The 72,089-nt window shown below is 36.8% G+C and overlaps 1 protein-coding gene across 2 annotated transcripts; it reads left to right on the forward strand.

Moving 5' to 3' along the window:
* The first annotated feature begins 2,352 nt into the window (after positions 1 to 2,352).
* Positions 2,353 to 49,140, forward strand: LOC123718824 (homeobox protein invected-like). Of its 2 annotated transcripts, none has more exons than XM_045675732.1 (6): positions 2,353 to 2,435; positions 13,221 to 13,977; positions 14,507 to 14,584; positions 44,020 to 44,025; positions 46,464 to 46,564; positions 46,895 to 49,140. In XM_045675732.1, exons 2-6 carry the CDS (start codon positions 13,242 to 13,244, stop codon positions 47,150 to 47,152), a joined length of 1,179 nt encoding a protein of 392 aa, XP_045531688.1. In that variant the 5' UTR covers positions 2,353 to 2,435; positions 13,221 to 13,241; the 3' UTR covers positions 47,153 to 49,140. The 2 variants fall into 2 exon arrangements, with proteins under 2 accessions (XP_045531688.1, XP_045531687.1); XM_045675731.1 differs by lacking the exon at positions 2,353 to 2,435 and adding an exon at positions 12,145 to 12,359.
* The last annotated feature ends 22,949 nt before the right edge of the window (positions 49,141 to 72,089 follow it).

The raw sequence follows: 72,089 nt of genomic DNA on the forward strand, positions 1-72,089 counted from the left end.
AATAAAACTTGAAAGTTTTCCAAATTTTCCACTGGTAAACGGAGCTTGGGAAAGAACAAATGAATGCCGAAGATTTTTTAATTAAATTTTCTTACGAGTCACTCCAGCTAAGGACCTTCCTTTATACATGAAGGTAACATCAAGGCGCCCTTCTTAAAGGAAACATTCGGGAGTGTTTTTTACTCATTATTTACAAAAGACTGCGCTCGGCTCATTGGTATATTGGTACATAATAGATTACAAGATTTAATGGGCAAACGGTCAACGGACTGGATTCTCACCTGATGTTTGGGAATACCCATGGACACTGGATGGATTGCCAGTTGCTCACCTGATGTTAAGTGACAGAAACACTCATTTCCAGAGAGCTCGCGAGTGCGTTCGCATCCAAAGAATTGCTACGCTCTTTGACATGGAATCTTCCAACGTAGATTAAGTACTATTTATTTATTTTTTTTGTAATAGGAGGCAAACGGGCCGGAGGTCCACCAGGAGGTGATACAACCACCTATGGACACTCACTGCCACAGAGCTCGCGAGTGCATTGCCAGCCTTTTAAGAATCAGGGAATGAAAAGCAGGAAGCTCAACTGATATCTTGAAGGACCCTAAGTCGGATTGGTTCGGATATACTTCGGAGGCCTGGTTCCACATAGTGGTGGTGCAATAAATGTGTTAAAAAACGCTCAGTTGTGGAACGACGGACGTTGAGGTGATAAGGATGGTATTCTGTAGAACCGAACAACTTCCTTGAACAGTCGCCATGGTAAATGCGGTAGAAGATGCAGAGTGACCCCACCAGATCTACCCATCGCCAATCGTATGCTCTGGCGCGTTCCGAGTTCTCATGTGATTTTCACACGTGTATCTCTAACATATAGTATCTGTATGTCCTCAATTGTTATTGAAGTAAAAATATATCAATTGTCTATGAATCTTCAGTGGCAATATCGTTAAGCTGGTTGTGGGGTTAATGGCGTCCCAGGACTTTTTAAATTAAAATCTTTTAAATAGGCAATATATTTTTGTTGTTTTAATTATCTATTTATCTTTGTTTTATTTGGATACGCTTTTATGTGATAAAATACGTGTGTCAGGGATCACAGCTCCGTAACAAATTTCATACTAAATTGTATTGTTTTTCGTTTTGTTTCGTTTTCTACACGCCTGTCTGCATGTGTGTGTGGTTGAATGAGTACTTTTACTGTGTAAGGTGAGTACTGTGTTTGTGTGTTTATTAACGTTCGTTTATCGAGCACCCTCGAGCGCTATGCCAACGTAAAAAAACATTGCGCGGATTAAAAAACAATAGTATTACAATCAAAATTTGTTATGACCAATGACGTTGTCAATAAACAATAGGGTTCAGCTGGGACCTTTGATTTTGGTCAATATAACTGGTAGGTTTTGACTGTATTTTTGAAAATTTAATTTAATTTCTTGTTATATTTGTAAAATATTAAATAAACAAAGCAGCGTTTTTAGGTAACGTTAGGTGTTGCACTAAATATCTAATTAATCTGAGTAGAAAATACTAAGACTAAATTGTCCTTGTTAATATTATGAAATAAACGATGCCAAATGAGCTGGTTTTCTATTGGATTCCCTCACCTTCACATATACCTAGGTAGCACATTGAACCTTAAATCTAGTTTATTCCCTTATTATTATTTAAAAAATTCACAGATATAAAACCAAACTTCTACAAACTATGACACGTCAAAAATGTATTATTTATTGATAAATTTTCAAATAATCCTAGTATAACACTTTCGTGAGTATTTTGCAAACTATTTACGCAACAAAATTTAAATATCTCTATATTAATAAAAATTACATATATTTGTTAATGAAAACATAAAAGTTTACTTATCAGGTGATTTTATAAGTAAATGTGATCCGCCTCCCGTGTTTGACACATGTTTCAGAACACGCCGGCAAGGAGCGATGTTTCATAATATGTAGTATAGAAAAAATCCCACAAAAGCTGAATAAAACACTTTTATTTCGTTTATATCATTCAAAATTAAGACCATAGTTTGTCCTATATATTCATCTCGAAAAATCTGTCAAGTTTTTTTACTTTTTTCGAGTTTAAATCGCCAAAATCTTGAATATTAAACGAGATGCTAATTCTATAAATGACATGAAATCTTAATAACAATGTATTAACAATTGTCAAAAAAGCTACGCAAAATAAAAAAACAAATTGTCAATTGTCAAAAAATGCACATCAATTAAGCTGTACGCGGTAATACGTCATAAAAAGCGTTCCCGCCCAAAACACGGCGCAGGCCACGCCTCACAGAGTGGGGCGAAACGTCAATTCGCCAGTTCAATTCATTCGCGTGCGGTGCGCAGTGTGCAATCTGTGGTACGGGTGACATTTTATAATTGTGTGTTGTGTTTTGTGAGTGGATTTTGTGTTTTTATAAGGTAATTATTTATTAATTCTAGCTTAAATTAAACCTGTTGTGATAACGAAAAAATATAACAATACTACCAGTCTTTGTCAGATTTTAATAAAATTTTAATAATTTTTTTATTTATTTCAAAAATTAACAATGTTTATTTATAACCGAAATAGAGAAATTAGTCTATTTGTCATTTTGGTCACAATTTTAACAAGCTACCAAATCAGTTAACATCTAAACTAACTCGATAATATCAAACAACGGTTAAATTAACCAATAACTTAATGTTTTGTCAAATCCTATAAGTTTTTTGCTCCTTAGATGGATTTTCGATGACTGGTTTCGTAAGGTTTATTATTTGTGAATCAATAAGGATTCTAGTCCTTTATTTCTAGTAATTAATTAAAAATCTCAAGGGTTGTTAGTATTTTAAGCGTGAATTTTTTTATTAATTAATTAAAATTTAGTGCAAAGCTTTCGTGATTGAAAAATTCGATTTCTAATTAAATTATATATTCGTTCTGTATCGATTTAATAAATCAAAATATATTTGTATTAATTGTAATAGTTAATAGGTTTTGAATTAAATAATAAATCGTTTAATTAAATACAATATTCTTAACCTAAGTACATAGTAGTTGTAAGGTTCGTGGTTCATGTGGTGTTTTAAATGATAGAGGATTTTTGTTTTACTCTATATCAAACACTGGCGTACAACAATAGAATATAAGCGAAATGATGCAGTGTTAATGGCTATGTGGCGAATGAATGCAATGTTGCAGTCGAAGAGAGAGCCTACGTTTGGCTATACTCTCGGGGCGTAACTCTTGTGATTTTGGTAATTGCTCTGAAGCGAATGAATGCAACTCAACATATCAAGAGAGTGCCTACGTCCGGCTATACTCTCGGGGCGTAACTCTGACGATTAAGATGTGAGCGAAATGCACGGCCTCGTTCGTACAGTAATAATAATAGTTAAAAGTAACTAAGAATAAAAAAACTTTGGTCCTTGTGGCAGTACCTTTAACGCTGGCTGTATTGCGACATTTATTCGTCAAGCACCAGCTCTGGTGTCACCGGTACCATCTACCAGGCACCAAATTAAATCTTGGTTCGTAAGTGCAGTTGAACCGTGGCCCGGTTTTTTTTAATTATTTTATTCTATTAATAAATGTTTCAAATACAATTTATTCATACATTGTCAGAACTTGACAGTTCTCAAGGCCGTAGTAGCCGTTATTTTAATAAGTGTCTGTAATCCTGATTCCGTCGTAAATACGCAGTTCTCAGATGTATTAATGGATATTTATTTCCGTCTTCTGATTGAAAATTTCTTTAACAAGCATCTTAGAGGCTTCAGCATGCACCTCTCATTCCTCAGACTTCGATCCACGGCTGTGCACCAATGTACTTTCTAGGTGCGCAGTTAGCATTCGCCCGTACGAAGGAAAACCTTGTAAGGATTCCGGCTTGTCACAAAACGCTGATCACGCACTTGCCTATTAGATTGACAAATCATGAAACAAATACACTAATCAGAGAGCCAGACCTAAAAAAGGTTGTTTGATTGATTTTAATTATACTTTTAAACCAAATAACTTTAATGTCACAGACATTTATTTCGATGGCGTCTTTGTGTGGAGCGTGGTCGCTGAAAATACTAATTAGTTAACACCTCCAAATCGTAAATATACATAAACTTGCATAAACTTTGATTTAGTTTGAAGTCTGAATATAAAAGTGTTTTTACACCGTATTTATTTACGTAAAAATCAACAAGAATCTGAAGTCGTGATTTATTCAAAAAGTACTGAACGGATTTTTATACAGTTATCACCAATGCAGATCAGTGTTGGACTAGTGGCTTCAGCGTGCGACTATCATTCCTGAGGTCGTAGGTTCGATACCTGGGTGTGCACCGATGGATGTTCTTCCTATGTGCGCATTTAACATTGGCTCGAACGGTGAAGGAAAACATCGTTAGGAAACCGGCTTGTCTTAGACCCATAAAGTCGACGGCGTGCGTCAGGCACAGAAGGCTGATCACCTACTTGGCTATTCGATTCACAAATGATCATGAAACAGATACAGAAATCTGAGGCCCAGACCTAAAAAAGGTTGTAGCGCCATTGATTTATTTTATTTTTTATCACCAATATATAGTGTGTAAAATAAGGAAGGTTTATTAATTAGGGTTTTATGAAAATACTAAATTATAACGATTATTAAAAAGCAATATGTATTTATATCCTTATATAAATTAAGTTCTATGTTGGAACGCGTAACGCAATAACTATTTAATGGATTTTAAAAAGTTCTCATCTATAATAGTGCTTTAGGCATATAATTTATTATGGGCTAATGTAAATTAACTGGAATAAAACAGTTATTGAAAAGCAATATGTTCCGACCTTAAACCCGTGAAAGCTGTATCGTAACATCTTTACATCGACAAATATGCAGGATATTGCAATGATGCAACATATCATTGATATTCGGACTGGGGATACTCTTTACACTGGCCGGGCTGGTATTTTCCGTATACTCGTTGATACTGGCAACAAATTCGTGTCTGAAGTCTATACTTTATTACGTGGAGTCTCAAGAAGACACAAGTTTGCGCCGAATCCAGCATCCGAAATAGTTGACATATCCAACGACGTTCAGTTTCCCTACATTTGGAGGGAAAGGCTAAATTAGCCTCCAAAAAGCTTGGTTTGCTTAGCAAGGCAAAATGATTACCGTGTGTGTTTAAAGCGTAAATTTGACAACACATGGAGTACTGTTACTCACCTCTGGGCGGGAGCTCCCCAGTACCAGTTCCTTTCACTTGAAAACGGTCAGTATTCAATGAAGAGTGGTTCGAATCGTCGACGACCAATACCATTCCGCAGAAGTATTTCCGGACCAATTTGTCTTAGAAAAGAGAGTACCAATGCATAAAACACACCCTCGTGAGCCCTCTGGCATTAAAAGTGTCCATGGGCGGCGGTAATGAATCATCTGAAAAAAATGAATATTATGGAATATTTGATACAGGTATCACTTATTCCACATCATTAATTTTGTACCGCAGAGTTCCCTACTCATCGGTAAAGAAGACAGAGGGTGTAGGCCAAGAGAAGAAGTCGTAAGAATCTCTTGGTATGCTTCCACCGGTCGGTCGGTCGGTCTAGCGCGAATCACGATGTTCTCAAAGTTCTCATTGCCTCTGCGCATGTACATGGAATATTTGTTAGTTTTTATTTTGATGCAGCCCCATAGCAAGGTACCAAGGTCGGGATACATATTTTTTTTATGTGGCCGGCAGCCGTATCACAGTCACCGCCCCTTCAGCCACGCCCGCAAACCCGAAATAGTTAAGAAACGCCTTTTAAGCCGACTTCAATAGATTTTTTGAGTGAGGCGTTCACGGAAACTGTTAATCGGCCTTTTGAAGCAATATTTGGAACAGTCCAAAGCCATTAAAAATTTCTGGATTCCTGTATCTGTTTTATGAGGCAAGTAGGTGATCAGCCTTCTAAAGGTCTAAGGTTTCCTAGCGATGTCTCCCTTCCTACGTATCAAGATATCACGATGCTCCACTTTTAGGTAGGTTCCTATGTATCTGTTCCTCTCTAGCAGGTCTAAGGTTTCTTCACGATATCTTCCTTTATTCCTCTAGAGTTAATCGTATTAAATAATAATCCTGATCAAAAATATACTAAAAAAATCAAAATCTTCTTTCAATTAGCGATTCGTTAGTTTCCGTCAAAGAAAATTGTCGCATATACTAATTATGACGAGGGTTCTATTTGTGTGGATCTACTGTAGCGATTTTAATAAGACTTCCACCAATAGAAAGGCACTATGTTTGTGCGTATAAAAATAGGTATATATAAAAATAAAAAGAGTCAAGGTAGCAAAAACAGTTGGACGTAAACGTTTCTTACGAACGCTGTCTTATGAATGCCTACAAGACATATGTCCATTATAAAAACATGTGAAACTCAAAAATTACTGCACGGATTTTTATACAGTTCACCATTTCCTAGAGCGGATTCATGAGGAAGGTTTAGATTGTAAAAGATTCCACTGCAGTAGACCTAATAAAATCCCTCAGCCGATAAAAGCCACTTTAGGCCTGGCTTATTTTTATTTTTAGTGTTTCGGTTAAATAATTAACCTTTTGGTTAAAAGCCGTCTGAACATCATCCATCCATTTCTCCCCAAAAATAAAGTCCCTCGTAATAGAAACGCTTTTGTGGTCTTCCCACATTTCTGAAGGTTCTTTCTAACGGTTGGCTTCGATGCTCCATCTTCGGTCTTGGAACATGGCGTGCACATTACGATTGAAACGTTTCATTCTTTTTGATTAGGATGCATTCCGTACCCCCGATATAAACGCGATTAAATCAAAAACTATTGGACGGATTTTGATATAGTTAACAGCAATTGATTGTGTGTTTGATAAGGAAAGTTTTAATATATAATGATTTATGGTTCTATGTAAATTGACAGAATAATAACGATTCTAGTTGAGAAACAAAATGATATAATAAGATTTTTATATAAAATCAAGTCCTCTGTATGAACGCGATAACCTCAAAAACTATTAGACGGATTTTAATACAATGTTTTGTAGGTAAAATTGCACGCATAAGAGCTCAACGATTTTCAAAATTTTAACTAAATCTGTTTAACCGTTTGGTCACAATAATGTTTTATAGTTTTTTTTACAAAAACCAACATATTGTTCTTGAATACAATGGCTCCCATTGACAATTTTTACAAGAGATGTTGCCGTGTTACGCTGGTGAAAAGTAAGGAAATATATATATATATATATATATATATTTCCTGACCTACTTACCTTTTGACCTCTCAGTCGATTTGTCCCTGTGACCGAGATTGTTTATGTAAATGGTCCACGCGCAGGTGCGAATCCCTTATGCGCACGTATGAATACAAAGTCAGACGAATAAAGAAGTTGTTATTTGTAAAAATCCAATATGAATTGTTAAGAGATGTGATCATAGTGGTACCTTTAACTTAGGCATGGACACACCGATTAACTATAGGTACAAATAAATGTATATTAATATTAAGTAGTAGTAGTAAGTTTCCTACTTTAAGGCCCCATCCCAGCACGAATTGCTGTGTCAGTGTCTCGAGTTGGATTGCGATACGCAATGAAGAGCTGAAGCGAACAGGCGCGCCGGCCATATAACAAACATTAAATTAATGTAATTTTATTCCTACGTAACAAAATAATAAATTATAGACAAAGTAATCGTTGTACATACAACATAAAGTAGATCGACTAATTTGTTATGATTGTTTGAACAATGCATAAAATTCTTTGATGTCCCCGTCAGTTCGCCGCTTTTTCACAGTCATATATGTATGGGTATGGTTTTTACAATTTAATCAAACTTGAACCTATTGAATTTATTACAAATATACATAAAGTATAATTAACATATTCATACGATACTGCTGGACATCTAACAAGTAAACAATCGCATTCTATTAATCTTAATTGATATGATTTCGACACAAATGAACTTAGCGATGATATTTAAGTCCCGCTTCTCACCGGTGTCTAGTATGAACCAATTTGTAAGGGTGTCAAATATGTTGACTGATTTTACATCAGTCATTATTAACGTTTTTACGTTAAACTATTTAAAGTACATCAGCGCCAATATATGTATATTGTAGAAAAAAATACAATTACGTATATATAGAAAGGTTTTTATATATAATTCATTATGTTTTTTATGTAAATTGACAGAATTGTGTCGACTATTGTAAAAGCGTACGAAATCCAAATAAAGCAATAAATTAAAATGAAACAATAAAATTTAACACGCATTTATATGTCAATAAATTATAATAAACAAGACAGCCGTGACTAAACGAATTTATTATATAATAATTATATTTGGTATTAATTTTATTTGTTTTACTGCCCCCGCGAACTTCGTTACGATTTGATTTTTTTAAATAATCTGTAGCCAGCTCCATACTGTTCGCTTCCGGAATAAATAATTTCGTATGGGCTTATTATGGCTTTATTGTGTCTTTGGTATGGGATGCTACTTGTCTGGAAGCGTTAGCTCCTTACCTCGGACAAGCACGAAAGCTGGCGCGGTCGCAGAGCAGAATCAAATATAGTATTTCCTTCAACTTTGATTTTGTTCCCTTTGGAGTAGACTTGGGCTGTGGGGTTCAAGTGCACAACTAATTGAAGATTTAATTTGGTACCGGTGGCTCCAGAGCTGGTGCTTGCCTTACAAATAATCGCAATACAGCAAGGATATGCCAGCATTAAAGGGTGTGCAACGGGGAGCATTTTTAAGTACTATTAGTATCACAAATAATATTGAAAATTAATAATATTTATTAATTAGAAAAAAACACTTTCATGTATGGGAACAAGGTGTAACTGTATTTTGACCATGGGCGTATCAAAAGCGTAATAATATTTAAAATGTTCGGTATGTCAAAGTAGGCCTACCGCTGGATCGACAGTGTGGAGGACCTGCTACAGTTGAAAGGCAGCTATTTCTGGACATGACACAATGGTACACATAGACCTTGTAGACATAGTACCCTTTAGAGTAGATTTCGGTGGGTTCAAGTGCACAGACAAATAAATATTTTGGCGCCTGGTAGGTGACTCCAGAGCTGGTGTTTTGAAGTATCGCAATACAGCGAGGTAATTCCAGCATAAAAGGTGTGCCACAGGGAGCATTTTTAAGTACTATTATTATTATGTAGGTTGTAAATACATAATTATGTAGGAATAAAGAAAATAATAATAACAAATAATTAAATAATATTTTTAAAGACTCGGCGATGTTTTCTCATACACAGTTAACTCGCTCGAACAGTTAAAGCGATATTTAATAAATTAATGGCGTAGAAACAAGTGTTTTGCCTTATTTGAACGCGTTAATTATTGATAATGCCTGTTATTACCATCTATGGTGAAGTTTTTATTCGACAACACCTGTTATCAATACATATAACATATATTGGCGGATAAAGGACGATATATAAGAAGGATACGAAAAGGAATGCTTAGCTAGTTTGGTGTAGAACAAAAGAATACTAGATAATTATCATGAGAACATACATTTTTAATAGGCCTGCAACGCGAGCCCTCTGGAATTGAGTGTCTATGGGCGGCGGTATCAGGTGAGCCTGCTGTCCGTTTGCCCCGTTATTAAACAAGGCCGGCAACGCACTCGCGAGCTGAGCGTTTCTTAAGCCAGTTTTTACTGTGCACCACCATTATGTGGAACTGCCTGGTGAAGTATTTCCGAACCAATTCGACTTAGGGTCCTTCAAGAAACGAGCGTACCAATTCTTGAGAGGCCGGCAACGCACTTGCGAGCCTTCTGCCAATGTGAGTGTCCATGGGCGGCGGTATCGCTTCACATCAGGTTAGCCATTAAAATGGGGCTCTAGGCTCATATGCTCATGTGCTACAGACGCCCATGAACACTTACATATATTAGATATAACGATTCTTTATCCAAGTAGAGGTAATACTAGTCAAATAACTGCCATAGTTCACACTTAATAAATTATATGAGTTATGACTAGTCGAGATATAATGTTTTATTCAGTTCCGTGAAGTCCTTCGTCCCTTTGCAAATAACTCAACACCTATTGAACGGATTTTTATACAGTGTTCACCATCTATAGTGTGTTTATTGAGGATGGTTTTGATATATAATTAATTACGGTTATACGTAAATTGGTTAAAATATAACAATTATTGTTGAACAACAAGAATATTGTCAAAAGCTTGCCCAGTTGTTTTTCATAATGCCGTGGCGATTGAGAATTATGTTTTTATTTGAATATATTTGGAATATTCCAAATCGAAGTTTTCGAGTTTGTGGAATAATATAAAACTATAATTTAATTGTATTTTTTTAGGTATACGCCATTTAAAAAAAATTGTAACAGCATTGTGACAACTTGTAATAAGCATAGCCAGAGCTATTATTTATAGATAGATATGTCTTTTTACTTTTTTGTACATGTATAAGAGAGGAACTTTCCACTATACATAGTTTTGTTATATGTCAAACTGTTTAGACAGTAACTGTCAAAAGCTTATCGACGGACCGCGTTTTCAATGAAATAATTTGATTATATTCTAATTGCGTTTTATGGGTATAGCCAACTAACCTTAATTGATACATAGATGCCGTCATGGAGCTTTTGTAGATACATTACCATTCCACCACACATAGTTATGTTATATATCAGACTGTTTACACAGTACATGTCAAAATCTCACCGTTGCGTTGTCAGCGTTTTTCTGAACTAGTTTAATTATAGTCTAATTGTTAATTGTTAAATCTATACTTAATATATAGATATATAAAAGAGGAAACATTTCACCATACATAGTTATGATACATGTCAAACGGTTTAGACAGTAAATGTCAAAACCTCACGTCGCGCACAGATCTCAGTAAATAGTTTCATTATATTCTAGTTGCAGTTGAATGGGTATCGCCATCCGTAATAGAGAGATAGATAGAAATTGTCATATAATTTTTTGTAGATATATAAGAGAGGAACAATTCTTTCATACATTGTTTTGACATATGTCAAAGGATTTAGCGCCGATATTGTGTTTTATTAAGTATATCGAGAAATTGCATACAAAATTGCGATTGGAACTTTGAGATTAAAACGCCGAAAATATAAAAAAAATTAACATTGGAATTCAAATCCCTATAGTGTGGGATTAAAGTTCAAATTACTTTGAGTGTTATAATCATGTACTGAATATTAACATTTCAATACTATTACAGTGGAATAAGGTTGAGTTTTGAATGAATGGATTTTGTTGGAGTTAGCGTCGTGTGTGGTCCTGTACGATTTGAATGTTGCTCTATTTTTACAAAAGGTTTGGTAATTACTGTTTGCAATAGATGGCGTGGCGTTTATATAGGAGCGCATCATTTCTTGAAAAGGCCGGCAACGCACTTGCAAGCTTCCTGGCAATGTTAGTGTCTATGGGCGGCGGCTATTTTTTTATTACATTAAAAACCTATGAATTTAAATTTATTTAATAAATCAGTGGCACTACAACCTTTTTAGGTCTAGGCCTCAGATTTCTGAATCTGTTTTATAATTTGACAGTCCAATTGGCAAGTAGGTCATCAGCCTCCCGTGCCTGACACACGCCGTCGTTTTGGGTCTAAGGTAAGCTGGTTTCCTGACGATTTTTTCTTTTACGAGCGAATGTTAAATGAACACATATAAAGAAAGTCCATTGGTGCACAGCCGGGGATCAAAGCTTCAACCTCAGGTATGATAGTCGCACGCTGAAGCCACTAGGCCAACACTGCTCGGTTAAAAAAATATTAATTAGCCTAATTTAACAGCAACTGAAACATTCTGTAGTCATTAGTTAATAAATTATTTATATATTCAAAATTATTTATACCGTGTCGAGTTAATTAGTCGTTTAACATAACGATATAATTAAATTCAATTATAGTATTTTTCTATTAATTTAATTGCTTTAATTACATTTTGATTGTTTCATAACAATGGTTTATAAGAATTTGTATGTTCTTCATTTTTTTTCGAAGGTTTTCACTCTGGTCACAATATTATTTTATGATAAAAAAGCTTTTTATTTTTTTTAACTGGACAGACGGCCACACCTGACGGTCGTACCTGAAGTCAAGTGTGATGTGGCCTATTGGAGGGCACGCCTGTCCAGGAGATTTGCCTATTTAACAACCGCTTGAATGAATCTATATTATACTGTCCAGGGAAGTTGGAAGCGGACGTGGAGTTTCACTCCTTTGCTGTTTTTTAAATAATCTTCAGGTCCTACTTCTAATGAGCTCATGGCGCTAAGTGTGACTCCTGTTTGTCAAAAGCGACGATTGACAGTGAACAGTTCGAGCTACGTCCATGGGTTAGTTATTCACTTACTCCGCTGGCTTTGCGACCCAATAAGTGTCTTGGCCTGCGAATTGAGAAACTTCCAGGGCACTCTGTCATGTACCCATTAAGTGATGGCTGTAGCAGGTTCTCCTCCACTGTGCCTGCTGATTACATTATTTAATTTTTAATTATTCAGGTTATTTACCCTTTTGAGGTTGTGATCCTTTCGATAATTATCAAATTACAGTTATTGCGTGTTCTTTGTGTTGTTGCGCATCAGTCTATTCGAGCTCTTAACTATGAGTCTCATCTAAGTATACCACTTTTTATTTGCAACACACAAATGTTGTGTATTTACAATATACTTAACCTTATTATTTAGTATATTTATATATATCTATATATATATTAATAATAATAGTACTTAAAAATGTTCCCTGTGGCAGACCCTTTAATGTTGGCATTTCCTTGCGGTGTTGCGATTATTAATTGAGGAAAGCGCCGCTATATGCTTAAATCTTTTATTATCTGTGCACTTGAACCCCATGGCCCAAATGTCCAAAGGGAACAAAATCAAAGTTATTTAGTTTAAATATCAAACAATTTTTTAAGAAGAGCATAATTCACATCTCTTAATCCGTTCATCGAACTGATAACCGAAACATATTGTTAATTGATTAATTAAATTGTTAAGTAAAGCTGTGTTTCATGAGTGGATATCTCGAGAACTAGTGAACCGATTTTAATGAAACTTGGACTGCTAGAATGGTAAAAGCTTAAGAAATAATATTATATAACATTAATTAGGAGTTCATTATGTTTACCGTGATATTAAAACCACGTCAACGAGTCCGTTATACTAAGAAAATACTAATGCAAAAATAATTTTCAGATGGCGTAAATCCCAACCAAAATGGCCGCCGTAGCTCCAATTCCCGGTCAAATAAACCAGGAGAACAGCGATGATGAACCCGCGCCCGACGACGAGAGACAAGTGACGCCGTTCAGCATTCACGACGTGCTCAAAAAGGAAAGAGAAGCCAGTCCAGAAAATGTCTTCGCCACGGATAAACTCCTACAGAGCACTCCCAACTTCGAAGATGCCTCGAACCCTGAAAGCCTACGATTGGACGACACAGAGATAAGTGTTGATGACAATTCGTGTAGCAGCAATGACACAGTGTTGTCTGTGGGTAACGAGAACCCAGTAAATGATGAACTGTCCTTCAAACATATACAAACCCACCTAAACGCCATATCGCAATTGAGTCACTTTAACACACCTTTGCTGCTACGACCAAATCCCATACCCATGTTCTTGAACCAGTCATTTTATCCCCAAGTCAAATACCAACAGAACGAAGAGAGAAGAGAGGATACATACAGAAGGGAACAGAAGGAGGAGAGGGATTTTAATCCAAACCTGAAGTTTAGTATTGATAATATATTAAAGGCAGATTTTGGTAGACGTATAACTGATCCGCTGAAGATTAGGAAAAAGAGGTTTGAGGGGAAGAAGGAATTTAAGGAGGTCAGCCAGGTTAGACAGGAGGTCAGGCAGGAGGTGAGACACGAGATTAGAACAGATGTCAAGGAAAAAGGAGCGATTGATTTGTCTAAAGCAGATGACAGTCCGGCGTCCAGTGGAGGTTTGTTAGAATTTGCATCCGACTGCACTTGAACTTGGCTTACAGGCGTCATAACCTTAAGTTTTGACAATAAATATTTTCGCTACAACCTTTTACGTCCTAAGATCCTATGTATCTGTTTCATGAGGAAAGTAGATGATAAGGCTTTGTCTGATTAAGTCTAAAGCTGGTGTTACGATTTTCTCGCTACAACCTTTTAGACCGGGGTTCTAAGTATATGTTTCTTAAAAGGTAAGTAGGTGATCAGCCTTTCCTTGATTGATGAGGGTAAGTGGAAAATTAAATTGAATGAATTTTCCAATCTCAGCTGCCTTTAACTGCTCTGGCCTTGGTGGCCTGGAGTTCAGAAGTTTTTACGTTAGCAGCCAGTGCATCTTCGAAATTTTTGCTGATATGAATGAAGATATCGTAAGGAATCCTTTGACCCTTAGCCACTAAAGTCTGGTCCCCTATTTTGAAGGTCAGATTTACATGGTTCTACCGCCACTGGTTACTAGTTTCAATCAATGCATTAAATGAATATTTGCAGGGACAACGAGCAGTGAAGGACCAATGGTGTGGCCTGCCTGGGTGTACTGTACCCGATACAGTGACAGACCCAGTTCTGGTAAGTTTTTTGAGAGCAATACATATATCGGTTTAAGGCCAAAAGGCTGAAAGGTCAAATTGGTCGAAACTAAAAAGCGGTAAATTTAAGGGAGAAAATTTTGATCTGATAACGCGGTAGGGGTAAGGACCAAAAAGTCCATGTCCTAGGTATAAACGCGGAATTCGGACGTTATTTACGTTTTTAAGGGCACAAACTTATCTAAATCCAGAAGGCGATTATTAATGCTCCTTTTGATGGAATCTACTGTAAGGCCAGAGCGATCTGGATATTTTTTCGGACCATTTATCCGAGTATAGTACGCCTTTTCCATTATTTTGCTCATAAAGTTTGTTATTCATTGTCATTTCGTTTGTATTATAATATTTATTATTTTCACGTCCACATAGTAATTTCTTTTCTTATATGGCTTAAAGATATACATATATGAACAGAGTCGTTGTTAACAGTTGTCGTTTCGTAAAAGAGAAATCTACTTCCAAAAAGGCCGACAGACCAAAAGGTCAAAAATCCAAAAGGCCAAAAGGTCAAATACAAAATGATCAAATTGGGTTATTATTGCTAAAACAATATAAACACTCAAGGAAAGAGACTACCTATTCTTAAAAGGGTGTCAACGCACTTGCGAGACCTGTGGAAACTTGACTCTATCTATAACTTAATATGAGTTGAGACTCCAGCTTAACGTTCAATGATTTAATATCAAGAGTAAATTGACAAAGCTACTTTCAAAAAGGCCAAAAGTTCAAAAAAACAAAAGTCCAAAGTCCAAAAGGCCATAGTGACATAGGGCAAAGGGTCTAATTGAGTTTTTATGACCAAAACAGTATATTCACACCTTCAAGAAATGGTACCAATTCTTAAAAAACTGGCAACGTACACGCGAGCCTTCCGGCATTGAGTGTCCATAGTATCACTTAACATCAGATCAGCCTGCTGCCCATTTGCCCCCGTTCTATAAACCAAAATACAGCCCTTTTATTTCTTTTAAGTCTATTAAGAGGGTGTACATTAAACACTCCCTATACGATAAGCTGTTGTAAAAATTGTTAGGTCCTTATCGCCCTCTTGCGGTGTTCACGCACTGATGAATGAAATTATCAAAACTAATATTAGTTTGTGAGCTCGTAGGGGATGATCTACTGATGCGATTTATACCTACACCTTCCTCATGAATCATTCTAGACATTGGTGTCAATTGTATTAAAATCCGTTCAGTAGTTTTTGAGTGATACGTTCAAACAGAGGACTTAATTTTATATAAGTATCTGAGTTTTTGCTTTTCAATGATATATTTAAGTCAATTTACTTAAAACCATATTGATTTTTAACAAACTTTCTAATTAAACATTCCAGGTATTAGTGAAAACTGAATAAAAATCCGTGCAGTAGTTTTTGAGTTTCAATTGTTTTTATAATAGACATATATACGTCTTGTAGGCATTTCTTTAGAACTTATTAAGGCAGTGTTCGTAAGAAACGTTTTTGTTGAGCTGGTTTTTCTACCACAATTCATTTTATTTTCGGGTTATTATATATTTTATTATACTCACAAATAACGTGGTTTTCTATTGGTAAAAGTATTTTCGACCAACAATCCTCTACAACCTTACAAACTTGATTTTATTAATATAAACAAAATGATGACCACAAAACTATCACATAAAATGCGGTTTTTATTCATGTGTTTAGTCAGCGGTTTGTATTTTTAGACTTCTACAAACACTTGTCAACATCAAATCTTACTTCCGATAAAAAGTCTCTTTCTCTGACTTAACTCTGGCATTTGACAGGTTAATACATCTCTTATTACTCACAAATAACGTTAAAAGACTTTTCCAAATCGGTTCAGTAGATCCAGAGATGAACTCTATTAACTCTACTTATCATATTAGTAATAGAGACATTACAGTACTAATATCGCTAGATGAAGATATGTGTAATAAAAACCGTGGTGTTTTACAAGGACCGAAACTTAGACCTCTTTTTTAACTCAATCCAGCTTTCGAATGTTACACAATATAATTATTATTAGGATATATAGTTATAAACATCTTATAAGAATTAATTAGCTTCATTACATTATTATCTACAACCTGATAAACTTTACAGACTTGGAGCATATTCAATGAAAACAATCAAATCTTTCCTCTTTGTAATATCTAAGTTTAAGGCAAACTCCAGCAAGAATCCGTGTAAATTGTTTAGAGTAATTGCATTGAGTAGGGATGTCTCATTAATATGTATGAGGGGTAGTGTTGTGGTGTTGTCGATAAATAATTTATTAGATTGTTTTAGTGAATTAAATATTTTAAATTCAAAATTACATTACCAATAAATTTTTCTGAAAATATTTTATATTAAAGTCGGTCCAGCCTTTTAGGAGAAGCGCACAGTTTATTCAGTTAATATGTGATTTCGGCAGAACTGCTAGATTCAATTTAGAACTTAGATTCGGTACAATACTGTTACGTCATAGTTTAAGAAAATTTGTATTGACGCGGCTCTCATGTTGATAAACAACTTCAAAAAACAGTTTTTTGTGTGGTTCACTAATCTTGTGACCACTTTACCTGGTGGCCTTGACGTGAGCCCAACTCGGGATTTTTTGACATAGCTGTGCCCGTGGACATTTTCCAAAGACTAGCACAAGCCACAAGGGCGTTTCTTGCGAGACTCCGACCTTGGTTTGGGCCGTTGCCGAGTGGACAATCGCCTATGAGTGAAAACCAATAGTTTTCATTGCCGCCTTTAACCCGTACCCATCATTGACTCCAATCTGCTCAACGCACAGGAATTCTATCAAATTTTGAGGCTTCAGAGGCTTTTAACTGTTTCTTTTTATATAATGAGGCGTAAATAGCCTACGGGCCGCCCATAAAGGGCCCAGTCATCGCAGTCCATGACATCAGTCCAGACACCCATTTTTAGTGGGTGCGTTCCCGGCCATTGAGGGAGGAGTACACTGTAACTTTGTAAAATTCGAGGTTGTATCTCTCATGAAAGACCTATCTTTATGAAGAAAAACAGACAAATACAGCTATATCTAAGCATCTGACGAAAAATATGGCACTACCTCAATAAATTTTTTTATTATTAGTATTGCGTCAGATACTTAAAAACCGATAACACACCCCAACACTACTGACATATGTTTTTGCACAGAGCAACATCCCTCCACTCAATGATTATCTGTGGGTGTGTTAGCGGGAAATTGTTACATCTGTCAATTGTATTAATTCCAGTCATGAATTTTGACGAAAGTAATACCCCTAAAGGCCGGCAACGCACTTGTGAGAGCCTTCTGGCAATGTGAGTGTCCATGGGCGGCGTTATCACTTAACATCAGGTGAGGATCCTGCCTGTTTGCCTCCTATAACATAAAAAAACAAATACCTGTCATCATTTTGACTAAATTTTTTGTACTTCTAGTACTGATCGGCTTGATTCTCTCACTCTACTCTCTACTCTCTACAAAGCGTACTATGGGGAGTGTTCTGAAGAGTTGTTTGGGTTGATGAATTCAAATTTTCATCAGCATCAGCTCGATGGAAGTCTTCTACGGTTCTTCGCAATACAATTTAACAAGCGTACTGTGGAAACGACGTGTGACACATCTGCTGACGGCTGATCACCTATTTGCCTATTGCATTGATAAATCGAGCAGCATATACAGAATTCTGAGTCCCAGACCTAAAAAGATTGTAGCGCCACTGATTTATTTATTTTTATGCTCCTCCCTCGATGGCCGGCACCAACTAAAATTAATGTGAAGACTGACTGAATCATTAATAATGTTATAACTACTGAAGCGATTTTGAAAATTCTTTCAGTAAGATGAAGCTGGATTAATATAGATAAATATATGATAATACTTCTGTAAGCAGAGCAGAAATGATATATAATATATATGTATATATTTCCGTAGCATAAAGGAATCTAAACACTATCGTAATTTATAGCCTATGTTCATCTGGGTTCTAATGGTGAAACAATGTTTATAATAATAATACTAAACATATAGCCAAAGATGGAATACATAATATGCAAAAGGTTCATTTACGAAAGGAAAATTCAATAATTAAATACGTAATACCTAATTGGGCTGTGTTGTGTGGAGCGTGTGGGGTGTGTGCTCATGATGCGGGTATAGCGCTAATCAAATCAATCCTCTGTTATATTAGTGAAGATAGTAAGTTAATATTAACTGATTCGCTCAAGGCTCCATAATTTCGTCATGATATGGAAGTCACCTTCGTGTTTGAATTTCATCTTCTATTACTTAAAACCTGTTGCGAAGTTTTGAAACCAGGCTAGCGCATATTAAGATTTTGTGAATCGTATAGAATGAATTAGTCGCTAGAGACGATGGAAACCGGTCGTCGTTGATCCCTTGGAAGATGGGATGGGCTTTGGTATGGGATGTTACTTGTGTAGCCCCGTCACACCTCCCTCGGCCAAGCAAAAAATCTGGGGCGGCCGCAGAGCAGGCGGAAATAAACGACTCAAACATAAGGGTACTTCCTCCACCTTCGATTTTGTTCCCTTTGGAGTAGAGAATCTTGGGCCGTGGAGTTCAAGTGCACAGCTATTTAAGTTGGCGCCTAGTGGTACCGGTGACACTAGAGCTGGTGCTTTTCTAAACGAATAAATATTGCAATACAGCGATGAATGCCAGAATTAAAGGAACTGCCACAGGGAGCAAACTTTTTCATTTCCTTTTTATTAAATTTCATTATTTTTCTTGATCTAATGATTTTTATTCTTACTTTTTAGGTTAAGAAAATTGTAAATACTGTGTAATAATCGTTTGCGTTTGATGTTTAATAATCAGGTCACATCGATTGTCCTTAACTAACTTAGATTTATCGCCCTTCACTAAGTTAATTTAGATTTCGTGTACCCTATAGTTACCCCAGACATCATTCCATATCTTGAACGCATTTTGGCCGTACCTCACCGATGTCCAGATTGATTCTTATAATAGGTCTAGAGGTCTAGATATCCATAGTTGCTTATATGGAAATCTATTTTCCTTTAGTTTTTATAGTTATAGTTTTTTCTTCACGTATTATTAAAGTATCAGTGTAGTTCACACCTCGCCCTGATTAAATAACAGTTAATAACAGATAATTAACTGCTAATTGCTACTGTGATTTTTGGTGTGATATATAATTAGTGTGTAATAACATAGTGAAATCAAAGTAAATTATAGCGTGTCCAGTATTTGTATAATTGGTTGAGTATATAACGAAATTCTGTCTTTGAACGTGATAAAATCAAAACTTTTGAACGGATTTTTATATAGTATCTGGAGTTCAAATGATATATGAGGAAGGTTTCTTTTTATATATAATTATGGTTTTATTTACATTAACTGAAATATAACGATTGTTGAATAGCAATGTGTCTATAGTAATAACCTTATATAAAATAGAGTCCTCTGTTTGAAGGCGATTAAGTCACAAACTATTGAACAGATTTTTATGCAGTTTATCACTTATCGTTAGTGTAACTCCTGAGTCAGGTTTTAATATATAATTAATTATGGTTTTATGTAAATTGACTGAAATATAGCGATTATTATTGAACCATCTTGTAAGGACTATGTAAAAATGTATTCGTTTACTTGGCTCTGACATCCAAATAGGTTTAAGAGGATCTCCATAGAATGAACAGTGTTGTATTAATAATAATAAAATCCTGTTTAATTTCCAATCATGCCAAAAGTATATTTAAAAAAAATATTGTTATCCTAATATCCTGGCTTCCTTTAGTACCGCCGCGCTGATCGGAACCCCTTCATGGGTAAAGGCTTCATCCGAATATCTTCAGTCTATGGCTTTCTTGCTCCATTCGCTTTTTGATAACGCTTCTATTTATTCTATCCACATTGGGGCGCCTTCTTCTCCTTCTTCATCTTGGTCCTTTCTAAAGTTTTACTTTTCTCAAAATAAAATTTCTGTAACTATAAATTCTATTTGACAGTATTCAAGTTTATGATGCGTAAAATGACCAAAAAGTGCCTTCTCCATCTACACGACACTGGCGAAGTAGCTTGTGCCCAGTTGGCACAAATAAAAGCCGTAAACAAGAATTGAATTGAAAAAAAAATTTATTACTCAAACGCAGATTACTCAAATTCTTGTAAATGTCTTCGCATGTCAAATCCATTGGCTTGGAGTTTAATTTCGTCGGAGACTGTTTTTGAACGTGTAATTTAAAACACGTCAACCGGTGGGACGCCATCTTGTCTTGTGTTTTGGCGTTTGAATTGTTGAATTAATCCTCATCAGCCTCTATATTAAGTGCTTTCCTGGACTTAGGCCAATAGACAATTTTCCACCATTACACTGGTCTCTCTGCATCAACTGGTCCTCGACGATGTCTTTCGATGTTCTGCCGAGGTCTCCATTCAAGGAGTGGGTACATTGGTTCTAGTCTTTGCGGCCACTTGCCACTTAGATGTTGCGACAGCCCAGCTACTCACGTCGGTCGTTTCATTTTCATTTGTATATAATAAATAATGCAACTAATTAATGAACCCATTTATTTAACACAAACAAACAACGATAATATTTATGATAAAAAATCGTGTTAATGCGCGTAAACTGAACTGCCATATATAGAAAATACCATAAACAAAGAGAATAGATAATAGACTCATTAGTTTTACCAAGAACACTGGGAATTGGAAAAAAAGTGTTACAGTTCATTTACGAACCGAATGCGAGCTTAGTTTTTAGTACAACGCATCTTTTATAGCGTAAAACGATTTGACAATGAGAGATTTGGACAAAGAGTACCTCAGCATTAAAGTAGCTTAAAATATATAAATGAGTGGCGCTACAACCTTATAGGTCTGCGTCCTATGTATTTGTCTCTAAAAAGGCAAGTAGGTGATAAGCCTTATAAGGGTCCAAGGTTTCCTCACGATGTCTGCGTTCGTACGTAGCACGGTATTACGATGTTCTCGCTACAACCTTTTAGGTCTGGATCCTATATATCTGTTTCTTAATGGGCAAGTAGGTGAGGGAAGGTTTCCTCACCCATACCTTGGGATTTAGCCCAGTCAATTGCACCGCAGTGATACCAAATCCTGTCCAGTTTTTTTTTCAATTATGTGATAAGTGAGCTATCTATTCACTTGTACCTGTTGTCGTACAAGGACCCTGGACGTCCTAGGGAAGAGGCAGGCCATATCTACCAAGATAAATGTCACGGATGAAGGATTTAGTAAAATCTATTGAATGTGTCACGCAAAGTTCTATGTAATAAAGCTCTCGGCTCCATTTGAGTGACTTTTAATTGGTTAACTTGGCAATTGAAATTTCCAAGTCACACCCCTAAACCCCCTTAAACCCCCCACAACCACCCTTCGTTTGGATGTTCTAGTGAGCTGTTGGAATTATGTGAACTTTGTATCAAAATTAAATACCTTTTACGAAATCTTTTCTCAATTAATATATTTTTAAATTCCAGATTGATGTGTGATATAAAACTGTACAATATTGCTCTATTGTCAATAGTTTCCGCAGCATATGGGAATCTTTATTGGTTCACACCATAACACTATCGTAATTTATAGCCTGTTCATCATTGGGTTTTATATTGGGAAATAATTATTCGAATTGGTCTAGCTTTGGAGTCAATGTCACTCAGCTGTACCCCGCATTTATTCTGTACTACTGTTCTGTATAGTCGGTAAATTGACTTTCAAATCCAGATATTGTCAGACATATGTACATATTGATGTCTTCTATAAAAATAAAACATTGCTCTATTGCCAACAGTTTCCGCACCATATAGGTGTCTTATTGGTCTTCCACCTGATGCGGTTCACAGGCCCAGAAAATGTAATATAAAATGTATTTGGCCCATTTGGGCCTTTGGATTCATCGTCAATCGCGTCAAATCAAAAAATTAATAAATTATAAATATTATTAATCAATTTCACGTGAAGTTAGCGATTTGTTTCGACGTTAACTATTTTCATTTTAACAGTTGTGAAGTTAGACATGGTTGGTCCAAGTTAAAGGACTTGGAGAATCCCGAAGGCCCATCTTAAGGGCGAGTGGCGCGAGGTGTTTTATTAGGTATCCGCTACCTTATCCAGAGAGGTAGCGGTAGCTTTGAGAGAAGACACAGCACCACACTCCACGCTCTACAACAATTCTTTAAAAGGCCAGCAACGCAATCGCTACCTCTCTGGCATTGAGATTATCCACGGACGACGGTATCACTTAACGTCAAGTGAGCCTCGTTGGTCCATGTTCCTGTCCTGCCCTCATGAATCTTTTACTCTCATGACCATCACCTTCCTCTCCTATGGTGAAAGCAAACATCGTGAGGAAACCGGCTACTGCTCTACTGAGAAATAGATCCCAGGTTATAACTACATTCACAGGAAAGAGATTGGAGCAAAAAGTACTTTGATTAGATTTTGGGGAGCTTTAACGAGGTTCTGTCACAAATAGTTTATTTTAAGTTTAACGTCTTGCTTCAGACTTTCCAAATTCCACGTTCCTATACTGAAAGTTCTATTATATCTGGGGATTCCATTTATGTCTAAAAGATCGCTGAAGACTCGGGTCATGAGTTTATGGCCTTTCTTGCCTTCTGCCCCTGACAATCAGTAATGTGGTTAACCATCACTGGTCGCCAGAGTTTCGTTACTCATGATTTAGTTAGCATCACCAGGATCACGCGTTGCAGGTGGTAGATGGGGTTGATAATTGGGACGGGCATGATAATTCCATTCTCCCCTTTCTCCCCATTTTTTAAAATCAAGTTAGACATTTAATATTTATTTTCATCACAGAAAAAAAGTAATATTCCCAACATTCTAACGGCTCTAGTCTAAAATAGAGAAAAGTCTAGATCTCCTGCGCAACCTGGAGTCGTAATATGAGTGCTGTATATTATGTATAAATCGCTTCAGCTTATGCCCTATAACGCCTTAATAAGATTTTCCGCTATCCGGAGCTAATTCCGCGACCCCAGTTAACCCGATATAATTTAAATTAGACTTTGGATAATTCCCACTCAGCCCAGTGGTTGTGCAATTGCAGAAAAATCGTGTAAAAGTAGCTACTTGCTAGGCGTAGCACTTGTTCCAATAGAGTGAAAAGTAGGTAGGATCGGCTTTTGCGTGACTGGTTCGAAATCCAGTGTTACGATGCTCTCGCGCCAACCTTTTAGGTCTGGGTACTATGTATCTGATTCATGAGGCCAAAAGGTGATCAGTCATCTACGGCTCTAAGCTCTCCTTACTATGTCTTCTTCTGGAATATTTTTATCGAAATCTCGTGTACAATGACGTCTGTTGGGTCCGCTAATTAAAAATTTATCTTCAAGTATAAATAACGTCAAAATAATTCCGGTAGCAGGTAATGTATTTCATGCCGATACTAATTGTCTCTACATCTTCATAATTCACGTCGCCCCATTTGCCAGTCAAATGTCAATCCTGTAATTTGACAGCTAATGAGGAATTTTAATTGTCTACGCGGTTTTACTGTTCACTGTATTGTGTAAATTGTCTGGATTTATAGTGACAACTGACACTCGTTTGTGTGGGATTTTTTAATGCGTTTTCTCTAATATAAATTAAAATTGTCATCGAAATTAGAAAACTGCACCGATTCGGGTAATTTTAATAATTCCTTCAAAAAAAAATTTCACTGCGGAATATTTTTATGGAGGAAAATTGCAAGGAAAACCCAAAAAAGATTTTATTCCGGCACAGTAAACAGTCTTTGGCAAGTTTAGTTATTTATAAAAATTAATTATTAATAGTAATAAATTTACAGTATAACCTACAGAATGATAATAGTACTTAAAAATGTTCCTTGTGGCAGACCCCTTAATATCGGCATTTCCTCGCTGTATTGCGATTATTCATTGAGTAAAACAACAGCTCTGGGGCCACCTACCAGCCGCTTTAATTGCCTTTTTTATATTCATCTTGAATTAGCTGTGCACACCCCACTCTTGGGCCGTCCCTACTCCAAAGGGAACAAAATGAACAAATGTTTAACTTAACTATTAAACTTTTAAACTATTCACTACTAGATAAACATTAAAACCACTGGATTTCAATCCTACATCAGGTAAATTATCTAAAACCTCCCTCGTGAATCATTAGTGAAAACAGCAATAAATTCCGTTCAGTACTTTTTGAGTTTTACCTGTTTTATAATAGGCATATGTCTTGTAGGCATTTCTCTTGAACTTATTAAGACAGCGTTCGTAAGAAACGTTTACGTCCAACTGTTTTTGCCACCCTGACTTTTTTTATTTTAATATATATTGTTATACTCGCAAATAACGTGAATCCCTATTGGTGAAAGAATTTTCGAAATCACTGTCTACAACCTCTACAACTTTACTTATGATATTAGTATAGAGTATCTGTTTGGTATTTGTTTTATAGTCTTGCTTATTCACTTAACTAGGCGGGACTAAATTGTATATATCTTAATATTTCTATCATAACGAGGAATGATTTGATTTTGCATTGCTCTAAAACTACAGGATTTTTAAAATTCTTTCACTATTACAACCATCCCTGATGAACGTAGACTATAAATTGCGATAGTGTTAAGCTGCTGCGGAAAGTATTGACAATAGAGCAATGTAATTCAGTTTTATAGAATCAATATTTACATATGCCTAATAATTTCTGCATTTAAAAGTCTATTTACCGAAAGCTTTAGCCTATAGATCGCGTTACCGAATAACGCGGGCGGAAGTTAGTAATGTATAAAATAATTTTTGATTTAAGATTAAAACCCTGTAAAATTCAATAGCTTAATTCGAGACTATAACCATTTAAAATCATTACTCTGTAGCCATTGCGCGCGAACTTGTAAATGTCAAATTTGACAGGCCGCCATCTTGGGAGTTGTAGTCTCAATAGCGGGCGCGTTAATTACTCGAACGATTAGTCAAGTTTAAGACAAAGGTTTTATTTAGACAGTCGTGTAATGAACGTCTTTTTCTTACGTTCTTTCAAAGAACGGGTTGGAGACTCAACTATTTTTAAGTGTATTGCCCTTGGCTTTTAAGTATTGGTACGCTCTTGTACAATTAATTCGGGGAAAAAAAAGCAAGAGGCTTACCTGATGTGATATCATGAACACCAAACGAAGGCTCTCGCGCTGCCGGACGTTTAGGTATTGGTACGCACTTGAAGGCCCAACTTGTGGGCAGCTGGTACCACATTATTGGTGCCTTAAAAACGCTTACGTACGTGCAGGTGATACGGTTAGAATCTCTAAGGGTCTATGGTTTTCTCACAATATCTTCCTTCGTACCTAGTTGTAAATGTCCATACTCCATTCGTCCACAGGTGCCTTAAACACCTACGCTATTAAGAAAAGTGAAAAAGCTTCGAACAAAATATAAATTAAAATCGTGTCGGTGTAAATGGCGGACGTCTTAAGTCGTAATGGCGTTCACTTAATTATAGCTTCGTTACTTATTGCTCTCACTGACCCTCTCTTGTCTATGGTATTTGTACAATGCGACTTAAAGACGATTAGAAAATGAGCTCCTTTAAAATCTAAATGAATATTGGCAATGCCTAGAGTTGCAGTTTTGTAATAATAATCTATGATGGTCTGTATGAAACGTGTCTGCGCGCTATGGACTAGTCATTAATTTATCAAAAATATTGTTCATAAGTCACGTGACATAAAACCGTGACAGAATAGTTAAATTCTTGTAAATGTCTTCGTCTGTCAAATCCATACTACAGTCTTGGAGGTAATTTCGTCGGAGACTGTCTTTGAACGTGTAATTAAAGAATGACAATTGACACTTGAAGTACGTCAACCGGTGCTAGTCTACTTGCGTTTTGGCGTTTGAAATGTTGAGTTCATTTCTGGACTTAACCCCGTGCTGGGACGGGCCTCTCTGTAACTACTGGGAGCCAATCACCTTGACGATATCGTCACATAGTCGATGGGCGACCGCCGTGTTCTTTCTGCCGAGGACTCCATTCAAGGTGACTGCTGGTTCATCGCTGGTTGTCCATGCAGGAATGCCGCCGCTATTTTCGTTTTCACATCATACGCCATCTTGTTTAGCGTTTTGGCGAGTTCTTGGAATGTATTAAAAATATCTAATAAATTGTTCGATAGTATAGTTGGCGAAAAAAATAAAAATTATTCGCAAAAGACCAGCATGGAGCTCAGTAACAAACATATTCAGCCAAAACAAAGTTCGTTTACAGTATTGTATGATTTTTGTTTGTTGATTCCTGTGACCCCAGAGCTGGTGCTTTCGCAATACGAGGAATGCCAGCGTTTAAGGTACACAGTCTAGACCATTTATACCCAATATAATTATTTATAGTATTTTAAAGTTGGAACAATCCCCTCCTCGATTCCTCGTTCTTCTATTGAACTATTTCCCATTCTGCAGAACCGTCTTTGGTCGCTGCAATTCTTAGGATGCAGTGACTCCATAGAGACTTTTATCTTGTAGTGTTTATTTGATATGATTTTTTTCTATCGTCTTTATGTGTTTTTTATTTTATTTGCCTCCGCAAATGAGCAGGAGGCTCACCTCCGATCATGGACACTCACATTTCCAGAAGGCTCGCAAGTACGTTAACGGCCTTTAAAGTAATGGTAGCTTGTACAATTAAATCAAATAAAAAATGCAGCCTCAACTGATGTTAAGTACAAGGACACTTTCAATGCCAGAGGGCTCGCGAGTGCGTTGCTAGCCTTTTAAGACTTGGTCGAATAGTAAAGTTGGAAACATAATTTTATATTTTTTTACTATTCCGCTATATAGGTAAAGAATCTTAAGTTTCAACCAAGTTAACTATAGAATTGGGGTGTTAAAACCCCTCGACAACCCCGCGAAATTAAATTGAACTCCATCCGTGTGGGGTGTTGATAAATTCTGCATCATTACTTACGGGTGATTTTTTATCTGTTAAATTGTTTATTCGATTTTCACCCTAACCTATGGATTGTAATTCTTCATCACAATGTAGTACTTTTTTATGCCTTGCGTAACACCAAAAAATACGAATTCCGACGATCATAGCAAAGAGGCAGGTAGAAGGAGACCTGGGCAGAGATGCACGTCTTGGTTGAAAAACAATGGTTTGGTTGAACATGTTGTTGTTTAAAAGAGCTGCATCCAAAGTAGCCATGATGATCGCAAACCTTCGAAAGGAGGTGTAGCTATAACAAGAAGGCGGTCACTAAGGAACCTTTTTTTTACTGCCACTGATGTGGTGAGGGATGTTTGTGCATACCCACTCAAGCCCCAAGGCGCTATTAACAGCCTAGGTGGGATGCGGTAACATCAGAGCCTTATCCGTAAGTTAACTGAAGTTGGTGCCAATAGTACTGACATCTGTGCTGGTGTTCGCTCAATAGACAGGAAATGAACATAATTTTTACGTTTATTTTATTGTTATGTATGGATGCCTCGTGAAGAAACGTTCCAATTTTTAAAAGGCCGGCTTTGCACTCCTCTCGAGGCCTCCTCCATCTGGCATGGGAGTGTCCATGGTATCACTTAACATTAGATGAGCCTCCTGCTTTTCATTCCCTGATTTAATTGTACGAGAGCGTACCAATTCCTTAAAGGCCGGCAACGCACTCAAAAACCCTTTGGCATTGAGAGTGTCCATGTACTTAACATCAGATAAGCCTCCTGGTCGATTTCACCCTGTTTAATTTAAAAAAAAACCCCGCCCCTAGTGTCCTTTGCGCGTTCAAACATGATTTTTTTTATGGTTCAAAGGACGCTTCTACACAGTTTCTTTTAATTTTTCAATGATTACTAAGCATGAAATGAATATAGAATTACATTGATATTTATTTTAACCTACATAAAAATAATAGTACTTAAAAATTCTCCCTGTGGCAGACCAGTAACCATTTAATGATTTCCTAGCTATATTGCGATTATTCGTAACGAAAGCACCAACTCTGAAGCCACCTACCAGACATTTAAATTTTTCATTTCCTATACACTTGAATCCCACCAAAAGTAAACTCCAAAGGAAAAAAAACAAAGTTGGAGCTCAAATAAGTTTGAGCGGTTTATTATTATAAGTAGATTAAGAATACTTTTTAAAAAAATCTTTAAATAACCATATTAGTTAAATATTTAAAAAAAAACGACGTGATCATCAATCTTTCAAATTTCTGAATTCTGAACATAGCCACCAAACCTGTGTGCTGCACAGTGGTTCCTAAGACTTCTGGTCAGTCTTTAAATCTAATTTGCTACCAGCTGTGCTGTTCCACGATGTTCTATAGCCTAAAGCTTTCTGTAAATAGACTTTTAAATCCAAAAAATTACATACATTGCTCTATTGACAACAGTTTGCGCATCATATGGGAGTCTTTATTGGTCCTCACACCTTAACACTATCGTAAATCATAGCCTATGTGCATCAGGGATGGTTCCAACGGTGAACGTATTATCAAATCCTGTAGTTTTGGAGGCTATTAAACAATCAAATCATTCCTCTTTATAAAATAAGTGTAGATTCAATCGATAATTTAACTGATTCGCGAGAGTGCGAGCGAGAGGCACGATCGTGCTATCACTCGTTTTGTTTTACTGCCACGGTTTGAAACGCAGGCCACCCAGTTAGCTGATAGGGCTGGCAAAGAATTAGTTTTAATAAAATAATTAAAACAATTATAAATAAATAACACAAGTTAGTTAGTAAGCAACTAATAGGCTTAGGCTTATAAGGAAATATACGAAGGGTACAGTCAAGAATTAATACGTATGAGGGGAGACATCGTGAGGAAACCTTAGACTCTTAGAAGGCTGATCACCTATTTGCCAATTTAGAAACAGATATATAGGACACAAAATTAAAAGGTATACAGGGTTTACGAAATGAACTATTAACGATTTTATTAGATGACGGAAGATCGGGAATTGAACTGGAAGAATGTGTTTTTAAGGAATGATTTGAGAGGGATAATGAGGATAAAAGCAGTGTTAGCTTAGGGGCTTTAGGGACTCTCGTTCCTGAGGTACAGCTGTGTACCAATGGACGTTTCTATGTAACAGTTGCACGTATTAAGAATCAACCAACCACCAGAAGTCTGTTGCCCATTGATATACGGATAAGATAAATTACGGAAATTATTGTGCAGATTTAAACGTGAAATAAGTGTTTGACGAAATGACTGATATGAATATGACTTAAAAATCAAATCATAACTAATAATATATCAAAACCTTCCTCAGGAATTGCACTATTATAGATGAAAACTATATAAAAATCCGTTCAGTAGGTTTTGGTTTACGCCTTGAAACAAAGGTCTTCATTTTACATATAACGATATTAATATAGACTCATGCTTTTCGATATTAATTGATATATTTCAGTAAATTTCCATAAAACCAGTATTAATATCGAAACCGTCACACTACGTCACAGACGAGAACTGTATAAAGATACCTAAATGCTTTTTAAAACCCCACCAATTGGAAGCCTTGGCTTGCATATTTTTTCCAAAAAAAAAAAAACCTGAAAAATTGTTTCCACAGCCCTGTATAAATATCAGTATGGTCCGCAACAAAATTAATTTGTCAAAACATTCATTATGCTGCAACATTTGATATGCTGAGAAATATTGTAATTGCTTTATCTTTGAGGTCTCGGGTTCGATTTATACAATACATAGTGTCGCTATAACTATTGGTTATGTCCTCTCTGCATCTGTGTTTATGGGCAAGTAGGTGATCAGCCTTCTAAGGGTCTAAGGTTTCCTCACGATGTCTTCCTTCGTGCAAATAAGGGTATGACGATGTTCTGGTTACAACCATTTACGTCTGGTCCTATGTATCTGTTTCTTAATAGGCTAGTAGGTGATCAGCCTTCTAAGGGTCTAAGGTTTCCTCACGATGTCTTCCTTCGTACGTATTCAGGTTTTGATCTCGCTACAACCTTTTAGCTCTGAGTTCTATGTATCGGTTTCTTGATAGACATGGAGATGGTCAGCCTTCTAGGGTCTAAGGTTTCCTACGAGATCAGGGATGAGTCTAGGGCAACACTGCTCAAAATGAATCACGAGGCAAAAGAATTTTCTGACGAATTATGACTTGGCAACGACTTCCTACTACGAACACTAGGAGCTTCATTGCCTATTAAGATACAGAAATCTGAGGCTCAGGCCTAAAAGCTTTCAGTGCTTATAGCTTTTGACATACCCTCGGATTCAGAGTCTAAAAGCATCACTCTGTCACCTGTCTCTACTCATTCGATATTAACATCGCCCTATTATAAAATTAAAAATAGTAACACTTATTATACGGAAGCTGTGTGTGGTCGGACAAATTAATTCGTGTTTTTATATCTATCATCTTAAATCAGTTTTGGGAGTCGTTGAAACGACGGAGAGTGTTCAGAGTTCTGGTTCTGCAGCTCATCAAACGAATATGAAGGTCCACCTGTATCATCTGCACGCTTAAGTGTTTTTAAGACACCACTAATGTAATACCAGCTGCCCACTGATGTTTTCCCGAACCAATTAGACAGGGTCATTTATAGAGTGTACCAATTCTTAAAAGGTCGGCAACGCACTTGCAACTGCTCTAGCATTGAGTGTACAACATATCATTTAACATCAAGTGAGCCTCTTGTTTTTCTATCCCTGATATAATTGTATAAGAGCCAACCAATTCGTAAAAGGCCGGTATCACACTCGCGAGCCCTACATGATTGTCCATGACATTGAGTGTCCATGCTATCTCTAAACAGTAGGCGAGCCTCCTGCTTTTCTTTCCCTGAATTGTACAAGAGCGTACCAATTCTTAAAACGCCGACAACACATTCGCGAGCCCTATGATATATAAAGAATTTCTATGCCGTACGGTGAATTTTATTCGTGACTTAGTAGGCGAACATTTACTAGAGTGACATATATATACATCTAAATTCCGAAAACTAAAAAATGCAGAATATAACCTAAAATGACACCATAGACACTTCTAATACCACAGCGCTTGCGTTGCCGGTCTTTTAATAATTGGGAAGCTGGCCCTTAGTTGAAAATACTTGAAAGGAATCCAGTCATAGAAGCCATTAACGTAAAAACTGTGGTTCACAGATTAAATTAATTACCTATTTATCTTAATGACAGCAAATTTGGCGCCAACGTCAGCTGTCAATTGTCAGACCACTTACGAGGATAATAAACAGTTGAAGGGGGAAAGTAAAGTTAGACAATGAACCTTAGCCGTTTAACAATAAAGTCTAGTTTATTAAGTCGTGTTAGTACCGATTTCTGCCACGTGCCAAAATAAATCTCGTGGCGCTGTTAATGTTCGCGCCAACGTATTTATGAAGTGATATTTTTGGAGTGTTAATGCGTTTTTTAAATGCTCTCTCATTAGAAGTTATGTCAAAATTATTATTCTTTCAAATTAATTTTCAGCGATTCGGACACATATTACTGCGATCATTTTGACAGTTTGAGTTAGCAATTGATCTATTTATGTTCGAGAAGTTACGCCTTACGTAATAAGCCAGCATCGCAGCTCGTGAGCCCTCTGGAATTGAGTGTCCATGGCATCACTTAAGATTCGATGAGCCTGAATTGTACAAGAGCGTACCAATTATAAAAGGGCGGGCAACCCACTCGCGAGCCCGCGACTCAAATATTCGATCAGTCTCCGACGAAATTAAACTCCAACACAGTATTAGCATTAGACATTTGCAAGCATACCTGTGGGTTATTTAAGTCGCGCTTAAATAGGCAGCTCCTGAACAGGCGTACCGCCCAATAGGCCGCATATCGCTTAACTTCAGATGGCGTTGTGGCCTTCTTAATAAAAACAATTTCACTTATCTGTAACGGTGTTGGTTCTGTAACTGATAAATTAATTAACTAATTATTTACTTCAAAACGATTTTTAAAGCAAAGTTTTATACTCTCAATAAAAGTTTATTTTTTATCCTCTCACAGAACTACACAAAAACACTTTCTTTTTGCTTCCGACTCTATAATCTATCAAATAAAAATTGATAAGCTATGTCATTTGTAACTGTCTTTATAAATGACGCAATTAAACATAAAAATCGTATCAATTATAATGTGAAAAATCACTTGTGATTTATAGCAGCTATATTTAACAACAATTTTAATCTATGGCAATATTGGCTAATATGAAGAGTAAAGATTTTGTTTGTCAGACTCCATTACTTGACAGTTTTGCCTATAGATATTAAAATCCTAAATCCCTGCTGAATAATTTCTATAGAATATTTTCAAAATTATGTGTATATAAACTTCTTCAGTTAAATTTCAAACATAATTCATTCTTTTGTGTCATTTAAAATGAAGGACTCTGTTTAAACACGATAACCTCAAAAATTTAACGGATTTTTATTTCCAGGAATCTTTTTGTTTAGTTTTAATAATAAAACCTATCTACTATAATAAAAATTACGGGTTGAACTTAGAGGGGTGACTATTAAGCTTTACAATTTACATGTATTTTGATTAATAAAAGTTTTTTTTCGGCTGGATTTGAAAGATAGATTCTAGTGGATTCTCAGACTTTACTGAATATGCAATAAAATTTTATAGGCACCGGTCGGACCGTTATATATTTAGAGATTTATTTATGGTGTAATTCCTGAGGATGGCTTTAATATATAATTAATCCTGTTTTTATGTAAATTGGCTGAAATATAACGATTGTCGGAAAGCTCTTACGACACGAAATCCATTCAGTTGAAAGTTAAAATTTTTATTGTAGAAGTAATATTCATCGGTAGCCTGACAATCTATCACGGGAAATGACAGCTGTCAAATTAATGTCAACCTAATGTCAAAACGCAGGCACTTAGATTGGAAAAATGGCTTTCAATTTAGATTAATTGTGATAAACGATTGACATTTGACTCTTCTAGATCTGGTTCAATTCTCGTTTATATTAACTAAATGAACTGTGAAACAGCTAGTTAGTACTAAATTTAATCGGAAACTTTTAATTGCCAAAATACTTTCAAAGTAGGATATTCCAGGACAGAATACATGCTTCCAACGTTTGGGTTGGAGGAGCAGCACTTTCCCACAATCATGATGACTGACTGAGCCACTGGGGTCTTCCGGCTAGTCAGTGGTTAGACTGGTCAAGGATCCACCATGTAGGTTGGTGGAGGAGCAACTTCCTCCACGAGTCGCTACATTCATGATAACAATGACGATGACGTCAGGGAATGATCCCTGAAACGTGTAATCGAATTAATTCTGTTGGGCATATATACATCTCGACATTCGGGTGATGGTTAGACTAGGCGAGGATCCGCCATGTAGCTTGAAGGAGGAGCAGCACCTCCCTGCCTCCGCATATTGCTACAATCAGTACGATGTTGTCATACCCTGAAACGCGCTATCGAAGTATTTCCTGTTGCTGTTGGTCAGGTTATACATGTCGACATAGAGACTTTGACTGATGAAATATGATCCTTTAGGTTCGAGGGAGAGCAGGAGCTTCTTTCCTCCATTACCTTGAAGAAAATACGATTTTGTATTCTCTTCTTGATGTTATCATAATTTATTTCTATAAAAAATAGCAATACTGGCAAGGAAATAGTAATTTAGTTTTGGAAGCCAGAAGCAACAATACACTAGGCTTTTTGAATAATTTGTTATTTATTATGTCAAGAGGTGGCGCTGCCGGTTTATTAGCTCTCGGTATTAACTCATGTTAATTATTTGTATATATAACAGTCGAGAACCAGAAGCCGAGGTTCGAGTCTCACAGAACAAACCCCCGGCCTGATGGCCAACAGCGAGATTTAATTAAAATACGAAAACTTCAGGACCAGCTCTACTCTCTGGTATATACATTCTAGTATCCTGTAAGAAATTGGATCCCAAGATGCATTCGAACTCCCAAGGTTGAGGGTCGACCATAAGATCAATGTATCACAAAATGTCCGTGAGTCATACAAACATGTCGGTGGTCTTAAAATTAAGTCATCACTCAATCGTTTTTTTATAAATGCCACTCTGGATGGCGTTATGCAATGTTTTGGATTATAGAATCTATTCAGACCTAATAGATTGTAGCGAATGTACGTACCAAGAAAGACAGAAGGAAACCTAAGACCGAATTGAACAACATAGAAGAATGTGTATTTAGAGCGGTAATAAGGATAAAAGCAGTGTTGGCCTGGGTTTCAGCGACCCTAATCCCTCGTTCAGCTGTGCACCATGGACTTCCTATGTGCTCATCTAAGACTCGCTAGCAACATAGACCCTAAGGCGGAAAAAGCTGGTTTTGATTGATTTTAGAAGCTATAAGTATTTTATTATGTCAGGTTGCAAAACATTCGTAGTGTGTACATTTTAGAAGTATTAAGACGGGAGCTACTGCCCCAGGTCTTCAACTGAGGTCCCACATTACGTTAATAAAATAATCTATACTTAGTAATTAATTATGTATTGGAAGTTCGACTGATCTTTTTTGCCCATTATTTGGCAAGACCTATAAATCCGGCTTCATTGTGTTGGGTTTAACCTTACCTGAACGTAGAGTTACTTTTTCTTTTGGTGCAGTGGCACCAAGCGCTTCAATGGCACTCCATTAGGTCAGCAGTCTCGTGAGGCGTGTCAGATGATCATGAAGGGGATCTCCCTGGATCCAGCCATGATTTTGTCCTTCTACGAACTCGCTGTCTACACTTACCCATTATTAATTGAAGGAGGTGGCAGCATGGCCCAATACGCAGTCCAGGTCTTCCGTTGTTTAACATTAATTTAATAAAACCTCATTTATTCCTTGTCACATTCATCCACACAAAAGGCCTTCTCGAACTGGCTCGATTTCCCTCAATCTTGAGTATTCTCCCAATCTTCTCTACCTACCTATTTATGCTAGTCAGCCTTTGCAAGAGAGCGACGTCTCCTTCTTTTGCCTGGTGGCCCCTTTTAAAATAAATTCGCTTTCACAATTAATTGTTGTACAAAAAATAGCATAAAGCCGTCCAAAGTTTTATAATCCTTATTTTGACAGCAAACTTCAATGGTGGTAAAAAACAGCCGCGCGAACGAGACGGAAATACAGTTAGTGCGTAGGCGCGAGCGAGACGGCAACACTCTCTGGGTGGCCCATGGATTATAGCTACGAAAGTGTGAAATGTATGATATACTCAGTGGCAGGGGGTTTGATGCCCTGATAAGACTATCATTAGGGGGACATGTACGCCTAATCACTAAAAATAAGCCGAGTGTATTTGGAGGATCTTTTCGTTATTTAATTGTACAAATGTATTAAGAGCGTAGAAAATTATTAAAAGGCTAGTAACGCACTCGCGAAAGTGATTGACGTTCCATGCCAGCACTGAATGCCAGAAGACCTTCCTGCTTTTCTTTTCCCGATTTAATTACCAATTCGTAAAAGGCCGGCAACGCACTCGCGCGGACTCTGGCATTGAGTGTCCAGGGTATCACTTAACACCAGGTGATCCTCCTGCCAGCTTCCCCTGTTCTATAAAAGAAACCTGGTCTTCCCAGTGTTTCCTTTCGCTATGTCTTCCTTCCGGGAAAATCTCGGTTTCCCGCACGTATTTTTGAAAATTCCTGGTTTACTACCTGGCCTTATCACTTGCACGACGTCTTTCTTACGAGCGAGTGTTAAACACAGAAAAGTCCATTGCACAGCCGAACCTACGACCTTAGGGAAGAGACTCACTGAAGCCCCTGGGTCGGAAATTATTCCTTAAAATCACATACGTACGCGGTCTTCCATCATCTAAAAAAGTTAATGGTTCATTCATAGAACCAGGCTATCTTTTAGGTCGGGGCTTCAGATTTATGTATCTTCACCCGTATGACGATGTTATCGCTACAACCTTTTGGGTCTGGTCTTCTTATCTGTTTCTTAATAGGCAAGTAGGTGATCAGCCTTCTAAGGGTCTAAGGTTTCCTCATGATGTCATCCTTCGTACGAATTCAGGTATGACGATGTTCTTGCTACAACCTTTTAGGTCTGGTCCTCTTATCGGTTTCTTAATAGGCAAGTAGGTGATCAGCCTTCTAAGGGTCTAAGGTTTCCTCATGATGTCATCCTTCGTACGAATTCAGGTATGACGATGTTCTTGCTACAACCTTTTAGGTCTGGTCCTCTTATCGGTTTCTTAATAGGCAAGTAGGTGATCAGCCTTCTAAGGGTCTAAGGTTTCCTCATGATGTCATCCTTCGTACGAATTCAGGTATGACGATGTTCTTGCTACAACCTTTTAGGTCTGGTCCTCTTATCGGTTTCTTAATAGGCAAGTAGGTGATCAGCCTTCTAAGGGTCTAAGGTTTCCTCATGATGTCATCCTTCGTACGAATTCAGGTATGACGATGTTCTTGCTACAACCTTTTAGGTCTGGTCCTCTTATCGGTTTCTTAATAGGCAAGTAGGTGATCAGCCTTCTAAGGGTCTAAGGTTTCCTCATGATGTCATCCTTCGTACGAATTCAGGTATGACGATGTTCTTGCTACAACCTTTTAGGTCTGGTCCTCTTATCGGTTTCTTAATAGGCAAGTAGGTGATCAGCCTTCTAAGGGTCTAAGGTTTCCTCATGATGTCATCCTTCGTACGAATTCAGGTATGACGATGTTCTTGCTACAACCTTTTAGGTCTGGTCCTCTTATCGGTTTCTTAATAGGCAAGTAGGTGATCAGCCTTCTAAGGGTCTAAGGTTTCCTCATGATGTCATCCTTCGTACGAATTCAGGTATGACGATGTTCTTGCTACAACCTTTTAGGTCTGGTCCTCTTATCGGTTTCTTAATAGGCAAGTAGGTGATCAGCCTTCTAAGGGTCTAAGGTTTCCTCATGATGTCATCCTTCGTACGAATTCAGGTATGACGATGTTCTTGCTACAACCTTTTAGGTCTGGTCCTCTTATCGGTTTCTTAATAGGCAAGTAGGTGATCAGCCTTCTAAGGGTCTAAGGTTTCCTCATGATGTCATCCTTCGTACGAATTCAGGTATGACGATGTTCTTGCTACAACCTTTTAGGTCTGGTCCTCTTATCGGTTTCTTAATAGGCAAGTAGGTGATCAGCCTTCTAAGGGTCTAAGGTTTCCTCATGATGTCATCCTTCGTACGAATTCAGGTATGACGATGTTCTTGCTACAACCTTTTAGGTCTGGTCCTCTTATCGGTTTCTTAATAGGCAAGTAGGTGATCAGCCTTCTAAGGGTCTAAGGTTTCCTCATGATGTCATCCTTCGTACGAATTCAGGTATGACGATGTTCTTGCTACAACCTTTTAGGTCTGGTCCTCTTATCGGTTTCTTAATAGGCAAGTAGGTGATCAGCCTTCTAAGGGTCTAAGGTTTCCTCATGATGTCATCCTTCGTACGAATTCAGGTATGACGATGTTCTTGCTACAACCTTTTAGGTCTGGTCCTCTTATCGGTTTCTTAATAGGCAAGTAGGTGATCAGCCTTCTAAGGGTCTAAGGTTTCCTCATGATGTCATCCTTCGTACGAATTCAGGTATGACGATGTTCTTGCTACAACCTTTTAGGTCTGGTCCTCTTATCGGTTTCTTAATAGGCAAGTAGGTGATCAGCCTTCTAAGGGTCTAAGGTTTCCTCATGATGTCATCCTTCGTACGAATTCAGGTATGACGATGTTCTTGCTACAACCTTTTAGGTCTGGTCCTCTTATCGGTTTCTTAATAGGCAAGTAGGTGATCAGCCTTCTAAGGGTCTAAGGTTTCCTCATGATGTCATCCTTCGTACGAATTCAGGTATGACGATGTTCTTGCTACAACCTTTTAGGTCTGGTCCTCTTATCTGTTTCTTAATAGGCAAGTAGGTGATCAGCCTTCTAAGGGTCTAAGGTTTCCTCATGATGTCATCCTTCGTACGAATTCAGGTATGACGATGTTCTTGCTACAACCTTTTAGGTCTGGTCCTCTTATCGGTTTCTTAATAGGCAAGTAGGTGATCAGCCTTCTAAGGGTCTAAGGTTTCCTCACGATGTCTTCCTTCGTACGAATTCAGATATGACGATGTTCTTGCTACAACCTTTTAGGTCTGGTCCTCTTATCGGTTTCTTAATAGGCAAGTAGGTGATCAGCCTTCTAAGGGTCTAAGGTTTCCTCACGATGTCTTCCTTCGTAGAAAAATGGACTACCCATTGGGCCCCAAGGACGATTGTGATATATTGACTTGGCAACCAATTCAAGTACTTGTTTATCCTTTGAACTCTGAGAGGTTTTTTGGAGAAAATCCCGGAAACCCATAAATCCATATGGGTATAGGGTAGCCAAAGCCATCTACTAAGGTCAATCATTTGGGGAAACGAAGTTCGCGAGGTCTATTTTAATAACATATTTGATTATTAAACATTTATAGCAGTTTATCCAAATTGAACAGGAAATATAAACAGCCTACAAAAAATACGGACATCTCAATTACAAATGGTACAAGGAATAGTCAACCTTATATTAATTACATACAGCTGAAATTCCCATGAAATATTAAAAGCATAAATGTCTTATTGGTAGATAACATTTGATATGCATTTCTGGAATTAATTATCATATTTGAAACCTTATGATTTAGGTTTAAGGATCAAAATAGCATGCGATAGGAGATTAAAACTATTAGTCAAAGAAATTTCGACTGTATTACTATTGATTATGATTGTTTTTCGTTTGTATTGACGAATGCGGTTAAACGAAATGTTTTGGTGACATGAGCGAAGCATGCGTGGACAGAATACAGTGGAGTTATTAGCTGACGTTTTTCAGTCAATTAACAAGAAACCTTAATGAACTATATGTTAAAACCTTCCTTGGGAATGACTCTATATATTGATGTTAACTCTATTAAAATCTCGTCTAAAGGAGTTATTTTATTTTTTATTAATATAGACATTATGCTTTTCAATAATCGTTATATTTCAGGCAATTTACATAACATAATAAATTATATATCTGAAGGTTCCTTAGGAGTCACTCAATCATAAGTAAGACCTATATAAAAATCCATCACATAGTTTTTGAGATTTTTGCCTTCATATCGACCAAACTCTTCGACAAAAATCGTTATATTTCAGTCAATTTTCATAAAACTATAATTAATTATATATCAAAACTTTACTTTGGAATCACACGTCAACACTGTATAAAAATCCGTTAAGTAGTTTTTGAGTTAATCGCCTTAATATCAAACAGTGAACTTAATTTTATATGCAACCATTTTATATGTGAAGAATCGTTATATTTCAGTCAATTTACAAAAACCATAATTAATGCTATAATAAAACCTTTCTCATAAAACGCACTTATTATAAGTGAACACTGTATCAAAATATTGTTTTGGAGATATTCACGTTTAGAAACCATCTTACCTTCTAGCGGAAACTATTAAATAAATACAAAACAAATATTTCTTATTGGAATGCGACTCCACAGTTTTCTGTTCCGCACTGGGTGGCCAGACCACCGTGCGAGCAAGTGTACGTTGAATTAGGCGCCATACATACATTTAGATATAGTGATATAAAACTCGCAAACATCTGAAACCTTCAGGAAAAACTATTTTAACACCAAAAAGTTTTTATTATTCTTAATAGTATAGTCTGTGGAATTTTTGGCGACATACGCTTTATTAGATTAAATACCAAATAGAAAAAAGGTTTTAAATTACGAACGACATTATAATGTCTTCATGGAGTTATCAATATTTGTTTCCGAGGATTTATAGCATCTATATATTGTCTGTGGCTCATTTTGGCGCCGTTCGTTCTTTGTTTTATTTTACGCGCGCTTTTTTCTTTAAACTCTATGTAGTCTGCGATATAGGTATATCAATTTAAGCTCCATTCATACGTTTAATTACATTCAATAAAACCTTTTGTTACACCATGAGGGTTTTATTTTTTATGAGCGATGTATTTGTCTTTAGTCCATATAGGCTGTGGCTAATTTTGGCGCCAATCCTACGATTTATTTTTGTACGCAGTTTTTTAGTCTCTAATATGGCGTGTCTCGTACATTTTTGTTAAATTATTTATTATTTTCAATGCCATTTAAAAATATCTATATATATTGTAATAACATCAAAAACTTTTCATTATTTGATTGCGCTGTGTGTGTACTATATTGGTACGCCATTTATACATTCTATTAAATTATTTATTATATGTATGCATTATATTACATTACTTCTAATTATTATTTGACCACCAAAGAGTTTTCTTTATTTGGTTTACGTTTTTTTTAAATCAGGCTATGGCGTATGTCAATTTAGGCGCCATTTATTTTTATTAGATCACTCAATTTATGAAAGAACGCAAAAAGGATTGACAACTTTTGTAGTTGTTTTTTGCACGGTGTTTCTATAATCTATACTCTTATAGGCATACAATTGGCGCTATTCTGATGTAGTTCCTACTGAAATACGTCCGTACATACAATCTTAATAACAAGATTTAACCTTTGCCGCATTACTGTTTACCTTAATTACAATTAATACATATAAACGCTTCGTTAATAACGAATCTTTTTTTATTAAATAACTTTAATATATTATAGTTAACGTAACGTAACACAAAAATATATAATAATACAAACTTATACATTCCTAAGACAGCGTTTAAAAATGCAAATGGCGTCATTAGTATAATTTTGACATTTATCGCTTTATTATCTATGGTCTAATGAGTTGATTAATAGCTCGACCGGTTTACCAACTAAGCGCTTTCCTATTCAGCGATTTAGGGCTCTAAAGCGCCATTTAAAGCGGTTCCTAAAGATGAACCAGTTCGACTTAGGTTCCTTCAATAACGTACCAACTATGGAAGAGCCGTGAACGCACTTCCGAGCTGGAACCGGCTGGCCCTCGCGGCCTCAAAGAGTGTATCAATTCCTTATAGCCCGGTAACGCGAGCATTGGCATCGAGACCATGGGTGGTGTATCACATGTGACCCTCCAGCCCGCTTACTCCATGGGTAAATGTTTAGCTGCAATATATCTTTATAATACACTCCTACCCAGTTTATTCAGGTCCTCAGGTCAGGGAAGAAGCTAGCTTTACAACATATTTTTAACTATGATTCTTTGTACCTGGCTGATACCAGGTATCTAGATTGCGCCATTCCAAAACAAAGTACTCAGCAATAGTCAACGCTCCCTTGTACATCCAGCTCCAGCGGGACCTGAATCTAGAGGACGTCAGTGTAATCCACGTTCCACCATGTCGAGGCTATTTAACTTAACCGGGGCCTAGTGAGAAGATTGGAGACAAAACCATTTGAATTCGTGGTTTAGTGCACGTTAGTCTTAAGCGCTAAGAGGTAAATGATGAAGTAGCACACAAAAGTGTCTTCTCCATAATGGAGACGATTCATCATAAATAACCTTTTTAGTAATTTAAACCTAAATTACTAAGTCTGAAGTTAGATTAGATCGTAATGTTCTACGTCTCAGTGAGGAAGTGTGTAAGCGAAAAAAGTCTAGAAAACACACAGTTCCGAAACCAACGCATGAAGCATGAGAGCATCTCCAGACAAAACTTTAGTTGCTGGCTCGCCCATCAACAAATTCATACATAAATTAATTTTAATTAATATCAAAGGAGGCCGTTTCCTGTTAAACACCAGGTGAACCTAATTAGTTAATTGAATATTTAACTGTATGTTTTTAACTGGTATTTAACAATAGGGCAGGAAAGTGGGTAGCAGAAATAGATCACTCACGCTGCCACTGTTGATACGGCTGTCATTGAGATTTACAGGAGTGTTCGTTAAGCAGCGCGTGAGCAATAGTAAGGAAACCTATTTGCCTATTACGATAACATGTAATTAAATCGGTTCTGGTACTCTTCCCTGGGTGATACAACCTCCAGTTTTAAAAAAAGACTCTTACACCTTCTACGGGACCCCCAAGAATGGGTGTCCATGGGCTGTGGTGACAGCCTTTTATGGGTATTTTATAAAAAAATACTTGGATGTTGTAACGTTTTTTCCAGCTTCAAAGCGTTATAGATTGTCTAAGGTCCTTATACCAATTCAATACATTCGACGAATCTTCCCTAACATCATATACTGAAATATTTTAAAGAAACTATTTACAAGATTCAGAATAATTTTTCAACTGCTTTGCGTATCGTGAGCACTAGTTTTTCAAGTCAGACCACCCACTTTATAATTAAGACGTTTAGATAAAATCAAATGGAATTCGCTTTCATTTGCCGCTTTTGAGTCGAATTAATTTTTATAGCTATATATTCTTATAAAAATTGTGCTGTGTAACCTTCGAAACAGCTGGACCGATATTTATAAAAATATTAATTCAGGTCGTTGGATTACACCATTGTTTTCATTAATACCAAAGCACCTCTCGATATTCGTACTCTAGAGCTACTAGAACTTATAGAGCTACATTATTTGTGAGTAATAAGATATATATTAACCTGTGAAATGCCAGAGTAAAGCCAGAGAAAGAGACTTTTTAACGGTAGTAGGATTTGATGTTGACAAGTGTTTATAAAAGTGCAAAGATAAATCAAACCGCTGACTAAACGCATGAATAAAAACCGCATTTTATGTTTATGATAGTTTTGTGGTCATCAGTTTGTTTACATTAATATAAACAAGTTTGTGAGGTTGTAGAGGATTATCTACTGAAGCGATTTCGTACATTCTATTACAAATAGAAAACCACGTTATTTGTGAGTATAATAAAATATATTATAAACCAAAAATAATTGTGGTAGAAAAAACAGTCGAAAGAAAACGTTTCTTACGAACACTGCCTTAATAAGTTCTAGAGAAATGCCTACAAGACGTATATATGTCTATTATAAAAACAATTGAAAATCAAAAACTACCGCACAGATTTTTATACAGTTTTCAATAATATCTGGACTGATTCATGAGAAAGGTTTAGGTTTATAATTATCAGCTAATCTAGAATAGTTCTAGATTAGATAGATAGAGAAAAATCTATAAAAAGAAAATTTAAGCAAGCTTTGGTCCCTGTGGCAGTGCAGTACCTTTATCGCTGGCATTCCTGGCATTTATTGAAAGCACCAGCTCTGATCACCTACCAGGCATTTAAATCTTTAATTAGCAGTGCACTTGAATCCCACCAAAAGTCTACTCCAAAGGAAACAAAATCTTAACTAAAACAAATTTAAAATGCTCTCTGTAGCTGTCTCTTCAATGCTGGCATTTCCTCGCTGTATTGCGATTATTCGTTGAGCACCAGCTCTGGGGTCATCCTTACATCTACCAGGTGTCAACTTATTTTATTAGCGCCTGCGGACTTGAACCCAAATTATATAGCGGATACTTTGATGTCATCTTCATCAGCGTCCGTTCAATCATTTGACTTCAAGTTTGTTACACCCCGTTTTTTCATATTACAATTGTGTGTGTTTTAATATGTGTTTTCTTTTTGTTTCAGGTCGAAGTAAGTATGGACTTTATGGTGAGATTATGACTAACTACTTCTCCTACTACTCTAAATGCGTAAAATATATCTTGTTTACCTGTTTTTGTTGTAGAAATATAAATTAAAGTTTTATTTTTATCGTTATCGTGCATGTGTTGTTATCGAGAAATGTCATTCCAGCACAATACAATGTGTGTTCGTATCTGGAAGCTGTATCCAGGATGCTTCCTTCCCTCGGTGAAATAATATGATCTGAATAGTAAAAAAAGGACTCCAGACTAAAGCTAGCATTTACCACCAACGGTGATGTGTACTCCAGGCACTGGATATTAATTGTAAAATAAAAAAAAATGTGGAAGTTCGGTGTGCGGTCCGACATCAGTGCGCACGCGACAGCGGTTTTAAAATCCAAGTAGGTATCCTTGCGCCATTACGCGGAACACAACATCCCATTTCCGGTGTGTCAAAGTCAAAATCTACCATCGACAAATCGGTGTCAGTCAAAGGTTAGCGCATACAAAAAGTATAACTTCGTTTCGCCTAATATGATTTTTTTACTTTCTTCGTAGCTTGCTTGCATTTGCTATGCTACCCCTTAGAGTCTGTGCGCTTTTCCAAAATAAAAACTGGTTTATAAGAATGTCCGCGGAATTTTTCTCAACAAAAGCCTTCTCTAGTTTTGCGCTTATCCATTAAAAAAGCGTACCACCGCCTGTAGGCAGATAACAATCTGTATGTATACAGATTGTTCATACAGTCCTGCTCAACTTCCCCTAGTTCTATAAGCCCCATTTCTACAGTCATAGTAAAGGGGACTGTAGAAGACTAGACATCAGATCAGCTGTCCACTCAGCACTTTGTAAGATAGTGCATGAATGACATTTCTGGATAATCCTTACAGGTGACTGCGACCGCCCAGGCGGTCGGTGCAATATTTTGACCAATTTTAACCTAAATTTAATGAATTGGTTAAGATATTGCATCGTCCGATTGGTGGGGTTATCATCGTGTGCTGTTTGAATGTAAGTTAAGGGTTTTCATCATTTTCCATCAGAAATATCTTGTCAACAGACAAAAGTTATTTTTAAGTCTCTGTCTTTAGCAAGGCCTTAAACACAAACATCCAAGGGAAAGAAGTTCAGTATAACATCACAGAACAGAACATCAATATAAGTATATACACTAGAGTTTAGCTGAATCTTGTAGAAGAAGCTGCGCACAGCCACATCTCCATCATCACCAAAAAGCCATGATGAGGCGCATTAGGCCTTAGAGATTTAGAAAATACACTGGACAATTCATAATAAGTCAATACGATAGTCATATTGGTAGCGGATGCGCGTTGTTTCTCCATTTGTTTGAATACGTCTCCACGTATTGAGGTTCAAGATGATATGAGAATATAAAAGATGAAAAAACGGATCATCACGTCGCGCGTCAGGTGTCAATTTGGATATGACCAATCCTAATCGAAGGAAGGGTCCAATCGTTTCACGTTGTCATCCCTCAGCACTGAGTAAAACACATAACCCGTCAAGCGATGATTGAACAAGGACGACGAGCGATCTCTATAGAAATCAAAACTTGACTTGTGGGATGGCAATTTTTATTTCAAAGATTTTTTTCATAAGAATTTGATATTATTTGCAAGATAGTGAGTGCCGTGAACAAACGCACCGGGAACCAGCTACCAGTTGAGGTATTCCTGAAGTATGACTCAGGACAACGTTCAAACCTTCTGGTTTGGCATTGGGCCATACTCAGCAAGTACTTCATTATGTAACCCGGCAGCTCGTGTATTTAATGTAAAGAAACTGTGTGTTTTGTGCTAATATAAAAGGATAAAAATAAAACTTGATCAATTACAAATCATGGTCAGTTTTGAAGTCACCAATAGCGCTCCAATTGCAGACACTTACAATCCTACTACAGAAATTCACAGAACGTATTGAAAAACTTGGTAGACATATTCAAAACTTAGATTTAGTTAAAACCATAAAGAGCTGCTTTGAGGTTCCTAAAACTAACAAAGACACAGCGTACGCTTTTCAAACTCTCAAGCACTGTGTATTGTAGTGATTGTACGTACACACACCTCACATACTGACGCATACTTAAGGTCTTACACGACTTCTGTTTGATTAGATGTTGCCTAAACTTCGACCTGAAATGTCGACGGCGTGTGTCAGGCACAGGAGGCTGATAAGCTACTTGCCTATTAGATTGACAAATCATGAAGCAGATACTAAAGCCCAGACCAAAGGAAGTTGTTGCGCCAATGATTTATTTTATTTTAGGTGTAACATTAAAACTGCTTTTATTTTTTTAAATTGTTAAAAATATGTACCACGTTATTGTAATCAACCCACAACCCCCATCCCTAGTGTGGAGTAGTTATTTTGTCACCACCATTTTTCTATCATGAAAATTGTTATTAAGACATTATTCTTTCACAGGCCCTCGGACGAGAAAGCCGAAGAAGCCGCCTGGAGATACCAATAATGATGAAAAGAGACCCAGGACAGCCTTCTCTGGTCCTCAGTTAGCTAGATTAAAGGTTAGTAAAGATTCATCACTTGATAACACAGAGGTCCTGCGTAGCATCAGATTTACACATCAGCACTAGTAGTGTCAGGTTCCTCTTAGTGTTCCGTGATCCTTTTTATAATAGCTGATCAGTCTTCAGTGTCTGACACATGCCGCCGACTTTTTTGGTCAAATGAACTCTGGAAGATATACAACATGAGTGTATATCTTCCTGAGTATTCGAGTAATCTTTCTGATGGAAAAGTATCGGTATATATAGTAAGATCGTAAGGAAACCAGCTTATCATGGACCTTCTGGCATGTATATAATTGATAATCTAATTAAATACTATTGTTACAGCATGAGTTCGCTGAAAACCGGTACCTGACTGAACGTCGACGCCAGGCGCTGGCTGCAGAACTAGGCTTGGCAGAGGCCCAGATCAAGATCTGGTTCCAGAACAAACGAGCCAAAATCAAGAAGGCTTCAGGGCATCGGAACCCTCTGGCTCTGCAGCTCATGGCGCAAGGACTGTACAACCACAGTACGATACCGTTGACGAAGGAGGAAGAGGAACTGGAAATGAAGGCAAGAGAAAGAGAACAGGCTCGACAGTGAAGGGAGGGTTTTGTGGATTCTTTGATGAAAGGACAGAAATTTGTGGTACTCGTGTACTCAGAGTTACTAAAGATGTTATGTTCCTGAAAGTTATAATATCGGTACAAAATCTTGTACTTCTGCTGGTTTCAGCTCTATGTCTACTAAATGTAGCTCTACTAAATGCCTGTTGATATAAAGGCATGTTGATTTAAGCTATAAATTAATGATCGACTCTGAGTAAGTATTAAGTCAAGTATTCTAGAATAAATTCGATGTAATACACTTATTGGCTTTTAACTGTAAATATGCATTGATCTATCTCTTAGTGGAATGCAAGAGATGGATAATAGAGGTTTTCCTTTGATTGTGATTGGTGACCTGTTAAGCCATGACCGCTACCACCTCCTTCATATAGTAGTAACGGTGTGTTGGTAGAAGAATCAGATTTTCTCGGGTGCAGAAGAGTTTCTGCATCTTACAGGAGACACGCTTAACGAGACTGACGGTCCAGTAATTGAGAGGCACCAAAAGAGCAGAGTTTCATCATTGGTCGTCGAGCCATTTGAAATTCTACCTGTTTCACCTCCACATCCCTTCCACAACTGGGTTTTAATGGAGGAGCGCACCACAACTGTGGAATCAGCTCCCTTGTATTTCGAACCAATTCAATTCCAATTCAATAAAGAGCGTTTAAATTCTTAAAAGGCCGACAATGCACTAACGAGAGGCATTGATAGATTAACATCAGATGAGCGATGCCACTGTTCCAAAAAAAATTATCCCATAAAACTTTGGAAATCTGCACTTTAGGCTATCAAACTATTCAGGGACATCTGGTAAGTCTCTAGAGATTACCAATTGCTCCCTGTAAGAGAATTACTATTGGTCAAAATACTGCAACGGGAGACACAGGGAGCGCTGGGAGTTTCTCGTTTCCGATGCCAAGTTTCCGGGTTTGAGAGCCAGACTGTGTATTGATCTAGAGATCGACCAATCACAAGCAAACGAAATCGTAATGTAAGACGTTACTCGTTAATTAGAAACGTTTAGGTTGATGCTAAAACATTCATGTCGTCGTCTATGTATGAAAGTTAAATCGCTCCAATTTGAAGCTACCGCATTTACTACTGATCCTGCCGGAACTACTTGCTCGTCTCGCCACTTGTCTGTCGACGGTCTGAGTGTTATATTTGTCAAAATTGGTTAGACTCATCGTGATTTTCTGTCGGAGGAATTAGCACCTTCCGTCCACATGTCGCTACAGTCAGTAGCCTGAAACGCCCAAATAGTTCCTGTTGGGCCTATATACATCTCAATAATCTAACTAGTCCAACCAGGACTAGTAAACCAACCGGAAAACTTCTCTCTCCCGACGTTGACATGATCGGACTAGAAGCCTGCCTGAAGCTGGCCCCCAGACCAACAGAATAAAGGCAGTCACTGGTTAGTCTGATGGAGGATCATCCCTTTAGGTCGAAAGACTTTCCTTCAACACGAACCTAATTGGTTTTTGTTAAACAGACGACGTTATAGCTCTCTTCTAAAAAGCGCTCGTATAGATTGTTAATCAATCCAATCCGAATTCAAACCCCAGATATCCAAAATGTGTTAAATTTGATTATCTAGATCGATCTATCTATTCATACCCATAAGTTAATCTTACGAAGAGATTTAGGAAGCAGTAGATATAGTATTCTGTGTTTCTCATCATGTGTTACTGCGTCAAAGGCCTTAGTAAAATCCATACATCCGTTAGCAACACTCCTGTTATAGTGTTATTGGTCTTTGCTGTGATGCAAGTAAGAGAAACTAAGAGAGCCTGGTTTATGGTGTAATGCTATAAATATTTGGTATTACGAGCGCGATTTTCAAGCCCACTGGAATTGTATTAAAATGTAAATATATTAAGTTATTTATTGTGCAATTTAGTATTAGATATTTTTCGGATGTATTATTGATTTGATGTACAAACATAGAATAGGTTGAATAATATAGCCGAAAAAATGTAGCGATTTCTTGATTCTTAATAAACGAAATTGCAGAATGTAACATTTGTTTTATTTTCCTTGTCTTTTGTGTTGAATTAAAAATATTCAACATTTTACCCCGTATTTAATGTTACATACAATACATACAAAAAAGCAGTCGATCTTCTAACATTTTTTTGCTGCATAAAAAGTATTTAGTGATATTTTTTCATTTTATTACAAACATGTCAATTTTTAATGGCTAAATGAAAACTATTTAATGGCATTTTTAAGATATTTATTAGAAAGACAAAACACCATTTGGATTTTGCTACAACTGAAATATAAATTAAGATTTTTTAAGACACAAAAAAATCAGTTTTTTTTTCTTCACTACTCCTTACGGATTAAGTATTTTACATTGTTTTGTGTCAGATGAGGTATAATAAATATACGGAAAAACATTCTTTTTAATTATACTACACTATTTTGTGGTATTCATAACACTTAACCCATCTCATTTGTAAGATATTTTTGAACTTTAAAGCGACCAACTTACACAAACCCCCTTTCACAGTTCAAACAACATCACCCTAAAGAAAAAAGTAAATTAAAGTCGGGAATCGAACCCGCATTCCCGATTCGAGATGCCACCGCAGAAATTTCAATATAACACCCCTTCCCTATGAACTCGATATTGTGAAAATCACCCCTAAGAATTTGCATAAGATTTCTTTGTAAATAAAAAAAAACGACAATATGTTGTTAAGCGCAATGATCATGGACCAATACGACTATTTATTTATTTCTTGAACTCTGAGAGAGGTTCTTGTGGTGATAAATTGTTCGAGGACCAGGATTTATTCCGGAAAAACGAAACATCTCTATGGGGTAGCATAGCAAATCTAGTAGTAAGGTGTCAATAATCATATTAAGGCATAAACTTCTTTAACTAGTATAGGTGATCAACCGTTTAAGAGTCTTAGGTTTCCTCACGATATTTGCCTTCGGACGAGGTAGAGTCCATCGATGCACAGGTGAACCTACGACTTTAGGGACGAGAGTCGCGAAGCCCCAGGCCAACACATTCCTTAAAAACACATTCTTCCAGTTCAATTCCCGATCTTTCGTCATCTAATAAAGTTAATAGTCCATTAGAAAATCAGAATACGTTTAGGTCTAGGCCTCAATTTAAGGTCTGTATCTTAATAGGCAAGTGGATCAGCTCCTCAAGCTCTTAGCCGGTGTTACGTTGATTTCCTGCGTTAAAAAAAAAGTGCCAACTTCGTGCAACCTTCCTGTATCAGAAAAGAAGAAGAGAAGAAAAGAAAAAGACGATGCAGAGCCTGAAGATCTTCATAAAGAAAGGTTTATGTCAGAGTTGTTACACCCGAATTCTTCAAACACACTTAATGACCACCGATTGTCTGTAAGGCAATACTTACTCAAAAAGTACTGAACGAATCTCTACATAATATATAATTTAATATGGTTTTATGTAATTTACTGAAATGTAAAAATTAAGTTGTCTGTATTGAGATCCTTTTATAAAACTAGCGCACCCGAAAGAGTTTATTCTGCATGATTTTTCAAGAAGATACCAACTGCAGTGTCACCTTCCTGATTTGTGAATCTAAAGTTTAGTCTAAGCCATCCACATTCCACACAAACGCATACAAAAAACAACATTCAAATCGGTCGAGCCGTTAACGAAAGTTCAGTGACACACACACGTAGAGTAGAATGACATATATATGTAAGCTATCCTAAATTTTAAGTTAGATCAAACTACACAGGGCGTGCAAATGTAATTGAAATCGATAAAGTAGTTTAGGAGTTCATAGCGAACCAGAAACATAACGCCTAATTTATTTAAACAAAGTCTGATGTTTAAACGCCTTAAACTCAAAAACTATTGAACGGATTTTAATACAGTTCTCATATGTAATAGCTTAACTCCTGAGGAAGGTTTTCATATATAATTAGTTATGGTTTTATGTAAATTGACTAATACAGAACGACACTTGGTAAATATAGAATGTTGTGTCTGTTTTGAGATCCTTATATAAAATAAAGTCTGATGTTTAAACGCCTTAAACTGAAAAACTATTGAACGGATCTATTTATACATATAACGATTATTGTGGTCATAAAAATATTGCCGAGCCAAATTTAATGGTTAGAAATACCTAATATATATAATAATCAAAAATTTAAGTTAAATATTAAATATTTTTTAACGTGTTTCCACGTGGGATGGATTTTAATTTCAGTACAGTCGCCTGGTCGGCATTCCTCCGCTCGATTCACCCCGGTTACGCAACCGTGACTCCTGAATTATATACCCAAACCTTCCACATGAATAATTCTAGATATTAATGAAAGATGCAATAAAATCCGTGCAGTAGTTTTTGAGTTCCACTTGTTTTTATAATAGACATGTCTTGTAGGCATTTCTCTAGAACTTATTAAGGTAGTGTTCGTAAGATACTTTTTCTTTAGATAGTTTTTCTACCACGATTATTTTTATTTTCGGGTTATTATATATTTTATTATACTCACAAATAACGTGGCTTTCTATTGGTGAAAGAATTTTCGAAATCACTTCACCAGATTAACCTCTACGACCACACGAACATTACCTCTTTTAATATACATTTTCGTCTAGGGTGAGAATGTGATCACATAATACATAAATATTACATACCTTAATACTAGACTTGTTACAAATCTGTGGATTTCTTAAGAACTACTTGTCTGATCATGATGAATCTTACACCGTACCTAGATTGAAAAATGTGCGATGAAAATCAAAATAGATTATATCGATATGACTATTATTTTCCGAGATATTAGCGGACAAACACACAAAAAGTGCACAAGCCTGGGAGTACTTTATTAGCTACTTTATTTTATTTTTAATTAAATACTACCCTCAAATCGAGTGTAACAATAAAATTCCTTTTGTAAAAAAAACAGTTAATTTAAAATGTAACGCATTCCCCGCATTCCACCGCTAAGGGTCGGGCTACATGTCAACTTTATCATTTGCGAAAATAATAATTCTAGTTTTATTTTTATGGGCAAATAGGGGGAAGGCATCCAGATAATGACAAAGATAATTTTTTTGTAGCGTCTTTTTCTTCATTCAAAATAGGGGCGTATGAAAATAGGCTGGCTACGCACTGGTGAGCCCAGTGAGCCTCCTACCCGTTTGCTTCCTATTCTATAAAAAAAATAGTGTCCAGGGGCTGTGGTAGCTGCCTTTCATGCCTGCTCTGGAGTTTTTGGAAAATGATTTTACTTACGTTTGAATATAGATATAAATGTTATGAGGGTAGAACTGTTCAAAGAAGGTCAAAGTTCAGTTTTTAACCAATAATTTTAAAGTTTTATTAACTACACAAACGTTTGCTTATCGCTTACCGTCAGCGTCATGTAAGCCCAGTCCCCGTAAGGGCTATAAAGGGTGCTATATTATTTGTACCCCCGTCACGCTACTTACGAACACCCCATGGACTTTGTTTTATCAATTGGGATTTTTTTATTAAATGCGGGTAGGTGAAAAAACTTAGGCGTAATCAGTACAAGCCGTTTCGGGACAATGTCACAAATACACGAATTTCATAGTACATCAGACGTTTTTGATTTTACCGATTTTAACGACATTTATTATACAGAAAAGTTTGTATGAAATCTTTTTGAGTCTAAAACTAATATTCGTCAAATTGGTAAAAAATGCAGATTGATTTTTTAAGCGTTAAATCGCTTAAATAATTGTAATCCGTCAAATTAATAGAAAACAACTGTGGAAATAAAAAATGCAGGTGTAGAGGTGAATGAACTTTTGAAGTAAGACCACCCAGGAGTTAAACGACCGTTGTAGTATGACCGTCGCAACAGTACATTTAATTGGGACACGGGGGTCAAGCAACACTGGTCGTTTTATGTGACTCAAGAGCCAGTTTAAGTTGAACCACAATTTTTAGTATTTTATATTGAAAGAGAGGTCTTTTAAATTGGCTTTAACGACCAGCGATGTTCGTACAACGCTAGTTAATAACCATTTTTTTAAGGTCTCACTATTCGTATGTTGCGTTAAGAGGTAAGGGTCAAGAAACACTGGATGGTTTTCGGGATGTGAAGGATTTTAACGAATGGTCTAACGCCAGTTTAAGAAGAGCCATGTTTCGTAGAAGTTTATATGAATAGCGCGGTCTGTTGCATTAGTTTTATCGACGTTTTTAATTTCGACTATTTTAATATGACCTTACTATTCTTATATTAAGTTAGAAATTAGAGATCCAACAATACTGGATAATTTCGTTAAGCGCATTTTATTGACCAGTTTTAGGTGGACTGCACACTCGAGTATATCATTAATAAGAAGGGGTCATATAAAACTGGCTTCTACGTAGATTTCACCAAGGGTAAGTTGGTCGAACTTGTAGATTGTCCAGTCTTATTTGAACCCCAATTATAAATATTTTGAATAAAAGGAGAGGTCATCTAAATTGGCCTTATCGTGTAAGTAACTACGACTCTAATTGACCATATTAACAAGAACTTACAAAACCATATATTTAATTAGATATCAGGGTTCATTAGTGCTGGTCGGATTTTGTTATTTTAAAACATTTGGTACATATATTGTTTCCAGTAGGTATTTCACTAAAAATACCATCATTAATTATGAAACAACAAAATAAACACAAGTGTCGCTTAATCAAATCTTTCCTCCTAACATAAATAGAAATATAAAAAGAATAAAAAAAAAGTTCACCCATCCAAATCACTGCCACACCAAGTGTCGCTTACCCTAACCAATCGTTCATTTGGTTGTCAATCAGTCTTAATTATAGCGTATAAAGATTATTACCGCTAATTATTCTTCAAGATCAGGGTTGCCAACAAAAAAATATATTAAAAATTCAAATGTAATAAATAGCTAATTTCGTGCGTTTAAACCTCTACTAAATTATTTTAAAAAATATGGAAGGAACTTCTGGAATAAATTACATTTTTTTTACAAAACTCAAAATATATACCCTTATCGATATGGAGGCGAAAAACTCAAAAACTACCGAACGGATTTCTATACACTTACACCCATAGATAGTGTAATTCCTGGGGAAGGAACTTATTATGTTTTTATGTAAATTGACTAAAACATAACGACAATTCCAAAACAAATAGTGTCTATACTAAGATCCATTTAAAATAAGGTCCATATGACGCGAAAACTCAATAACTACTAAACGTTTGCGCGTTTTCCGCGAAAAAAATACCCTTTGTCGCTACTCCTCTTTTCGAAAACACTCTTCTTGAAGCCACAGCCAGCATCGGAATACTTGGCGTTGACATATCGAACGACGTTCAGTTTCGCGGTCATTTGGAGGGAAAGGCTAAATTAGCCTCCAAAAAGCTTGGTGTGCTCAGCAAGGCGAGACGGTACTTCACTCCGGGCCACCGCTTGCAACTCTATAAAGCGCAAATACGGCCCCACATGGAATACTGTTCTCACCTCTGGGCGGGGGCTCCCCAGTACCAGCTCCTTCCACTTGACCGTATCCAACGAAGAGCGGTTCGAATCGTCGATGACCAATCCCTCTCCGAGCGGCTCGATCCTTTGGCGTTGCGTAGAGATGTGGGGTCACTCTGCATCTTCTACCGCATTTACCATGGAGAGTGTTCAGAGGAGTTGTTCGGATTAATACCTGCAGCTGAGTTTCAGCATCGGACGTCGAGGCAAAATACAAAATTCCACCCGTATCACCTCGACGTCCGACGTTCCACGACTGAGCGTTTCTCAAGGCAATTTTTGCCGCGCACCACCGCTATGTGGAACCAGCTGCCCACTGAAGTATTTCCGAACCAATTCGACTTAGGGTCCTTCAAGAAAAGAGCGTACAAATTCTTAAAAGGCCGGCAACGCACTCGCGAGCCCTCTGGCATTGAGAGTGTCCATGGGCGGCGGTATCACTTAACATCAGGTGAGCCTCCTGCCCGTTTGCCCCCTATTTTATAAAAAAAAAAAAAAAAAAACGGATTTTTATATAGTTTTCGCCTATAGACATCGTGTACCATGAGGAAGTTCTTTTTATATAATTAATTACGGAACAGGTCCTCCAAAAGCCTATCCAGAAACGAGTCGAGAGTAAGCTCTAGACTAGACTAAGGTCTAAGTTAAGTGGAATTCCACTTCCAAATTCTGATTAATCATTTTTATGGGGATACTTACCGTTCTGGACTACAATCCTACCTGTCCTGGCTTTGCAGGTTATAAACCTGTCAAGCCTCCAACCATAACTAGCAAAGTAAACCAAAATCTTTAGATGCCTTTGAAGTTTGACAAGAAGAACTTCTGGATAGACTGTAGACTAAAAAACTGTCACTGAAGACTGCACTCAGTTATAAAGAGCCTCCAGACTCAAAAACTGGAAGGAATCGAAAAATTCTTTCACCATTAGAAACATCCCTGGTGAATATAGGCTGAATTAATAGTGGTGGTGTGAAGACCAACAAAGACTCTGCTGCTGCTGCAGAAACTTTTCTCAATAGAGTAGTGTCCTACAGTTTTAATGAAGATATTAATATCTTTAAAGACCAGGACCTGATGGACATAGGCTATAGAATATTACCATAAAGTTATGAGCAGGAAAGCCATGTAACCCAAGGTGTGAAGATCAATAAAGATTCCTATATGCTGCGGAAACTATTGATATTAAGTATTCTACAGTGCTATAGAATATTACCATAAAGTTATGAGCAGGAAAGCCATGTAACCCAAGGTGTGAAGATCAATAAAGATTCCTATATGCTGCGGAAACTATTGATATTAAGTATTCTACAGTGTTGAGAGAGTTGTTGAGAAGACGTCAATATCTACAAAGACCAGGACCTGATGGACATAAGCTATAGAATATTAGCATATTCCTATATGCTGCGGAAACTATTGATATTAAGTATTCTTCAGTCTTGAGAGAGTTGTTGAGAAGACGTCAATATCTAAAAAGACCTGATGGACATAAGCTATAGAATATTAGCATAAAGTTATGAGCAGGAAAGCCATGTAACCCAAGGTGTGAAGATCAATAAAGATTCCTATATCCTGGGGAAACTTGGCAATAGAACAATGTAGAGATTTATTGGAGACATGGGTCTACATGTCTAACAAAACAAGCATTAAATGTCTATTTTCAGAAAGTTTTAGCTAAAGAACATCGTGATACAGAATTAAACAGAATCTGGACCTGGATATATTTTGTAGCTCTGTAGTATCTGCTGTTTTGTTGCGAATTTTTTGCTACTTTTTTAAATTGTTGTTTACAAAAATTTTCATGTATGAAAAGATCTACATCAGTTGCACTCTTCATTTCTGAAGGTCTTGTTAATGGCGCCGCACAACGTTCTTCACTCTCCCCTGTCTTCCGCAAGTTTCTGAGACAGGTGTTAACCTGTAAGGACCTTTACTTGATCGGTCCAGCGAGTGGGGGACCGGCGTCGATGTTTGGCCCCTTCCACTCTGCCAGTCACAACGAGTTTTTCCAGACCTTCGTGGTACATGGCAAAAACATCAGGGTGCCTTGATGTCAACGTTTGTGTTCTTAACTGTCCAGGGAATCCTTAGAATCCTTCATATTACCAATGCATAGATACGTATTAGAAAAGATAGTTTGTAACCTATACTGTAGATATAGCATCATGATGCTACATACATGTATGATGAGGAACTGTAGAAGGGATGCTAAATTTTTACAAATCAGGACGAATTGGTCAATTTGAATTGCACTTGCTGTGCCAAGGAAATCCCTCAATGGACATCATTCATCATTGCTGGTGGTGCCGTGGGGTTTTAGTGGGTATGCACAGTCCCATGTAATCCTTCACCTGGCAGCCGTGCCGCGGGAAATCGTAAGGCACAGCACAGCTTCTGTCAGATGTGATTTCTTTTAATGCTGATGGAACAGCCCTGCGTTGGATGCAAAAAAATGTCTGCGTGGGTGGTCGTATCAATTTACAATATAGCAAAATTTTAGTTTTTTGTTTTAGTCTTTGACCTAATTTTCTAATAACGAGTCAAACTTAACTTAAGGAAAAGCTATATCTTGCAATTGTCGTGGTTACCCATCGAGACATTGATCGTAGCAACTGTTGCTTAACTTCAGTTCAGAGAACATTTATGCTCTTCCATCCATCTATATGAACATAGGAACCGTTGTTAAACTTATAAGATCGTTACTTTTCTGCTAAATAAAACGAAGATTTTACTTCGAAAAAAGGCGGTTACCCATCCATACACTGACACGACAACTGTCGCTTAACTTTGGAATTCGCATACTTTTGCTTAAATTAGAGAATTTATGCTCACCCATCCATCTAGATGAATACAACAACTGTGGTTTAACTTACAATATATTTTTCTTTTACGCTTAAGAAAACAGTGTTTGTTAGACGTATTAATAATAGTAATTAATTGTCAAATTTTCACACGTCCAAATTGTATTACGGTAAAACAACCGCGGTCACCCATCCATATATTGACACGACAACTATCGCTTAACTTTGCACATCGCATACTGACTATGAATGGAATTCGTATTTTAAATTCATGCTCACCCATCCATCTACAGGAACAATATCCGTGGTTTAACTTACAAAGACTCAGTTATTTTACGCTAGAGAAAACGCTATGTCTATACTCATAAATTGTTCAATTTCCTCCCATCCAAACATTGACCCCAGCAATTTCACCTAACCTTTATAATCGAATACTGACTTTATGAACGGATTTCGCTAAACCTTCGTGCTAACACCTTCAGGAACACAGCAAACGTCGCAGAACTAATAAAATTTTCGTTACTTTTCGCTAAAGAAAACGCTACATCTATGTATACAACTGTGCAGCAGAGCAGTGTTGGCCTAGCTTCAGCGAGAGACTCTCATCCCTGAGGTTGTAGGTTCGATCCCGGGCTGTGAACCAATGGACTTTTTTCTATGCGCATTTAACATTCGCTCGTACGAAGGAAAACATCGTGAACGACTTGCCTTAGAGCCAACTACGTGTCAGGCACAGGAGGCTGATCACCTACTTGCATATTAGATTGACAAACCATGCCAATTTAATTAAACACGTACCACAGAAAGTCCTCTGTTTCAGTGTAGAGGAATCAGTCAGTCCTGGAATCCTCGGAGCAGCGAGGTCGCTCCGTGCAGCCTTTGAAGTGCCCACGAGTTTCTGTGCTTTTGGAAGGAGTCAGGCTGGCTTAGTTAGCCAGGCCATTTGTAAATGCGCCACTGACAAACTATGAACGAATGAAAATAGATCCTACTTGAAGATCGTCAAATGCGATTTTCTCTTGACCCCTTTAGCGATTCGAGTTCGTTCTGAATTCATTTCTAGAATTTTCTTGACTTTTCTTAATAGGAAAATATTTGTATTCTCACAACAATTAAAAAACAAAAATGCAACATTATCCCTATATTCTAAAATGTTTTATAAATTATTAATTGAGCGTCAATCATAAAGAATGTTATTCACAAGTCTAAATATTACATTACAAATCGAATTATCTCGGATCATTGGTCCGCCGCGATATCTGATCAATTACGCGGCTATTTTGACAGATGCCGCCATTTTGACAACTGACAGGTGTCAAAATGTAATGGCGGGTCGTTAGGAGAACACGAGTTGTTGTGTACTTGATTATGAATCTAGTTTTAAAGAGTGAATTGTATCAAACTGTATTGCATATAGACAACTAGAAAGAAATATTTTTGTATGTTTGACACGATAACTCAAAAACCACTGGACCGATGTCAAAAATTCTTTCACTATTGGATTACTACATTATCCCTAAGTCGGGTTAGCATTAAAAAGAGAAGCTACTTGTTTTTGAGTCAGCATTCCGTAGATCTTACCAATCATACCACAAGACAGAAGAAAAACCTTTTTTTTGGCAAGTAGTTTAAAATTTTCCCGCTTAAATTTGCATACAAAGAAAAATCATATTAAAACCTACGACTTGTTGTGAACAAGCCTGCATATAGTAGATACTATTTATGGACTTTTGCTTTCGCAAGTAGGTTGTTGCCTGATGTATTTGGGTGATGTACTTAGCCCAGGCGAACGCCAAACGTTTAGCATCTTGCTACAATTTTTTTTAGTCTGGAATAAGATTCAGGTAACATGTTGTTCTGGACGGAGGAGTCTTACAATTCCTGTATCTCCGAGAATTGAACTCTGGATTAGGTAACTAAGATTTACCATACGCTTGAAAGAGATGGAGATAAGGTCATAGGTGCAAATGAGTCAGGTTGTGCGAAAGAGAGAGTTTAACGATTTTAAAGATAAGGTATGTAGATGTGTTAAAAGGTGAGCAGTGTTGGTCTAGCATCTTCTGCTGTCACTCTGGAATGTAGGAACCATGAGCTCCAATGGACTAACAGAACCTACGAAGGAAATTATATTGAGGAAACTTCTAATTTATTTACGACCAGTAGAAGAAACGTTAACTACATGCAACTCTTTTTCATCGCCAAAGTCTTCAGAATCTAAGAAATACATCGCTCATACATTTTTCAGCTTGGTGAAAGAATTCCTAATGATCCATCATGGCTTCCAATCTTTAAAAATCCTTGGATCTACGAAGATCCATCATATATTTTTTTTGATTTCAGAGTATTTATTTTTATTTATTAGAATTGCAATAGCAAGCCAGCCCTTTAACAATTGGTACGTTCTTTTCTTGAAGGACCCTATGTCGAAGTGTTTAGTTCGATGGGCAGCTGGTTCCACATAGTGGTAGTGCACGGCTGCCTTAAGAAACGTTCAGTTGTGGAACGACGCACCTCGAGGTGATACGGATGGTATTTTGTATTCTGCCTTGACGTATAACGATACTCAGCTGCAGGTATTGATTGAAACAAACTTCACACTGACAATCCAGCGATTTCTACGTGTTCCTCTGCAATGTTGGGCTGGAGATCTTTATCTGACTCTACTTTCTCAGTCCTTGTATATGGGCTGAGCTACCACCTCTTATATTTCAGCATTCTTTCAGTCTGAGCATGCCCCAACCTTGCTATTTAAAAAAAATAATGCAAGGACTGTTTTATTAGTCCAATTATTTCAGTTAAAAAATTGTTATAATGCTCAACTTAAAAAAAATCAGCGCTATACAAAATTGTTTACACGATGAAGTTTTGAACCGTTAATTTTCAAGCCTTGCAACTTCGCGTGTTATATCTACTCCTTAATCTATGGTGTGTGCGAGCAGGACGGCTATAGACCACCCAAGTTGTGGTATTCGAATGATTTGATTAAGTATTGTTGGTTGTTTTTTTAAGGGAATTTCATTCGTTGATAAAACATAGGAAATATATTTGTTTGACAAATTAAGCCGATTTTTTAAACACTCTCCACTAACAACTAAACTTACGCAAGGGTAAAACTATAGTATAACAAAAGATTTGTGTATATAGAGAAAAGATTTTGTTTGCCTCAAGACTCCAAAACATTTTGACACCATTAGCTTAAATCCCTGACGAACATAGGCTATAAATTACGACAGTGTTAAGGTGTGAATCCCTTCCCTCCCTCCCTCCTCTAAGCTGCGGAACTATAGACAATAGAGCAAAGTGATTTACTACAGTTTTATAGAAGACATCAGTATCTACAAAAATGTATATGTTTCAATATGTCTAACTATCACTTTTAATATAAATATTTATTTATTTATTTATTTATTTTCGTGTAATCCAATAGTTAGTAAACAGAATCTCCTGTCACAAGTACTCGCAATAGGAGGCACTCTTCATCAAACCTTTCAGCTCTGTCGGTCTCTTATGTATCTGTTACGTAAGTGATCTTCTAAGAGTCTAAGGTTTCCTCATTATGTCACCCATATTAAGGTATTTCGATGTTCTGGATACCTTTAAGGTCCGGGTCCATTGGAGCACAGCCGTGGTGACTACGACTTCGGGGATGAGAGACATGAAGCCACTAGGCTAAAACTGCTCGAGTGCAATAAATTGCTTGCGTTTATAGAATATTTCTTCAGTACTGCTTAATAGACCCCTATACCCTTAGCCTTTATCCAAATTGGGACCTTTGAAATTCCCTTTTTATTGAGACTAAATTAATTAGCGAATTTTATCGAAACAATTCAATTTAGTGTGAAATTAATATATAAAAATACCAAGTCCTATGCACCAAAATGGCCAAGCATGGGGCAGTGTCAATACAGGCTAAAATGCAAGTAAATAATTTCATAAATAAGCTATAATTCTAGGTCTCGGATCAAGGGGAATCAATCATGAAGAAGATTCTCTTATAGGTCAGAAGCCAAACGGACAGGCTGGTCATCTTAGAAGCTTTCACTTTTTTTATAAATAATAGGAGGCAAACGGGCAGGAGAATCACCTGATGGTAATGATACCACCACCCATGGGTACTCCCATTAAAGGCTCGCAAGTGCGTTGGCAGCTTTTAAGCGTTAGTACGCTCTTTACTTCCAGGATCCTAAGTCGAATTGGTTCGGAATAACTTCAGTATTCAGCTAGTTCCACATAGGGGCGGTGAGCGGAAACTGCCTTAGAGAACCCTCAGTAGTGGAACGATAGGCGTCGGGGTGTTACAGATGGAAGAATACTGCACCAGTAGGTACATCGATCCTGACCAAACTCCGCATATGGACCCACCTGTCTACCATATGCCGACAGCGAATTGTATCTTCCTCCGGCCATACGATGCGCAGAGGCGATGAGAACTTGGAGAATCTGATGGTAGTTGGTAACAAAATAGCTAGGTGCTTATCGTCGATATTCAGGACATGCCCTAAATCAATCTTTACAATTAAATACGATCAAAGTGCCTTCGGTCATGATATGCAGGTGAAAAACACAAATATATACTCTCTATGTGTACTACTCTAAAGTGAAAAACACTATGATACGCAAAATTATAAATTGTACGCTCACAGTTCTAAACAACTTACTCAAGTGGTCGAAACGGTGCAACGTGGTCATCAGCCTGCGTCGATGGTTTGGTCGGGCATCTTATCAAGGAGTCAAAAAGCTTCAGACAAATACTATATACTAATACGTAAAATACAAACATACTTGCTAGTAAGCATTATTACAACATGATCCAGTCTTGGATCATGTTGTAAAAACTCTCAGAAGTACCGTGGACTTTCCAGCAGTATACAGTATACACCTGGTCACGAGGCACGAACTATCCCTGGCTGCCTGGCTTGAAACCAACATGCTTTATAAGAGCTGAAGACCAACCCTCAGAGACTTAGACCTCAATTCTTTGACTGTCAAATTATGGTAAATTAGACGACATGGCTTGCTCTAAACAATACAGCGACATTGAGTCTCTAAAAAATCTTTGGAGCAAGCAGTGGCGAAATTTCCCTTGGAAACAGTTCGTTAATCCATAAATTCGTGGCCAAACAGATTAAAGGCCTGTATAAAAGCCAAAGGTGGCCATTTCGAATAGATTTTTTTTTTCATTTTTGCTGAGACGTTACTAAATATCATATAATATAAATTTAAATGATATAACATTGCTTCATTAAAAGAAAATGCATTTTCATTTGTAACAGAACTTATGGCTGGACTTGGTATATACTTGCTGAGCACGACGCTCTGACATGAGCTGCCGACTGAAGAGAGAAAGAAGGTCTACAGTTAAAAACATTTATTAGTTAAAATCTAACAAGATTCTAACAAGACGACTAAACGTCCGTATAAAGTCGATATACTCAAAAACTGCTAGACTATTTTTATCAAATTTATTTTAAAGGGTTTTGTTTTATAATTAATTATTCTTCTAAAACAATATATAATAATTATTGAGTTCATAAAATATGGTCTTAAACTCAAAAATTACTAGATGTATTTTTGTACAGTATACATTAATAGATAGTGCAGTTCTTGAGGAAGATTTTTATATATAAATAATAATGGTTTTATGTAAATTGGCTGATATAACGATTATAGAAAAGCAAAATGTCCATATAAAGATCCTTATATAAAATTAAGTCCTCTGTTTGTACGCGATAAAGTCAAAAACTAACAAATGGATTTTTATACAGATTCCACTAATAGCTAGTTAGCTCGTTGGTTCAATCAGCTATACACTGGCAATCTCCCTTTTGAACCACTAGGGACAAAAGGGACAAAACCCAGACCTAAAGGGTTGTAGCGAGAACATCGTCATACCTTAAAACTTACGAAAGAAGACAACGTGAGTTGACTTTAGACCCTTAGAAGGCTGATCACCTACTTGCCCATTAAAAAACAGATATATAGAATCCAGACCTAAAAGGTTGTAGCGAGAACATCGTCAAACCTGAATACGCACGAAGGAAGACATCGTGAGGAAACCTTAGACCCTTAGAAGGCTGATCACCTACTTGCCTATCAAGAAACAGATATATAGGACCCAGACCTAAAAGGTTGTAGCGGGAACATCGTCAAACCTGAATACGCACGAAGGAAGACATCGTGAGGAAACCTTAGACCCTTAGAAGGCTGATCACCTATTTGCCTATCAAGAAACAGATATATAGGACCCAGACCTAAAAGGTTGTAGCGAGAACATCGTCAAACCTGAATACGCACGAAGGAAGACATCGTGAGGAAACCTTAGACCCTTAGAAGGCTGATCACCTACTTGCCTATTAAGAAACAGATAAGAAGACCAGACCCAAAAGGTTGTAGCGAGAACATCGTCATACCTGAATACGCACGAAGGAAGACATCGTGAGGAAACCTTAGACCCTTAGAAGGCTGATCACCTACTTGCCTATCAAGAAACAGATATATAGGACCCAGACCTAAAAGGTTGTAGCGAGAACATCGTCAAACCTGAATACGCACGAAGGAAGACATCGTGAGGAAACCTTAGACCCTTAGAAGGCTGATCACCTACTTGCCTATCAAGAAACAGATATATAGGACCCAGACCTAAAAGGTTGTAGCGAGAACATCGTCAAACCTGAATACGCACGAAGGAAGACATCGTGAGGAAACCTTAGACCCTTAGAAGGCTGATCACCTACTTGCCCATTAAAAAACAGATATATAGGATCCAGACCTAAAAGGTTGTAGCGAGAACATCGTCAAACCTGAATACGCACGAAGGAAGACATCGTGAGGAAACCTTAAACCCTTAGAAGGCTGATCACCTTCTCAGCCATAAAGTATCAAAATTGTAGATATTTGAGGCTTTTGGGGTACTGTATCCAATACAATATTATCTTGACTGGTCATACTTATCGCTAAGTGTCGTCTCTCGTGTGTCAATTAACAGCCTGAATACTTTTCAAATATTTTAAAACTATCAAGACTGACTTTTGTAGGCATTATCAAGCACTTCATTTCTCTAGATAAGTAACTATTTCGTTCGTAGAGTCCGTAAAAAACGTTTTCGTTCGACTGTTTTTTCTACCTCGATTATTTTATTTTCACGTTAATTAATATATACTTACAAATAACGTGGATTTCTATTAGTGAAAGAATTATCCCTCATAAAGATCATAAAGATCTCTACAACCCCTCAAACATTATGCCTATAATCGTCAAGGTATGACTTTTCTGTCCGCGTGTATTAAGTATAAAAGTAACCAAAAATATATGATAAGGCTAAGGAAAGTAAAGTAGTTTTTTTTTGTACAAATAATAAACAATAAATTGATTAACTATGATTAAAATCGGTCAAGTAGTTTTTGAGTTACATATATAGATAGTTTGTAGGTGGCATTTTAAACAAGCCGAGAGCTTGCGTCTGCGCAGGACCACACACGACGATCGCTACAAGAATATAGAGGATGTGACCGGTTAAATCGCTTAGATTTTTTTATTAATTACATTAAGCGTAATCTAATATTATAAAGGAAAAAATATTTAAAACGTTATTTCACCATTAAAACCGTGATGAACATAGACTATAAATTTCAATAGTGTTAAGCTGTGAAGACCAATAATGATTCCTATATGGCAAGCAAACTATTGACAATAGAGCAATGTTCTAGAGTTTTATAGAAGTCATCAATATCAACTCAAAAGTCTAAAATAGTTATCGTTCTAAATCTGTCAATTTCCTTAAAATCCTTTCGCAGGAGCTACATTTCTTAGTAATTTGGTTTTTGGGTTTCGAACCATTATTTGCGACCTTCTTAATAATATTTTGTGTTTGAAAGTGACCTGTTTAGTAATCGTTATATCTCAGCCAATTTACATAAAACCATAAATCATTATTTATTAAAATATTTCTCAGAAGTTACACTATGTATTGGCGTAAACTGTATAAAAATCCGTAGGTTAATATTTGAGTTTAGAACAACTTTGTGCGACCTACTCCAAAATAGTTGTATTTTGTGTTCGAAAGTGAACTGTTTGATAATCGTTATATAACAGTAAATTTATCAATAAAACCATAATAATTTATATGATTAAACTTGTATCAAGAAACATATTATCCATTGGCGCAAACTATATAAAAATCCGTCTGTTAGTTTTTGATTTACGTAAACAAACAAACGCGGTCTGGGGACAACACAATAAAATCCAACTGGACATGTCCATATTAATCCCGGGAGCAATAAACTGGCAATATTAATAACATTAATGGTCGTGGTGAACTCGCGGCGAATGCTGTATCGTTTGTGATACAACTTTGCTATAGATAACTTTGTATAACGAAAAGTTGTGACAAATTCCTTAACTATTTTATTTCCGAACGACAACATTTGCTCTGACAGTTATTACCACTGGTATTTATATACGAAACGTTTCTCTAACTAATCGTATTTTTATTAGTTTGTTCTATGGCTTTTAAAGATATATATATATATATATATATATATATATATATATAAACTAATTTCAATGAATTGTGTAAGGATAGAGCTTGATAGTAAATTTTTGATTAATTCTTCTATGTAAGGAATATCTGGCTTTTGTATGAAGAAAAATGTAAATATAATGTACATAGTGTATATATAATATAATGTAATATATCGACGTGAAAATAAATTCAGAACGAAATAAAATAAAACTAGAAAAACACTGTGTTATAGAATTCTATTTTAAAATTCAAAATTCGAATTCATGGTGTTGTTCGAACATGACGTAGAATAGGATTCCATTTTCAAAATCCGAGTTTCTACTATACGCTCGCTTTTTCTACACGATCATTCTCAATTTAACAAGTAGTGGATGAACTTCAAGGACCAAGCGATATAGAAGAAAAATTTAACGGGCCAGAAGTTGCCTTGAAAATTGATTGTTTTGTTATTATTATGTTATATGAATATCATAACATAGCCAGTACCATAAATTCGAACTATAGTTTAGAATAGAATTCTATATTCAAATTCGAAATTCGAATATACTGGGCCGCAATTGGTCAATTTTTATTTATTTATTTAATAACGGTGGAGACTCCAAGGACGAAGCAAGTTCTGCTTAAATGATAGACGGCTCAAATGGCGGCTGTGCCAGGCCGTAATGGTCCTACTTAGGCTTGGTAGCTGAGTAATGATGAGCCAAGAGGGCGAAGGACGAGTGCGCTATAGCTACACCATCCCGGCCCTGGGTTGGACTGCAGTGGATATTCCAAGGGAAGTACACCCTGCACCAGCAAAGAACTACAGCGAGATACAAGCTACCACTACTAAGCTGAACAGTTTGATTTGAATACACTTATCTCGGAAACTTGTTTAGGTGGCAGAGTGAAGGATCAAACCTTGAGGCCAATCCTTCTCGCTGGACTGATCCAGATCAAAGGCTGCCGATGGCAGAGAGATAGTTGTACAACTCGCGGCAATCTTGGCAACTAGTAGGCCATAAAAATTGCTGTCGAAGAGCATTTTTAAAGAAACTAATGTCGCTACAGTTAAAAAGTTGGGACCTCCTTGGTTTGTTTATAAACGATTGTACACAACGCATTGTAAAGTGATTACTATAGTTAGCAATCGGATACAGTCTATAGCGCTTATAGTAACTCACGAAGGAAGACATCGTGAGGAAGCCATTGACCTTTAGAAGGCTGATTGTACCTAAAGTCAGGATCTTCAACTACTCTTTCCACTTCGCGGTATTGTCCTCGACTGGTACAAGGGCTTCTCCTGCGGCACTCCGGTTAAGCTGGTTTTTCAACCTTATCTGATTAATCGCTGAATGGAACGTCGAGACGTATATACGGGAAATCCTTCGATAGCGCGTTTTGAGGTCTGACGTCATCAAACGGATTGTTGCTGTTGAGGTGTCGCTGCAGTTCTATAGACTGTGGTTGTTTGTTCACGATGATCGACTCGGGGCGGAAAGCTGTGAAGTGGCTGTTCACGTAACAATAACATATTTGTTCCCTTTTAAATTTGGCCTAATTTAACTTCTCTTCCGCTCCACTTCCTTTGGAGAATTGACGAGCTTTTGGGAACTATTAGAATTAGGTAGAATTTTATGGCTGTCCCACTACTAATAAAAACAATATACAAAATATCATACACAAAAACTTTAGCTATATTTTAAAATAAAATAAATAACAAAATTATTGATATTACAAAACATTTAGATTCAGTAACCAAATGCCACGAAATATCTCACCAAGGAGGTTGGGATTCGTAACCTCCTTCGTAGAGGCTATGATACTTTTCGCACGCTATGTAGTCTGTGACATTTAGGCGCCATTAAGTCGTTAATCAATAGCAAAGCCATGATTTATTAGTAGAAGAATATCATATATTATATTTATTAGTATTTAATGCACGTATATTAAAAATTAACCTTACGTAATGCCACGAATTTTGTCAACAAGTTAAAGGAGAAAGTTAGGAAACCTCCTTGGTGTAGGCTATAATACTTTTTGCGTGCTATGTAGTCTGTGATATTTAGGAGCCATTAATTAATATTAAATTAACTTGAAATTATGGTTTATAGACTTAAATTGTGATAAAAATATATTGTATTTTGCCATACGAAAGTCATTTCCAAATACAATATGTTTCAGTTCTCGCTAAGTACCTTAAGACCTGTTGCGGTTACATAAACAAATTGGTGAACAATTGGACGACCTTTAAGTATTATACTTAAACCACTAAAAGAGAAAAAATATACTCCTTCGGACTGTATTAACGCGACAAACTCAAAAGTTACCGAGCGGATTTTTATACAGTTTTCACCAATACATAGAGTGTTTTCTGAGAAAGTTTCAAGTCTATAATTAATTATGGTTTTATGTAAATTGACTGAAATATAACGATTATTATGGAAAATCAAAATGTATATATTAAAATTTTTAAACATAAAAATCTCCGTCTATTTAAAGGCGAATAACTCCTGAACAACTTGGATTTCCTTTACAGTTTCCACATATGATTCTTGATTAAGGAATATGTTTTGTTTTTTCGTTCTAGAAAGAAATTACAGCCACTCATGCGCATGTGTAATACCATTTTAAAGCCCCATTAAATGCGACAAAACTTATAATACAGGGTCACTTTTCTGTAGAATATATTTTTTTCACAGTGTTGTCCGAAGTAAACAAGAAGTTATTTATGCCTTGAGAAACTTTCATTTCGTAAATCTTAATATTATCTTTAATACACGCAATAAACAACCATAAATAGTATGTCTAACGCAAGGTCTCATCAGTACCAATCTAGTGAATAATATAAAAAAGATACAGGGTGTAGATTTTTTTGAATCTTAAAAGGAATTAGTAAAAAGAGTCAATTTTCTTATGAAAACGCAAAATAAATTATAACTCTGCAGGGGTCGAGTTTAGGGACCTCCTGTAGAACAATTTTTTGCTGCTGATGACCCCATCTAACCTAGGGGTTAGATTTAGGTTGCGTTCTATCCACGACTTTTTGGCCACCATGTTTATATAAATAATGATGGTTTTATGTAAATTAACTGCAATGTAACAATTATTGTTGATAATTAAAATGTGGCTTTAATAATATTCTTATATAAATAGAGATCCACGTTTGAACGCGATAAACTCAAAAAGTGCTGATTGGATTTATATATAGTTTACACTAATTTATGGTATGATTTCTGTGCATGGTTTAAGTATACAATTAACTATGGTTTTATATAAATTGACGAAAATATAGCACTGTAGAGCTCTGAAAATGTATTTACGCTATCGAAGTCAGCGAGTATAGTATGTATCAAATACTTATAATTATTATCAGCAATCCCTAATGTTAACAAGCTGTTAAAATAACACTTTAAAAGCAGTTTATTTCACAGTTAAAATTAACTAAATGTATCAACACTACGTTTCAAAACACTTTGCGACGCATTGACGGATTTATGAAGTGCATAACAGCGCTATTTCTCTCTAAACTATAATAAAAATGTCTAATTCGGTCCAGTTTCAGTACTTCAGTGGCGTTTGAACCCATGGCTCTAAGGTTCACGATGTCCTGTTTTGAGGTATGTCCGTTCTATGTGGAGAGGTTGCGTGCCTCCTTAGGACACAACGGAGAATAAAGTCAGTAGTTAGCAAATAGTACAACTCTTCAGTCTTCTTCTTCTTTTCTTTTTTAGTTACATTATTTTAATAACTGCTCTCTGAGCACATTCTAGTGCTAGAACTTTGGTTTTCGCACAACCACCCCACACTGTGATACACTAGGTGATAACAAATTGAACTAATGTTTTATACACGGTATATATGATGTTTGGTTTCGCTATATGACGTAAATCGTTCTCGCTACAACCTTTTAGGTCTGGGTCCTATATATCGGTTTCTTGATAGGCAAGTAGGTGATCAGCCTTCTAAGGGTCTAAGGTTTCCTCACGATGTCTTCCTTCGTGCGTATTCAGGTATGACGATGTTCTCGCTACAACCTTTTAGGTCTGGGTCCTATATATCTGTTTCTTGATAGGCAAGTAGGTGATCAGCCTTCTAAGGGTCTAAGGTTTCCTCACGATGTCTTCCTTCGTGCGTATTCAGGTATGACGATGTTCTCGCTACAACCTTTTAGGTCTGGGTCCTATATATCTGTTTCTTGATAGGCAAGTAGGTGATCAGCCTTCTAAGGGTCTAAGGTTTCCTCACGATGTCTTCCTTCGTATATAAAAGACACAGAGTGTCAGGGACATACTGCAAATGACATATTTGGCAGAATATAATGACGGTTAAGTCAATTGGCGCAAAAACCGATAAAATAAAGATAGTTTCTATGTTTTGAAGTAATTTATCAAATAATGGTGAACTGGCAGGATTTTAAGTCGTGTAACGACAGCGTCTGTCAATGATGCATTTCATCGCTTGCTATCTGAGTTATGGCTTTATTTATAACTAATAAAGGGGAGAAAAAGTGAGTATATCGGAGTAAGAAAATAATTAAATAAATGGGACACAGGTTTCCGTATCTGTTTAATGTTCTGACAATCTAGTAGGCAAGTATGTGACTGACACGCCATCGCGTTGGGTATAACGAATGCCCCACGCTGGGTTATGAACCACAGGTATGAGATTCGGACGCTGAAGTCAGTAGGCCAATATTGCTCTCTGGAGCAAGAAAAACCAATACGAAAACGCTTTAAATACTTAGAATTAAATAATAATCAAGATGCTTCCATGATCAGAGATATTTTTTTGTACCTACTAGAATTTGAAGAAGGAAGATGCTCCTGAAACCTAAAGGGTCCTTCACTAGTCTCACCATCGTCTGTCGCGAGGTGCCCAACGGGAAATGCTTCGACAACGCGTTTTAAGGTATGACGGCATCATGATTGTTGGAGGTGCTGCTTTTTCTCCAAATGAATTTTCGGATCCTTTAATATCTAGATGGACGTTAGGACATGCTTCGTTCGTTCGTTAGGGTTTCCGTTTTAAGGTTCCTACGAGGTCCATATGAAGGAAGATGTTCTTCATTCAACCGTAAGAGTGGAACCTCAACCATTTTAACTACTGCCAGTACCAAATTTTGCCGGGCTTGGACAGCTCAGTTCGTGCTGTTTTGACGTAGCTCTCTCCATGGGCGCCGCGTATACAGCAAAGGAATCTCCTCGGAGGCTCGGACATCCGCTTGGGCGTGTAAGGTGGTCAATCGCCTGAAGATGATTGGAGTGAGCGAAGTACGAAGTAAGGGATCTCGCCTCCTCCGGTGACATAATGACGTCATCATACTTAGCGGACCGACATGTGGAGGAACGTGCTACTCTTCCTCAAAACCTCAAAAGAGGATCTTCATTTAGTGTAACTTCTAAGTAACCCGAAATATCGAGATGTATATATATAGACCAGGGTAGAAGCCTTTAAAATAATAAAAAGTGAAAAGAATTGTAGTAGGATGAAACCCATTGGAAAAGGAGAATATTAAAATGTAAGGGAAAATAATTTACGGGCGAAAAGAGGTCGGGAAAGGGAATTAGGGAAGGGGAAGGGGTTAGGTTTTAAGGGTAAATAACAGTTTATCTCGATTTGCGGCAAAACTAAAAGTACTAGGAAAGAATTCAAATGGCAAAGGGAGCGTTCAAGTATTACGTCAAGCTATTTTTCGAGATCTTTGTCGTCCCCCCCCCCCATGAAACGCGCCGTAACGTTTCTATATCCAATAGTTAAACGTTTCGTGGCCGTGGTAACGTAACGTTTTACAAGAAGACCCCCCCCCCCCCCCCCAATTCTTTACGTAATACTTGAACGCTCCCAAAGTTGTAGATAGTAAATAGATCTAAAACTTTTGTATGTACACTTTTTTCACATAACCTCAACATTTATGTGGAAACTTCATAGTTTTTTATTTTTATCTTTATATGTCCTAAACACGCTGCAATTTATTTGATTTGAAATATTAATTTTTTTAACTAATTTAGAATTATACCGAAATAACACCCGACCCTGGTCTAATATATCCAACTGAAATTGTTTCGATAGCGCGTTTTAAAATATGACGTCATCGCAGTATGTCGCTACAAATTCAACCAATGTTTATATTTAGTCCATAAACGGA

The sequence above is a fragment of the Pieris brassicae genome, chromosome Z (genome assembly GCF_905147105.1).
Source record: "Pieris brassicae chromosome Z, ilPieBrab1.1, whole genome shotgun sequence".
Lineage (NCBI taxonomy): Eukaryota > Metazoa > Arthropoda > Insecta > Lepidoptera > Pieridae > Pieris > Pieris brassicae.

What these genes read in the sequence shown, in the direction of transcription:
- LOC123718824 (XM_045675732.1), top strand. Translation starts at nt 13,242, where the DNA reads ATGGCCGCCGTAGCTCCAATTCCCGGTCAAATAAACCAGGAGAACAGC. An exon ending in CAGTCCGGCGTCCAGTGGAG is followed by an intron (nt 13,978 to 14,506) that starts GTTTGTTAGAAT and finishes GAATATTTGCAG; the next exon opens with GGACAACGAGCAGTGAAGGA. An exon ending in CTCAGTTAGCTAGATTAAAG is followed by an intron (nt 46,565 to 46,894) that starts GTTAGTAAAGAT and finishes CTATTGTTACAG; the next exon opens with CATGAGTTCGCTGAAAACCG.